The 71,267-nt window shown below is 37.0% G+C and overlaps 7 protein-coding genes and 1 pseudogene across 9 annotated transcripts; 2 read left to right on the forward strand and 6 right to left on the reverse strand.

Moving 5' to 3' along the window:
• Positions 1-10,688: 10,688 nt before the first annotated feature.
• On the reverse strand, positions 10,689-12,296 carry LOC116109701 (berberine bridge enzyme-like 13). The gene has a single exon (XM_031395925.1). It carries the CDS (start codon positions 12,294-12,296, stop codon positions 10,689-10,691), a length of 1,608 nt encoding a protein of 535 aa, XP_031251785.1.
• Positions 12,297-32,975: 20,679 nt separating this feature from the next.
• On the reverse strand, positions 32,976-34,186 carry LOC116109702 (zinc finger BED domain-containing protein RICESLEEPER 2-like). The gene is made up of 2 exons (XM_031395926.1): positions 33,665-34,186; positions 32,976-33,491 (listed from the first exon to the last, which is right to left on the reverse strand). The coding sequence occupies exons 1-2, from the start codon at positions 34,184-34,186 to the stop codon at positions 32,976-32,978; spliced, it is 1,038 nt and encodes a 345-aa protein (XP_031251786.1).
• A 6,234-nt stretch (positions 34,187-40,420) lies between these two features.
• Positions 40,421-42,217, reverse strand: LOC116109718 (annotated as a pseudogene).
• A 2,956-nt stretch (positions 42,218-45,173) lies between these two features.
• LOC116109692 (scarecrow-like protein 3) lies at positions 45,174-46,432 on the forward strand. Its single transcript, XM_031395916.1, has one exon. It carries the CDS (start codon positions 45,185-45,187, stop codon positions 46,430-46,432), a length of 1,248 nt encoding a protein of 415 aa, XP_031251776.1. The 5' UTR covers positions 45,174-45,184.
• A 1,132-nt stretch (positions 46,433-47,564) lies between these two features.
• On the forward strand, positions 47,565-53,110 carry LOC116109695 (probable tRNA (guanine(26)-N(2))-dimethyltransferase 2). Of its 3 annotated transcripts, none has more exons than XM_031395921.1 (13): positions 47,565-47,583; positions 47,712-47,947; positions 48,875-49,174; positions 49,306-49,393; positions 49,783-49,904; positions 50,172-50,311; positions 50,391-50,463; positions 50,686-50,774; positions 50,887-50,995; positions 51,367-51,579; positions 51,781-51,975; positions 52,109-52,186; positions 52,479-53,110. In XM_031395921.1, the coding sequence occupies exons 2-13, from the start codon at positions 47,849-47,851 to the stop codon at positions 52,743-52,745; spliced, it is 1,773 nt and encodes a 590-aa protein (XP_031251781.1). In that variant the 5' UTR covers positions 47,565-47,583; positions 47,712-47,848; the 3' UTR covers positions 52,746-53,110. The 3 variants fall into 3 exon arrangements, with proteins under 3 accessions (XP_031251781.1, XP_031251780.1, XP_031251779.1); XM_031395920.1 differs by lacking the exon at positions 47,565-47,583 and adding an exon at positions 47,606-47,638; XM_031395919.1 differs by lacking the exon at positions 47,565-47,583 and having other exon boundaries at positions 47,648-47,947.
• Positions 53,111-53,551: 441 nt separating this feature from the next.
• LOC116109696 (UDP-arabinopyranose mutase 1) lies at positions 53,552-55,885 on the reverse strand. Its single transcript, XM_031395922.1, has 4 exons — positions 55,547-55,885; positions 54,485-54,735; positions 54,227-54,395; positions 53,552-54,107 (listed from the first exon to the last, which is right to left on the reverse strand). The coding sequence occupies exons 1-4, from the start codon at positions 55,778-55,780 to the stop codon at positions 53,772-53,774; spliced, it is 990 nt and encodes a 329-aa protein (XP_031251782.1). The 5' UTR covers positions 55,781-55,885; the 3' UTR covers positions 53,552-53,771.
• Positions 55,886-61,102: 5,217 nt separating this feature from the next.
• On the reverse strand, positions 61,103-63,700 carry LOC116109711 (UDP-arabinopyranose mutase 1-like). Its single transcript, XM_031395935.1, has 4 exons — positions 63,098-63,700; positions 62,036-62,286; positions 61,778-61,946; positions 61,103-61,658 (listed from the first exon to the last, which is right to left on the reverse strand). Exons 1-4 carry the CDS (start codon positions 63,449-63,451, stop codon positions 61,323-61,325), a joined length of 1,110 nt encoding a protein of 369 aa, XP_031251795.1. The 5' UTR covers positions 63,452-63,700; the 3' UTR covers positions 61,103-61,322.
• A 3,018-nt stretch (positions 63,701-66,718) lies between these two features.
• On the reverse strand, positions 66,719-69,655 carry LOC116109710 (cytochrome P450 85A-like). The gene is made up of 9 exons (XM_031395933.1): positions 69,214-69,655; positions 68,643-68,964; positions 68,406-68,555; positions 68,066-68,311; positions 67,902-67,988; positions 67,725-67,803; positions 67,236-67,342; positions 67,020-67,144; positions 66,719-66,914 (listed from the first exon to the last, which is right to left on the reverse strand). The coding sequence occupies exons 1-9, from the start codon at positions 69,402-69,404 to the stop codon at positions 66,827-66,829; spliced, it is 1,395 nt and encodes a 464-aa protein (XP_031251793.1). The 5' UTR covers positions 69,405-69,655; the 3' UTR covers positions 66,719-66,826.
• Positions 69,656-71,267: the final 1,612 nt, after the last annotated feature.

Genomic DNA, 71,267 nt, shown 5'->3' on the forward strand with positions numbered 1-71,267 from the left:
AAGGGTATTTGTAGCATGGGGATAATCTTTGGGAGACCACACCTCAGAGGGAACTCGCGAGGTGCCCAAGAAAGATATGCTCGTGCAGTCTATCATGACCCTATACGTGTGATGAACATGACACAGCGACCATCAAAGGTTCGCAGAGATGAGGAAATCACCTTTTCCGAAAAAGACACAGTCTGATTGCATCATCCCCATGACGATGCTCTGGTCATCACCCTAAATAGGGTGTTGTGACGTCCATAGAATGTTGGTAGATAACGGAAGTACTGTGAACATCCTATTCCAGCAAGCTTTCGAAAGAATGAAATTGGATGAGGCCGACCTGAAGCCCGCCTCTATCCTCCTATATGGTTTTACAGGGGATCACCTGATCCCCAAGGGAATGATCTTGCTTCCAATCATGCTGGGTGACTCCGACGAGGTGACCAAGGTCATTGAATTCTTGGTAGTGGATTGCCCCTTCGTTTTCAATGGCATCCTAAGGTGACCTCTACTAAGAAATTTCAAGGCAATCACTTCGATCTATCATCTCAAGATGAAGTTCCCCACCCCGACGGGGATAAGGGAAGTAAGCGGATCTCAGTGCGCGTCTCGCGACTGCTATTTAAGGGCAGTGCAGATGGCATGCAAGGGGAAAGGCATCCCGCGTGGCATTCCTGAACAGGCAATGGCAATCAGTCGGATCGAACCATAACCTGGCCCAGCCGAGGATAATATGGATCCTCGTATCCAGGAATACCCTTCCAGTGGGCCACTTGAGGATCTATTGGAAGTGTCAATCGACTAGAACGAGCCTAGCCAAGTGTTAAGGATTGGAAACAATCTCGACCCCCAGCTCGCTACTGACCTGACTAGCTTCCTCAAAGAAAATATTGATGTGTTTGCAAGGACGCATGCTGATATGGTCCGGATCAGCCCGGACATCATTTGTCATGCCTTGAACATCGATAGTGAAGCCAAGTCGGTCTGCCAGAAAAGAAAAGCGATAGATCCAAAATGATATGCTGCCTTGAAAATCGAGGTAGATAATCTCCTTCAGAATGGGTCCATCCAGGAAGCGCTCTACCTGAGTTGGGTTGCCAACCTGGTTCTAGTAAAGAAGCCCAACGGCAAGTGGCGGACCTATGTTGACTTCACCGACCTCAGCAAAGTCTACCCAAAAGATAGCTTTCCCCTACCCAGCATCGACCAGCTCGTTGATGCCACCTCCGGGCACGAGCTGCTGAGTTTTATGGATGCATACTTGGGATACAATCAAATTTCGATGTATGCGTCGGACGAAAAGCATACCTCCTTTGTTACAGATCGGGGGCTGTATTGCTACAAGGTTATGTCCTTCAGCCTAAAAAAAGCTGGAGTAACTTACAGCGGCTGGTTAACCGAATGTTTTCCGAGCAGATCGAGAAGTCAATGAAAGTCTATGTTGATGACATGCTAGTCAAGTCGCATGTCACTTCAGATCACAGAGCGCATCTCGCTGAGATGTTCGACATCCTCTGGAAGTACATAATGAAGCTCAATCCTTTCAAATGCTCATTCGGGGTATCCTCAGGAAAATTTCTGGGGTACATGGTTAACCAGAGGGGAATAGAGATTGACCCTGAGAAAATCCAAGCTCTCCTCAACATGAAAAGCCTGACTAACTGAAGACAGGTTCAAAGTCTTAATGGGTGAATAGCAACACTCAGTCGTTTCATATCGAGGGCAACAGATCGTTGCTTGCCATTCTTCAATATACTTAGGGTAAATAAGAAGTTTGAGTGGACTCCCGAGTGCAAACAAGCATTCCAGAGCATTAAAGAGCACCTCGGAAAGCCACCTCTTCTGTTCAAGCCTCTCCCGCAAGAAATTCTCCTCTTGTATCTGTCCGTCTCTTAGTATACGGTCAATACAGCTTTAGTTCGGGAAGAGAGCAGGGTTCAATGGCCAGTTTATTACGCAAGCAAGCGTCTGCTGGATGCCGAGATGCGATATCCAGAAATGGAGCGATTGGCTTATGCCCTACTGATAGCCTCCAGAAAGTTGTGACCTTACTTCCACGCCCACACAATTCATGTAATGACCAGTTACTCGCTCAAGCAAGTCCTCTAGAAGCCAAAGGCATCGGGTAAATTGCTCAAGTGGGCCATGGAACTAAGTCAGTTCGATCTGCAGTATAGACCGAAAGCAACCAATAAAGGGCAGGTTGTTGCCGATTTCATCTCAGAATTCTCATATCATCTGATAAAGGAATCCGAGCAACAAGCCAACGAAGTCACCTAGGAAACTATTCAGAACTTGTCGACCTGGAGCCTGTACATCGATGGATCGTCGACAGGAAACGGGTCGGGGCAGGCCTTCTTCTCTTAAGTCCCGAAGGGACTCGTATTCATGGCATCCTTTAGTTTGGGTTCAAAGTGACCAACAATGAGACCAAGTATGAAGCTTTGCTCGCTGGATTGCGATTGGCAAGAGAAATGGGATCAACTGCGATCAACATCCACAACGACTCCATGTTGATTGTCAATCAGATTTAAGGGGAATATCAGGCCAAGGAAGAAAACATGATCAGCTATTTGAAAAGAGCTAAGGCCGCACTCGAGCCATTTGAGCACTTCACGATCACGCAGATCCCTAGGGACAGCAATTCTGTTGCGGATGCCTTGGCAAAGATAGCCTCATCGTTGGACTCAAACACCCCAAAGAGTATTCCTGTTCGATTCATAGAGACCCCCAGTATCAGTTCGCCCGAATAAGCCGTGAATGTGACCGAGTCAATCTCCTGGATGACCCCTATCATTTAGTATCTCTGAGATGGGATCCTGTCCAACGACAAGGTCGAGGCAAGAACCCTGTGAAGAAGAGTTACTCGTTACACACTCATAGGAGATCAGTTGTACAAGCGAGGGTTTAGTGCCCCTCTTCTCCGATGTGTAACCGACGAAAAAGTAGACTATATCATAAGGGAGATACATAAAGGAATATGTGGTAATCACATGGCTGCACTATCCCTCGCCAACAAGGTTGTTCATCAAGGGTATTACTAGCCCCTGATTCAAGAAGACACCTACAACTTTGTTAAACCATGTGACAAGTGCAAACGGTTCGCAAACGTACCACGAGCTCCTTCCCACCAGCTGGTAACCATGTCCAGGCCCCAGCCATTCTCCATGTGAGGAATCGATCTCATCAGACCCATGCCAGTTAGTAAAAGGGGAGTCCAGTATGCGGTGGTCGTGATAGACTACTTCACCAAGTGAGTCGAAGCAGAGCCATTGGCCGCGATCACCATCAAAAAACTCAAGGACTTCGTCTTCAAAAATATTGTGTGCCACTATGGGATTCCTCATACCCTTATCTCTGATAACGGGAAGCAGTTCGATAACGAGGAGTTCAAGCATTTTTGCGACAAGCTGGGTATCCATAAGAAATTTGCCTTAGTCACAAGACCGCAAGCAAATGGTCAAGTTAAAGTTGTCAGCAAAACCATCAAGCACACTTTGAAGGCCAAACTTGGTGCGGCCAAGGGAAATTAGGCCGATGACCTTCCTAAAGTTTTGTGGGCATACAAGACAACTTTGAGAACCTCTACCTCAGAAACCCCTCTTTCGCTAGCATATGGCTGCAAAAAATTGATCCCTGTGGAGGTAGGAACCGGTTCACTTCTGAGGGACCTATTCAACGAGGCACTTATGCGCGCAAGTCTGGATCTAGTTGAAGAACATCGCAGCAAGACTCAGCCAAGAATAGCAGCCTATCAGCAACACGCGAAAAGGTTCTTCGACTCTAAAGTCAAAAGAAGAGACTTCCAGGTCGGCGACCTCATTTTGAAGGAAGTCCTTCTTGGTACAAGATAACCAAGTGTAGGAGTTTTGGGACCGAACTAGGAGGGCCCATACTGTATCGCCAAAGTGATAAGACCAGGGACTTATCATCTCAAAAGGCTAAATGGTTCCGAAGTACCGCGAGCTTGGAATGCTGAACATCTCCGACCATATTATCAATAATTCCGAACTCAATTTTTCCTTGTAAAGATTTTACTTTTCCTAAACCTTGTAAATAAGACTAGTTCCTTTGTCACCACCTTTTTCATATGTATAATTCTGTTCGCATAGACTTGTACCAATATTATTGTTATTGTAGACAGTTAGAATGCGATCTCATGTGTAACAAAAAGTACAAAAATTGTAAGTATTCATAACAAATTAAGAAAGTCATGTCTTTATTTATAAAATAAAAAAGGAGTACAAAAAGCGAGCATGGGAAAGGCAGTACAAAAAGTAAAAGCAATCATTGGCCTTCACCCCCAACTCCCGAAGACGCGACCTCATCGTCCCCAGGCTGATCGTCGACCACCTGGTCAGCCGCAGGCTCCTCTAAGACATACTCTGGATGCTCTTCCAGGTCAGGTCCTCGGGTGGCCTCCGCTGCATCCTCATCGCCAATCTACGCCATGGATTTGAGGATGTCCCAGTATTCCTCCGGGAGGTCGGACAGAACCATTTTAGGATTCTTCAGCCGTAGGGCATAGATGGACTAAATTGCCCATTCAGCAGCCTTCTTCTCAATCTCCAACTCTTGTTGCTGCCTCTCTTTGGTCAGCGAAGTGACTCGGTCTGGCTAACTTGGAGTTCGGCCTCAAGCACCTACATTTGCTTTTCGGTGGCCTCCCATAGCTCCGCCCTTTCTCGCTCTGCTCGTAAGGCCCACTAGGAGGTCGTTTGCAACTCCTGCTCTCTCTTACCAACCTCTTTGGTGAGTCTGGCCACCGTCCTCTAGAGCTCATTTACCTCCTTTCCGTGCTTCTCTAGCTCGGCCTTCTGAAAGTCCACCGTGCGAAGAGCAGCATTCTTTTCGTTCAGGTACTGGTTCGCTGAAACTGTGGATAATTCTTTCTCTGCTTCAGCGGCTTCTAAGTCTCATTTAAGCCACGCGTTCTCTTCTCTCAGCGCGACCATCCCCTCGGCAGCTCCCAGTTGGACCTTTTGCAGGGACAAGTGCATGGAGAGCAGAGCTTGTGAACGAAAAGAGTAACAAGTTAGTTTCCTTGCTACTGAAAAGAATAAATGTAAAGTCCTCGCCGAGGACAGCTCATTCAACCTAGCTCAGGTGCCAAAGGAATATGGACATCAGGTCCACAGGGTTGGAAGCCACGAACGTCTCAAAAGCCTCCGCGAGCCCGCACTCCAGCAGGGTAAAAACCACCTGCTGCAGATGATACGAAAGTTGCCCCATCGAGTCCAACATGGGTGTGTTTGTGCCCACACCTGCAGCAGGAGTTGTATCGCCCGCTGGTTCTTTGTCCAGTCTCCTCCCAAGGTCCACAGCCTTGCTTTACCTTGTTCGCGGTTCCCCCAGAGCAATGGAGATGTCGGTCACACCCCTAGAAGGCCCTCAAGAGTGGAACGCGCGGTAAGGCTACGACCTCTTGGGTTGAACGCCCAGGCCCTCTGGTTCGGACTCTGACTCTTTGGTCCGAAGTTGCTTTCGCTTCTTGGACTTTTGGGCCATGGTCTTGTGCTTCGGGCGAACAGTCGAAGGCTGGGGAATTGTAGCAGGTCGTACCGGAGCACCATTCGGTGTCCCTCTGATGGGGAGACCGTTGGGAGCTGTTCCAACCAGTCTGGTGGTGCTTACTCGGGGGAAGGTGAACTGCCTCGGTCGTGGTGATCTGGGCACCTTGGGAGGCATGGTCGCTGCATGCGAACATCGTTAGTAAAACAGTTCACTGCATGAAAAATCAAAAGGCAGGCTAAGGTTAAAAAGCTTACTCGATGGGTCTTTCAGGTCGCTTCGGGGTTGAAGAAACCATACTTCCGCAAATTTGCGGTTGTCATGAGCAGCCTTATGTCACAACTCTCTTCAGGTAGAAAACCGAAGGTAGTGATTCTGTCTGGATCCTCAAGGAGCGATAACCTGGTCATTTTGTTAACTGCAAAGAAATCAAGAGCTCATTAGCGAAGACCAAAAGGGAAATTCGCGACCTCAAAAGAAAGGAGAACCTACTCGACTCCAGAAAGTGGCAAATGCTATCGTATTGAAAGAAAAAGAACTTCACCTCATATGCCCCTACATTGATGGGGTAACTATGTATTCTCGCTTCTATCTAGAGCGCTTGGAGAGGTAGAATGAGTCCTTGTCCTTACTTTTCTTCAGGATGTACGAGCAACTAAGCTCCAGCGTGGTTAGCTCGCCTAATCCGTTTTCACCGCAGGCGATATACATAGCCACTGCTATCATATATGCATTTGGCGTTAGCTGTAGCAGTGCGATCCCAAAATGATCGAGGACCGACCTGACAAAAGGGTGGAAAGGGATCAACCCTCCACTCTTAAAAATATTCTCGGAGATCGCAGCCATCCCTTGTGGCAGATTCCAAGCTGTGTGTATCCTATCTTGGAAGACCTCCACACTGAGAGCATATTGGTCTACCACCTTCTGAATGTCCTCGGCAGTAATCATCGACAGAATCTCTTAAGGGGGACCCGTAGGAGCATCCTGCACGAGTGAGCTGGTCCCCTCCTCAATTCTGGTTGTTAGGGAGTCCATTCTACTGCAGTCTGAAAAAAGTGACATGTAGGGAATCATTCAGTCCTCGTACACTATTTCGTACAATGACGTGGAGGAGAAAGTAAAAGGCTTCCTCCCTTAAACCCTAGAAAATCCCTAACAGAGTATTTTTAAAGCCACCATCAAATGGCTCAAACCCAAGGAGAATATTTCATCTCCGATCAACTATTGGCAGACTATCATCGCATGGCGACTATCGAAAATAAGAAATAATAATAATAAAAGTGGCAAAGAAACCATCCTTACCTCTTGGAATGAGAAGATGAATCTCCTGCTTCGAATATCAAGTGCACACCAGTCCGATGGACAAAGAACCAAGGCTCACAAAAAATTTTGCTCTCTCTGAGAAGGTGAGTATTGTGGCATTACCTGAAGTGAGCTTGGGGTCTTATAGTGAAGGACAGGATGCTTTGGTTTCTTGAAGTCAAACGACATTTGAGCAGAAAACGCATCTAACCGCTGACCGCTACCACGTGTCACAAATCAACGAAGAAGAGTGACCGTCACACTTCGAGAAACCTAATCGTGTTCTCTTCCATTGAAACACTCAAGCGACGGCATGTTTCCCTCCTCCACATTAAATGCGCCCACATCCACATTTAATGCTCTGATAGGGAATGTCATTTCAGCATGACTTACATTTAATGCGCATGGCTGACACTTATTGCGCATAGGACACGTCTGTCAGAGTAAAAGATATTTCATTAAATGTATAGGTTATAAAAGTGCAACGGATAACATCTGAAGAGGTCGTTATATAGAACACTCTTTGTCTTATGTCGGTCGCGAAGCAACATGACTCTTCGATCATCTTACGTTAGTTACGAAGCGACGTGATTCCTTGTCTTCGGTAAAAATTCCGCTAAGTGCAATAAGGTCGTGAAGACCAGAGTCATCGATATGGCACTGAATATGGTCTAAGAATAAGTCACTGAACCTTACAGTAAGTCATTTCAGGTCACTTGCATGGGAACGTTTCTTTGACCTCCTTACAACCAGGTCGGATCGACCAGTATCTCGTCAAACGCATCAAATCAAGGCATAATAGGTAGTTTCCAAGGTTCGATTCTCAAATCTTAAAAACTAGGGGACTTCTGTTATGCCTGGAAAAGTAGGGCTAACATAGAGCCTTGTCAGCGTAAGTGGTCAGAGCTTAGGTAAGTCCTGTAGCCATTCAGACGCAGCCACGTCGCATGCTGACGCAAGCGGCATACTCCTGCCAATACAGTGGGTGTGCGCCAGGCTGGTGAAAGGCTGGAGAAGACCCACATGTCCAATCCCTGCAAACGTCGAGTAAATCACTCGAGCAGGTGAACAATGGGACGTAAGGAAGGATTTGCACGGTAATCTGACCCACTCCTTGATTTAGTAATCATTACCTCAACTCATCCCACTATAAATAGAGGGTGCCTCTCCCGTTTGTGGGATTAGCTAATTTCTCTCTGGAATAACATATACTCTCTCTCTCTCTCTCTCCTCTCCCCTCTCTTCATCGCTCCACATACATGGCGCATCGCTTCTCTCCTCATCCCCTCGTCTCTCTCTTCTGCGCGTCGTAAATCCCCTTGTGTTTTTTTTTTTTTTGTTTTGTTTTTTGGGGGTTTTTTAAGTTCAAGCTCGCTAAACGCGACCTGACCTCATATATATACGATATAAGTGGACGTAGATTCACTTACTTAAGCATCTGAACCACTTTAAATACCGTTCTTCATCTTTTTTTCAGTTCAATACCCCCATACACGTGTGTTTCTGAGTCAGCTCAGCATTTCCCACGTCGTTAGTTGGTGTCAAAATCAGGCATCAACAAAATCTGAGCTAAATTATCCTACTTCATAAACTGTTTTTGCACTTTGGGTAAAGTCTTAGTTATTGAGATTATAGTGAATTATGACAATAATTTACAAATATATCGGCCACCACTTCCTAGATAATAATATTTATTAATGACAATATTTTCAAATATACGGCCACCACTTCTTATATAAATATATTACACAAAAACCTGTTCTATCATAATCCTTTTGCAATGTGGTATGCATATGGCACAGGACACATAAGCAATTAATGATGATGCCACCTAATGGGTAAGTGGTCAAGTGTATGCAGGGACAAATTAGAAATAAGTTTGATTTTTATGTTGGTACGCTTTGATTACTTAAATGAGAATTAAAGTTATTAAAATAATGTTTATCATGATGGTCTCAAGGTTTTTACAATACCATTACAAGTATGGAAACGGTGCTAGAACTTATATATCTGCAGAGTTTGACGACGAAGCTGGAATCTTAACAAGAAAATGATATGTAAATATGCAGAGAAGATAACGAGAATGCATCAGCCATGAAAACCATTTGTCTGGAACAAATGAATGGATCCAAATGGATTAGACCTCACTGGTATATAGTCTGAGGCTCTGAGCATAGGGATCTGACACAGCATGTTAGTGTAAGGCTAACACTCAACTATACCTTTAGAATTGATAAACAAGTTTTACTCTCATAAACTTAGGTTATAAAGTTTGAAATAATTTTTGAATGCCTTAAAAAGAGCAAATTGATATATTATGGGCACCATACTCCCTTTGGATCAAAAGTGATGATTGTTTAAAATTGGGTTGCCCGTGTTTGGGCTTCTAAAGCTCAGCCCTATCTAGAGATTTAGCTGCTAGACGTTCTACATCAGGATCTCCTCGTATTATAATATGATAATTCATCATCCCACCCCCCCCCCCCCCCCCCCCCCCCCCCCCCCCCAAGATGGGTTAATTTGTGACATTTAAGCTCAGTAGATGGAGATTGTGGAGATTATTGAAGATCTAAAGAATTTCACCTCCACCAATAGATAATCCCAATTATGCCTTAAAGATTATAAGCCTAATCTTTAATATCACAATGTTTTATGTAGTGAGTATTTGGTTGATGATAATTAACCAATAGCCATACTTATCTTCTCTGCACCCTTTTTTAATTTCAATGGTGCAGGAACTTATAATTAAATGATAATATAATGCACATAGAGCACGTTTGATTAATTATTTAATACATTACAATTAGAATATAGAAAAACTAGATGGAAAATATTAGGTCAAATCTCTCTAGTTCCAAGAAATTAAAGTAAATCAATATGTAAACAAAATAATTGGTTATAATACAAAATAGATATCCAACAATGGAGAAAATTGTGCTTTAACTGTTATTTTTCCCCTTTCATGCCAAAATTCAATTAAGGTCATAAAAAAAAATAGATAAACTTAAAAGATACGGGCATATAACAAGATTTTTGAGTAATCTGAGTAACGTCCAACAATATTTTAATAACATTTCATGAGTTACCAATTAAGACATTGTTATATTTTATTATTTATTTTATAATAAATTATTGAAATATATTTATGAAAACATTAACTAATTATTGAATACTTATTTACATGTATTTTAATAATTATGATATGTTTTATCAAACAAAAATATGAATATCTGGATCATTATCCATTCAAAGCACCTTAATTAAAGATTAAATTTACCCAAAGAGTAAGCAACTTTTTCCCACCCAAGGTTTGCCTTAATGATCCTTTCCTACCCAAAGAGTTTCAAATTACCACTTTCCCACCCAACGTTTATATTCCATTAATACCCAAAATACACTTCACTTTTTCAGCTGGCGTTCAGGGAGTTACCAGGAGCCAAAATAGAGATTTTTTATAGAGTAGAGACCGATGGATAGAATGGTAGTGACCGATTGAATATTCACTATCGAAATTAGCTGGAAATCAATTAAGAACAAGAAACCCTAGCTTTGAGATGGCCGGCAATGGACAAGAAATCAGGTGCTAGAGTAAGAGTTTTGTAGATAGAAGACCGGAGGTTCAAATGGTGGTGACGGAGAGAATTTACGTCACCAAAATCGGCTTTAAGTAGTAACGGAATATTAACTTTGGATGGGGAAGTGGTATTTTGAAACTTTTTTTGTGGAAAAGTGTCATTAAGGCAAACCTTGGGTGGGAAAAAGTCGTTTACTCTTACCCAAAACACATGCATTGCTTTGAAAAAAACACAATAGTTAACAGAATGAACTTGTAACTTCTTTAAAAATTTGAAAAAAAAAAAAAAAAAAATTCTTCAATCGAATCATTTCTAGCCTTTCAATGGAAGTGGTGGAATGCTCTGCTCGTGCCGAAAGAAATTTTCAGGATCAATTTTGGTCTTCGCTCTCACTAATCTCTGGAAGTTACCTTTGAAATACTTATCACCCCACACTCTAGCCTCTCTGAAACTTGTGTTACCATTCTTGTTCATACCCAAGTCAAAATCTTTGTAATTAACATATGCACCTCTGGGGTTCTTTGAAACATAAGGAGCCATGTATTCATATATATTCCTAATCCACTCAATATCCTTTTTCGCATTCTTGTTATCATCTCCCCACAGTACCGTATAAGCGATTTCAAACATGATTCCCTGTCTATAAGGGAAAGGAGTTTCAGATTCTGGAATCTTGTTCATCATTCCACCATACGGGTTGAATAATATGACTTCTTTATCTTCTCCTTCCAATAACCTTTTCCATAGGCCCTTAAAAGCTGTGTCAGGAATGGCCTCTTTGACAAAGTCTGATTTGCCTTTGAAATAACCCTTAAACACATTCTGTCGTTGAAGTAGAACCTCAGGAGGAGCGTCACTCGGAAAAAGGCCGTTGTAAATCACAGACTTTATCCAGGTTGTTTCATTGCAATCTTTTCGCGTCAAACCCAGTTCTGGAAATCTCTCTTGCACAATTTGAAGGAGTTTTTCAGCACCACCAAGATAAAGGGCGGTGTATAAACATGTTACTTTTTTCTTGCCATCTTGTTCTGCACCTTGCACTTGTAAGGAAACTCTGAGGAAGAGATCTTCATCAAGTGTATGTGCAATTTGCTGCCATTTATGGAAGAGTTTTGTGGCGCCTTGTTCTAATGTCTTTGCAACGTTAAACACTGTAACAGTCGGTGGCACAGGAACCAATTTTATCTTCCATGAAACAATAATTCCAAAGCTTCCTCCTCCGCCTCCTCTTATTGCCCAAAATAGATCTTTCCCCATGGCGGCTCGGTCAAGAACTCTGCCCCTCGCGTCGACGATTCGAGCGTCGAGGACGTTGTCAGCACCAAGACCATATTTTCTCAACAAGAAACCATAAGCACCTCCTGTGATATGCCCACCCATTCCTAAAGTTGTGCAAGCACCGGCAGGAAAGGCATGAATATTGCTTTTCTCTGCAATTCTGTAGTAGACTTCACCGAGCATTGCGCCAGCCTCGACCCAAGCACTGTTGTCATCAATATTTATGCTAATTGATCGAAGATTGGCAAGGTCTACAATAATGAAAGGTATTTCAATTTCGGATACATAAGAGGCCCCTTCATAATCATGGCCTCCGCTACGGATTCTCATATGAATTCCAAGCTCATTGGAGCAAATAACGGCTGCTTGGACATGGGATTCCTGCAACGGTGTGAAGATAAACTCAGGCTTTGGCACTGAAGACCCTGTAAACCTGAGGTTTTGAGCAGTAGATAGAAGGATTTGAGAATATGATGAAGAATTGTTTGGGGTGTACAGAGTAGATAAGGGAAGGGGAAGCTTAGAATTAACAGAAAGACATTGAATATACTTTTCTGGAATTGAAGTTGAAGTTATCGGGGAAACGGATAACAGAAGAACTGATGAGAGTATTGAAAGAATAGAATTGTTTGAGCTCGCCATTTCTCAAGTTTCTCGGTTTTCTGTATTTCCCGTTGAAATGAGAGTGTTTTTAGTCATCTTTTATACATGAGCTATGGCCTTTACAAAAACTAAAGTTTATAACAACATTTTACCCAAATTAACTCCAGACAATTTTTGAGCATTATTTTTTCAGCACAATGAAATATGCTAAATTCATACCGAAGGACCCTAATTATAATAATCTTCTCTCTCCTTTCTCCAAATGTAGAGGTATATAAACTATAATATCATGCATGTCGACGACACTTCATTGGTTGATCCCTAATATTATAATGTAGAAAAACTAGCTAGGAAGAACACTATTCCAAGTTTATCTAAATCTAGTTCCAAGCCCAATTAAGGAAGTGCATTTGTAAAAACCTTAGTTAGGTCCTCTCACAATAGGCATATAGAAGAAGTCAGCGAAATCCGAGAAAAGTTAGAAACAAATTAATGAGTTGAGGCATCTTCCTCCAGTTATCAATGAAATTAAAGTTTAGGCTGCAAGAAGGGCTACCTAAGAAATGCGGTGACAATTTTTTTTTAAGTATTTTAGGTCTCTAGGCCCACATTGGAGTTTGTTTAATCCTTCGAGCCACGAAACACTAGTGACATATTTTGTTCATAGAAAGATTAGGTTACAATACTTTGAAGTTGAAAGTTACAATTACTCTTTTTTGATAAATTATCATGGAAGGTTACAAATCTATAGTTAACTTTTGGTAATGCATGTCTAAAAATATCAAATTATTCCTAGCCTTCAAATGGAACAGATGGAATGCTCTACCTCTGCTTATGCCTGAAGAAGTTATTAGGATTGTTGACGCTTGATTTTGGACGCCAACAACTCACACGTGGGAAACGCTAAGCTGACTCAGGAGACACACGCGAATGGATCCATAAGATTTGAATATGGTGCTGAGACTATATATGTTGCAGAAAAATAAATAAAAGATTGGCAAGAGGGGGTTTTTATAGTGGTTCGGATGCTCAAACAAGCGACTCTTACATTCACTGTTATTTTATTGATCTCTGACTATTTCTATGATTTTACCCGTAAGGCATACAAAGATGAAGAAATACCGTGTTTACAGAGAGAGAATTGAGCTTTTATCTATGGTTAGCTCTCATATGTCCAGCCCCCTTCTTCAGGAAGAGGAGTGGCCATTTATACACCTAAACACTCAATGTAATGAGTGTTTTGCAAGTTGCCTTGACACATGAAAGGCTCTCATCCATTCATTTCTTGAAATAAGATAGAATTGGTGTGAATATCTTTGAGGAGATATGGGCTTGGTAGCACATTTATTAGGTTGACATAAGCGTGACTTTTGAGGCATAACAGAAGCCCCCCAGTTTTTGAAGTGCGTAATAGCACTTCAGAAACTCAAGTCTTTGGTCTGAATGGCTGCAGTCTCGAACTGAAGAGCTCGAACTATTCCTAGCGCGATTGAGTGCTGAGAATGACCTGAAATCTGTTAGGAGCTCGACCTGAAGTTTGTTAGGAGCTCGACTTGAAGTCTGTTAGGAGCTCGATTTGAAAGGTCAAAACGACCTCAACCTGAAAGGTCAAAACGACATCGACCTGAGAGGTCAAAATGAGCTCAATGAGCAAAACGACCTTAACTTGAGAGGTCAAAACGACCTCGACCTGAGAGGTCAAAACGACCTCAATCTTAGAGCAAAACAAGTTCAATCTTGAAAACAAAACGATCTCAATCTGAGCTAAACGAGCTCAACTTAAGAGCAAACGAGCTCAATCTGAGCTACACGAGCTTAACTTGAGAGCGAAACGAGCTCGACCTAAGAGGTCAAAATGACCCGAATAAACAAAACGAGTTCAATCTGAGAGGTCAAAATAAGCACGACCTGAGCACATAATGAACACGACCTGATCGTATACCGAGCTCGACGTGAGCACGTAACGAGCTCGACCTGAGCACATAACAAACTCAACCTGGGCTCGACTTGAGCACATAATGAACACGACCTATTCATATAACCAGCACGACCTGGGCTCGACATGAGTACGTAACGAGCACGACCTGGGCTCAACCTAATCACATAACGAATCACAACCTGATCACATAACGAGCACGACCTGGGCTCGACGTGAGCACGTAACGAGCTCGGCCTGAGCACATAACGAGCTCAACCTAGGTTCGACCTAAGCACATAACGAACACGACCTGATCACATAACAAGCACGACCTGAGCTCGATATGAGCACGTACCGAGCTCGACCTGAACGCATAACGAGCTCAACCTAGGCTCGACCTGATCACATAACGAACACGACCTAGGCTCGACGTGAGCATGTAACGAGCACGACCTGAGCACATAACGAACACGACCTGTGCACAAGAGATCAGTGATCTCAACGTGTGATCAGCGATCTGAACACGTAATTTGAAGCTAAAGATCCGCGATCTAAAGCTGAGGATCAGGACGGCATGTGCGTACGATCTGCGATCTGGCTACGCAATCAGAGAACTCTGATGCGTGCGATCTGCGATATGGCCACGCGGTTGGAGAATTCTGATGCGTGTGATCTGCGATCTGGCCACGCGGTTGGAGAATTCTGATGCATGCAATCTGACCACGCGATCAAAGAATTCTAACGCATGCGATCTACGATCTGGTCACGCGATCGCAGAACTCTGACTCGTGCGATCTAGCCACACGATTGAAGAATTATAACGTGTGCGATCTGTGATCTGACCACTCGATTGGAGAATTCTAATGTGGGTTTGAGATCTGAGCACGCCATTAGGGAACTTGGATGCAGGTTTGAGAATTGGACCTGCATGGGCCACCAAATTGTTGACGCTTGATTTTGGATGCCAACGACTCGCACGTGGGAAACGCTGAGCTGACTCAGGAGACACACGCGAATGGATCCATGAGATTTGAATATGGTGCTGAGGCTATATATGTTGCAGAAAAATAAATAAAAGATTGGCAAGAGAGGGTTTTTATAGTGGTTCGGATGCTCAAACAAGCGACTCCTACATCCACTGTTATTTTATTGATCTCTGACTATTTCTATGATTTTGCCCGTAAGGCATACAAAGATGAAGAAATACCGTGTTTACAGAGAGAGAATTGAGCTCTTATATATGGTTAGCTCTCATATGCCTAGCCCCTTTCTTCGGGAAGAGGAATGGCCATTTATACACCTAAACACTCAATGTAATGAGTGTTTTGCAAGTTGCCTTGACACATGGAAGGCTCTCGTCCATTCATTTCTTGAAATAAGATAGAGTTGGTGTGAATATCTTTGAGGAGATATGGGCTTGGCATCACATTTATTAGGTTGACATAAGTGTGACTTTTGAGGCATAACAAGGATCAACTTTGGTTTTCACTCTTACCAATCGTTCGAAGCTAACCTTGAAATACTTCTCACCCCAAACTTTACCCTCAATGAAATTTCTGTTACTCAACTTGTTCATACCCAAATCAAGATCCCTATAATTCACATATCTCCATCTTCTCACCCAATTACGAAAGTGATTTCAAATTTATTAGGAGATCACACATACTTCAAGATAAATAACATAGAATATAAATTATGAGAATTCTATTAGGAATATAATAAGTTCCTACCAAGAGTAGAATATCTCATGTATCACCTAGACATAGAGAAGAAAACCACTTCAAGACCATGAGAGAATGTGACAACACATGTTAGAATATTGCAGGTGGTTTTCCTATTTGTTTCTAGGTGAAATTATTTCTTTTTAGGAAACTTTGGTTCTCATGGGGTAACAAAACGGAAGGTGTGTCTTCTTGTGTCCCCATATTAATCCCCTTTCCTATTGGTTTGACAAATATTTAATCAAGAGATTATGGTGAGTACATCATTTTCCTTCACTTTAATATTTTTACTTTGGGGACTTTTGAAAGTTCAATTTTTTTCTTTACCGTACAAGTGTCTGTTTAGATAACTTTGCTATTATTTTGACCTAGGCATTTGGGATTGGTCCAAAAAACTCGGCCGAAAGGATTGGTCCTAAGACTGGTCCTAGGACACTTGTCCTTGTAGGATCAGGCCCTCCTCCAAGGCCCAGTCCTAGGCCTAGGCTCAAACCCTTTTGCTTAATTACGAAAAAGTCATTTGTAAAATATCCAAAAATCCCTTAAAAAGTTTGAAATTCACAAAAATATTAAGGATTAAATTAGTATTTTACAAAAAAAAATTAATACATGACCGTTGGCTACCAATGGTCATGTGCTTGGGGGCGGGGTGGGGGGTGGGGAAGTTTTTTTTTTTTCAATTTCCCCCAATCCTACTCTATAAATAATCCCTCACACTTCCAATTTTTTTACACCAACTCTCAATCTGTCTACTCCAATCCAATTCTCATTCATATTTTCTTCGATTCAATTTATATTTATATTTATAATTTATTCATATTATTCAATTTTCTCTATTTTTCAATATCATCTCCTATTCATATTATTATTTATTTTTTTCATTTTAATTATTTATTATTTTGTCATAAATTCATAATAGAAGGGCCAAATGAGTTCTACATTCCATCAACCGAAGAAATGGAAGGGTTCGATCCATTTTTACCCTTTCTAGAGGTAGCAATTGCAATTCAATGACAACAACCACATTCAGCCGGGACGGGGTGCAGCCAAACACAAGCGAGTTGCAACTCCATGGCCCAACCCCCCTGACTATCAAAGATGTCGTGTCCAATGTATGGTGAAACTTCACCAAATCAAAACGGGCAAAGGCGAATGGGAAGGGGGAAGAATCATGCAGAGTATTAATTTTTGTGGAATCGTTATCAGTGCTAAGAAGGGGACTTCAACGATGCAACGACATTTGGAGAAGAAGCACCCCCAAATAATGCAGTTGTTCGATTCATCTTCAACCAGACCAAGTAGGTAAATTCAAACTCAACTTAATTTTAATCCAAAATCTTTAACTCTGTCAACATGGCAATACAATGCACTCCAAGCACGAGAGGAAATAGCAAAATACATAGTTGCTACGGACTCTCCCCTTTCTTCATCTGAAAATCTTTTTTTATTCACTTGATTAAAACTGCATTTTGTCCAGCATATACCCCTGTTAGTAGAAGTACAAGTAGAAGAGACATATTAAAACTTTATAACCAAATAAATATTCAACTTAGAAATGAATTTCAAAATTCTAGAAATATATCTATTGCACTTTTTCAAACATATGAGCTTGTAAATCAAAAACAAATTTTTTAAGTGTCACAATACATTACTGAGATCATGGTTGGGGTTTACAACAAAAATTGATAGGTTTTAGACCATTATATACTGCACATAATGCTGACACTATTTATTTTATAATACTTGAAGTTTTGCAAGAATATGTATTAATTGATAGAGTTGCAGCGCTAACGCTAGATAATACAATTGCCAACATTGCGGCTATCTCTTTATTTGAAAAGAGATTGGATCCGCGTGGTGAAGGCAATTTTTTTCACTAGAGATGTGCTTGCCATATCATCAATTTGATTGTTAAAGCAGGTTTAGAAGCTATAAATTCGAAGATTGAAAGGGTGCGAGCGGCTATCAGATTCATCGTCGATGGTAGCAACAAAAGATGGCAGGAGTACGTCAAATATTATAAGCAAGATGATCCACCGATTCGATCTGTGAAGTTATGTACGAACATACCTATCCGTTGGAACTCTACCTACTTGATGTTGGAAAAAGCTTTTCCAAACGCAAGACAAATTATAGATTTCATCAACCAGTAGGAAGTTGTTAGCTATGATGATTTGACGGTTTGCGAACTTTTTTATTCATTTCTTAAAGTTTTTTATGAATCCACTAATACATTAAGTGATATTTATTATCCTACTACTAATTTAGCATTAGATATTTTACTTCAAATTTCTAAAACTTTTGCTAAATACAGATATAATGACATCTTAATGGAAATTGTTTCAAAGATGGAAAAAAAATACGAGAAATATTGGTTAAATATTCCATTCTTATATGGATTAGGTCTTGTTGTAGATTTTAGGTTTAAATTACACGTAGTTAATTGTATAGTTACTAAGATAGTCCAGCATTTAAGACATGATTATACATATTATTTGATTAACTTTAAGCAAAAATTGGAAAGCCTTTTTTCTTTATATCAAAGCAGGTACAATGGAACTGGAACGTCCAGCAGAGACGACCAACAGGACCTTGATGAAGACAACTATGAAGAATCGAGCATGTGGACGTATATGGAACATGGCGGCGGAAGTAGTAGCTCCAATGCGTACATAAATGGACCAAATGAGCTAAATCGCTACCTACAACTGGACATGTTTTACATGACAAAGAAGGAGAAACGTGAGATGGATGTCCTTCAATGGCGGAAACAACATCAAAGTCGATTCCCTATTGTAGCGCAAATGACATGTGACATTTTATCTATGCCAGTTTCTATAATTGCATCCGAGTCAGCATTCTCAACGAGTGGCTGGATTGTTGAAGACAGAAGATGCTCTTTAACCAATAAGATGATTGAAGTGATAACGTGTTTACAGTATTGGACTCATGTAGAGAGAAGACTACAGCAGCACCCTAAAGATCCTGAACTATTCGAACTCTTCAGGAACACAGATTTGAACGATGTAAATATTGCTAACGATGAATAATTTAATAAAAACAAATTTATTTAGTTGTTTATTTGTGAAGTGTAATTGTGTGAATATTACATTTATGTTAAAATTAATTAATTAAATCATCTCTTTAAAGTTTAAATTCAAATCCCCATATTTATGAATAATTATTAATTATAATTAACCATTAGTTTATTTATTATTTTATTATTTTTTAAAATTAATTAAAAATTTACTGATCCCTCAATGGTGGAAATAAATTTTCTAGGCCCCTAAAAATTACATAAACCCCCCTACATAATTTTTTTGGACCCCTAATTATTAAAAAAAAAATTGTGGGGGTGAAAAATAATTTTTTAGACCCATAGGACCTGTCCAAGTCCTAAAATTTCTCATGGGCCTGGAACCCATGAGCGACTAGGCCCAATCAAGCCCAGATAATATTTATTTGAGTTGACTTAGAAATTAAAATTATCTGATAAATAATTTTTAGGGGAATTATAAGAAATATATGGAATAATGAGGAATGGCTAATACTAGACCTAGGATCAGAAATAAAAAATTTTATTTCTGATCCTAGGTCTAGTATTAGCCATTCCTCATTATTCCATATATTTCTTATAATTCCCCTAAAAATTATTTATCAGATAATTTTAATTTCTAAGCATGATTATCAAGTAAATGAAAAAAATTTGCCAGTCTTATTCAGAGCAGATCCTAGGTCTAGTATTAGCCATTCCTCATTATTCCATATATTTCTTATAATTCCCGTAAAAATTATTTATCAGATAATTTTAATTTCTGATCCTAGGTCTAGTATTAGCCATTCCTCATTATTCCATATATTTCTTGTAAAGTTGTAATTCCCGTAAAAATTATTTATCAGATAATTTTAATTTCTAAGCATGATTATCAAGTAAATGAAAAAAATTTGCCAATCTTATTCAGAGTCGATCTCAATGATCTAATCAAACATTAAAATATTTAAAATATGATTGAACGAGATGGATTATGTCATCCATCACGAGAGAAGAGACCAGTAATACATATGTTTACTAATAGTAATTAATTATAAATTATTTACCCAAGTTGATATGCTGAGTAATGCAACTCATGGCTCACTATGACTGTTAAAAAAAAAATACAAAAATCGAATCGAACCGTAATCGAACTAGTTTTCTGATTTTCCAAAAAATTGGTTCAATTTTGATATAAAGAAATACAAAAACCGATTTTCCGGTTCGATTATGGTTTACGTTATTATGGGAACCGGTTAACCAAAATTGGTTTTATAAACCGGTTTATTATAAAAATAATAAAATATAAAATCAAAACAATAAAAATCAAAATATTTAAACCTATTCATTAAAAAAATATATAAAACACAAACAATAAAACTAGTTTATTATAAAAATAATAAAATATTAAACCAGTTTAAATTAGGGAAAAATCAAAATAAAAAATAAGTTAAAGGGAAAACTGGTTCAAACCAGTTAACTGGTTTTTACTAACCGATTAACCAGTTTTCCTGTTAACCAAAAAAACCAGTTTTCTCCTTAATCGGTTCGATTTTGGTTCAAAAAAATTCTTGAACCGAAAAACTGGTTCGGTTCAGAAAATTGGTTAATCGTTCATGAACATCTCTATGGCTTACAATCCAATCTTACAAACTTACTCTCACAACATTGACATGGCAGCTCGCAATTGGACAGGTGAGACCCATAACGAGCAGGTGTGACCTATTTAGGAGTTGACCAATTGCGAACTATCATGTCGGGATTGTGAGAGAAAGTTTATGAGATTGAGTTGTAAATAGAGTATTATCCAATTATTAAATATTAAATATGAAATCAACTTTTAGAATCGATTTGGGCAAGTTTTGTTGTCTCTTGAGATATATAGAAGAACATAAATAGATGATTTCAAAAGAATTCTTAGAAAACAAAAAACAAAAATTTATTTTTTTATTTTTGTTTTCTACAGTAGGCAAGGTATCCATTTGTGGGTTGAAAGATGGAACATAAAAAGAAGAGTTTGTGGTCAAATAGTTTGATTGATACTCTTTGGTGTATTATTTAAGAGGTCTTGAATTTGAGTTTGTCTTTGATTGTTAATGGAAGCAACTATTGAAATTTTTATCTTATTGATAATTTTAAGGTCTCAAAAATTAATTAAAATATGTTTAAGCTGGTTAGAACTTTTTGATAAAAAAAATAAATAAATAAATAAATAGTTTGTACTGATGAAGGCTCCGTTTGGTTCAAAATTTGGGGGTTTTGGAAAAAGTTTTTTTGAAAAAAGTTAAAAAAAAAGTTGAATTGGGCGGGTATTACGATGTAGGATTTATAAATTAATAAAATACCCCATATATTTGTTTTTTTACAAAATACCCCTATAATAAAACATAAAAAATTAACAAAAATACCCCTAACCCACCCTCAAACACCCCCAGTCGGCCACCACCACCGGAGGTGGCCGGAGTCGCCTTATGGGCGCATGACTGGCAGGATCTTGCCGGTCATGCGCCGATATGGCCTTTTCCGGCCAGATCTACGGTGGATCTGGCCGTCAACCGCCAGATCTGGCCGTATTTGCTCTCAACGATGGCCAACAAATGGTCGTTGATGATGGTCAACGACGACCGTTTGTTGGCCGTCGTGACCGACTGTTACGGCCAAAGATCTGGCAGTCAACGACCAGATCTTTGGCCTCAGATCTGGCCTTTTCCGGCCAGATCCACCGTGGATCTGGCCGGAAAAGGCTAGATCGGTGCACTACCGGCCAGATTCAGCCGGTAGTGCGCCATCCTACCAGATTCCGACCATTTTCTGGCGGTGGTGGCCAGAATCTGGTAAATGTGGATTGTTGGGATGTTTTTGTAATTTTAAAAAAAATATTTATGGGTATTTAATTAAATTAACAAATTTAGAGGGTTTAAAAAAATTGAATAATATTGAAAATAGTATTCCTAAAAATGAGAGTTTTTGGGTATTTTACTGTTTAACTTTTTTGGGAATACTAAGAGTAGTATTCCTAATCTTGAACCAAACGAAGCCGAAATTTTTTTGAGTTTTGGGAATTGAAAAGAACGAAAACCAAAGTTGACCCATCAATGCAGGTAGGGCCCAGATCCGGATTATTAAATTAAGAATTTTAATTAACAGTGGGTTTGGTCACCGTTGATCAGCCAGGCTATCACGAACATCTGACTTTTCTTTTTTGACTTAGAAAATGATTGATTGCATCTGGCCGTTAGATATGTTTTATTCCGTGAACGTGATCGTGACGATATTGTAATTAGGAAAGACTTTTTAAATATAGAGTCAACTAGACCAATAATTTGTAATCTCTTTCTAAGTAAGAATATATATATATATATATATTGTAAGTGGAGTCAGACTAATTTGACCGCATCTCAATTAATCATCGGATCCATTGAACATCCCCACAATAATATTTATAACCTTCTCTAAATAAAGAAATAAAATATCTCACAATAGTGTTTGTAATATTTTCTAAGTAAAGAAATAGATCTTACAATAATGTTTGTAATCTTTCTGGACAAGGAAATGTAATGTCAATTTTTCATATTTGCATGTGTAGCATTATGGATCGAAGTTTTGCAAGGTCCAAAAAAATAAAAGGTGCTTCAATTCCAGATACATAAGAGAGGCCCTCAAAATCATGGGCTCCGCTCCGAACTCTCACGTGAAATCCAAGCTGTCTGGAGCACATAACGGCGGCTTGCACATGAGATTCATGCAAAGGGGTGAAGATAAACTCAGGCTTCGGCACGGAAAGTTCAGTAAACCTGAGGTTTTGAGCAGTAGAATTAAGAATTGAATCAAATGAAGAACTGTTTGTGGAGTAAAAGTGGAGAAAGGAATGGAATCCTTAGAATTGACAGAGAGGCATTGCAGAAAATTCTCTTCAACAGGATTTGGAAATTGTTGCCAATGAAGAAGGTGATAAGAGGACTGAAAGTATTAAAAGGAAGTATTTGCATGAAGCCATCATCCTTTTTAAAGTTGCTTCTTGTGGTTCAAGAATTGAGAATGGAGTTATGGTTAGGGGTGTGCAAAAAAATCTAATATCTAATCCAATCTGATCCGAAAAAATCGGATATCCAAAAATTCGAATCAGATTTGGATATCAATTTTTGGAAGATCTAGATTTTCATATCGAATACCGAATCGGCCCTGCAAAGAAATCGGATATCCAAATCTAATCCGATTTTGTCCATAATTACAAGTTTTAAGAAGTTATTTCAAGATCCCAGGTGAAAAGTGGTAAAGTATGTGGACTTTCTGAAATACGATGACAACTTTTGGGGTCAAAAGAATGAAATATAGATGTGGTAGGTGTACTGAGGATAATGCAAAATTTTAGGGGGCAAATTGATAGTTTTCATGTGATTCGGATCAAAACCAGATCAAAAAAAAAAAAAATCCGGATGAGATTTGAATCAGCTTTCATCCTTATCCAAATTTTCGGATCAGATCAGAAAAATGCAAAACCGGATCAGATATCCAGTTTTGCACACCTCTAGACTTATGGAAAATACAAATATGCCATATATGGCTATAGTTGCTCCATCTCCGCAGGAAAAAAAAAAAAAAACTATTGTGCATACAACCCATTACTAGTTAAAAAATATAGTAATGCTACAGTTACCGAAGGATGCACACCGAATAACGTGACTCAATCTTGACCGTTGATTCATTATAAGTTAATATTAATATACGGTCAGGATTTTGCCACTTCATTCAGTGGTTGGATTCGGTTTGTAATTATTTGTAACTCTATCATTTTCCTAAAAAATATAGTGTCAAAAGTGTGTACTCGTCTCATGGTAGACTACTAAAGAAAGCTCAAAAAAATCTTAAATACCACGAAGGTTTCAATTCAATCGTACCACAAACTAATAAATTTATAGAAGAGACATTGTCACAATTGGTGACGCTGCATCCAATTTTATCTTCCATGAAAAAATAATTCCAAAGCTTCCTCCTTAACCTCTTCTTATTACCTATCAGAAAATAGTTAGCATTAGTTACAGAATTTGTTATGTAGTTAGAGAATCAATTATTAAGTTAGTTAAATCTGTTTTAGTTTATTAAACGGTTGTAGTTTGTTGACGCTTGATTTTGGACGCCAACGACTCGCACGTGGGAAACGCTGAGCTGACTCAGGAGACACACGTGATGGATCCATGAGATTTGAATATGGAGCTGAGATTATATATTTTGCAGATTATATAAGTAAAAGATTGGCAAGAGGGGTTTTTATAGTGGTTCGGATGCAACAAGCGACTCCTACATCCACTGTTATTTTATTTGATCTCTCACTATTTCTATGAATTTGCCCGTAAGGCATACAAAGATGAAGAAATACAGTGTTTTTACAGAGAGAAAGAATTGAAGCTAAATCTCAGCCCAGCCACCCAGCCTCTCTTCTTCGGGAGAGAAAATCCATTTATTCACATTTGCACTCAATGCAATGAGAGCTTTTGCAAACTGCCTTGACACATGGAAGGCTCTCGTCCATTCATCTCTTTGAATGAGATGAAGTTGGTGAGAATATCTTTGGAGATATGGGCTTGGCAGCTGGTACAAGAGACATTAATTGTGCTGCATAGGCTTGACTTTTTGAGGCATAACAGAAGCCCCCCAGTTTTTGAAGTGCGTAATCGCGCTTCAGAAACTAGTCTTTGATCTGATTGGCTCGGTCTCGAACTGAAGAGCTCGAACTGAAATCTGTTAGGAAGATGATCAGAAATCTTAGGAAAACGACCAGAAATCTGTTGGAAAACGACCAGAAATCGTTAGGAGTGACCAGAAATCTGTTAGGAAAACGACCAGAAATCTGATAGGAGACGACCTGAAAGGTCATAACGAGCTCAATCTGAGCAAAACGAGCTCAACTTAAGAGCAAAACCCCTCGACCTGAGAGGTCAAAACGAGCTCAAAAAGCAAAACCCCCTCAACTGGAGGTCAAAACGAGCTCAATGAGCAAAACGACCTCACTTTGAGAGGTCAAAACGACCTGAATGAGCAAACGACCTCAACTTGAGAGGTCAAACAGCTCAATGAGCAAACGACCTCAACTTGAGAGGTCCAAACGAGCTCAATGAGCAAAACGACCTCAACTTGAGGTCAAAACGAGCCAATGAGCAAAACGACCTCACTTTGAGAGGTCAAAACGACCTGAATGAGCAAAACGACCTCAACATGAGAGGTCAAACGAGCTCAATGAGCAAAACGACCTCAACTTGAGAGGTCAAAATGACTCAATGAGCAAAACGACCTCAACTTGAGAGTCAAAACGAGCTCATGACAAAACGACCTCAACTTGAGATCAAAACGAGCTCAATGAGCAAAACGACCTCAACTTGAGAGGTCAAAATGAGCTCAATGAGCAAAACGACCTCAACTTGAGAGTCAAAACGAGCTCAATGATCAAAACGATCTCACTTGAGAGGTCAAAACGAGCTCAATCTGAGCAAAACGACCTCAACTTGAAAGCAAACGACCTCGACCTGAGAGTCAAAACGACATGAATGAGCAAAACGACCTCAACTTGAGAGGTCAAACGAGCTCAATGAGCAAACGACCTCAACTTGAGAGGTCAAAACGAGCTCAAAAAGCAAACGACCTAACTTGAGAGGTCAAAACGAGCTCAAATGGCAAAACGACCTCAATTTAAGAGGTCAAAACGAGCTCGACCTGAAAAGGTCAAACGAGCTCGACCTAAAGGTCAAACGGCTCAACCTGAGAGATCATGCGACCTCTACCAAAGACACAAGAGATCAGCATCTCAGCGTGTATCAGCGATCCAACACGCGATTTGAAGCTAAGGTTCCGCGATCTGAAGCTGAGGATCAGGACGGCATGGGCGCGGGTTATGCGATCTGCCACGCGATCGGAGAACTCTGATGCATGCGATCTGCCACGCGATTTGAAGCTAAAGATTCGCGATCTGAAGCTGAGACAGGATGGCATGGGCGTGCGTCTGCGATCTGGCCACGCGACCAGAGAACTCTGATGCTGCGATCTGATCTGGCCACGCGATTAGAGATTCTGATACGTAATCGAAGGATTCTAACGCGTGCGATCTACGATCTGGCCACGCGATCGGAGAACTCTGACGCGTGCGATCTGGCCACACGATGGAGAATTCTAACGTGTGCGATCTGCGATCTGGCCACACGATTGAGAATTCTGACGCAGGTTTGAGATCTGAGCACGCCATCAGGGAACTTGCAGGCTTAAGAATCGGACCTGCATGGCCACCAAACTGTTTGACGCTTGATTTTGGACGCCAACGACTCGCACGTGGGAAACGCTGAGCTGACTCAGGAGACACACGTGATGGATCCATGAGATTTGAATATGGAGCTGAGATTATATATTTTGCAGAAAATATAAGTAAAAGATTGGCAAGAGGGGTTTTTATAGTGGTTCGGATGCAACAAGCGACTCCTACATCCACTGTTATTTTATTTGATCTCTCACTATTTCTATGAATTTGCCCGTAAGGCATACAAAGATGAAGAAATACAGTGTTTTTACAGAGAGAAAGAATTGAAGCTAAATCTCAGCCCAGCCACCAGCCTCTCTTCTTCGGGAAGAGAAAATCCATTTATTCACATTTGCACTCAATGCAATGAGAGCTTTTGCAAACTGCCTTGACACATGGAAGGCTCTCGTCCATTCATCTCTTTGAAATGAGATGAAGTTGGTGAGAATATCTTTGGAGATATGGGCTTGGCAGCTGGTACAGAGAGACATTAATTGTGCTGACATAGGCTTGACTTTTTGAGGCATAACATAGTTCATACTCCATGTATATATAGTCTCCTATATTCCAACTTCTAAAATAAGAAAGAAATTCATTTTTGCAATTAATTTTTCATGGTAACAGAGCAGAGTTAATCTAACCAAGATTCATCAATGGCAACTTCGGCTACTTCTGCTACAACTCAGATTGATCCTACCCAAAATCCATCTAGCCCTTATTATCTTCATCCTAATGAAAATCCAGTTCTTGTTCTGGTATCTCCAGTACTCACGCCTATCAATTATCATTCTTGGGCGCGAGCGATGAAGATGGCTCTGCTTTCCAAGAACAAACTGAAGTTTGTTGATGGTTCTATACAAGCACCTTCAAGCACTGATTTTTTATATCCTGCTTGGGAGCGATGTAATACCACGGTAATGTCTTGGTTGACTCATTCTCTTTCACCTTCTATTACTCATAGTATTCTGTGGATAGACAAAACTTATGATGTATGGAATGATCTTCGAGAAAGGTTCTATCAAGGATACATTTTCTGAATTTCTGATATTCAAGGAGAAATTTATGCTTTTAAGCAAGGAGATCGAAATGTTACAGATTAGTTCACTAAACTGAAGATTAATTCTTTGGGATGAATTGCTAAGTTTCAAACCTATTCCTTCATGTTCTTGTGTGAGTCCTTGCTCTTGTGATGCTATTACTGTTGCCAAAACTTATCAGAATAATGACTATGTCATCCGATTTCTTAAAGGTCTTGGTGATTAGTTTGCTATTGCTAGATCACAGATCATGCTCATGGAACCTTTACCTTCTATCAATAAAGTTTTTTCTTTGGTGCTACAGCAAGAAAGACAAATGAATTCAAGAGTCTCAATGGCACTTTTTAATAAAGCCATTCGAAATGATTCATTCAACAAGAAACATACTGGTGCACAATCATCCACTAAGCATGCCAATGGTGATAAACGGTTCTACACTTCCTGCGGAAAACCACGCCATACTGTTGAAACATGCTATAAGAAGCATGGTTATCCACTTGGATATAAACCCAGAAATGGCAATTCATCTACTCATAATGTGATTTCTGTAGAAGGAAATGAGTCTTCTGAAAATTCTTGCTCTAATTCTGATTCGCCAAAAGAGAATCCCGATGCTGTTATCTCTCTGACTCGAGCAATATCAGCAAGTATTAGCCTTACTCCAATCCTCTAACATTGAGAAACTTCCATCGTCACCTCATTATACCAATCAAGTTACCACTCAACATCAAAATTCCACCCTTGTTTCCAATTTTTCACCAATGTCAAGTAATCATTTTTTCACTCTCCTGCTCATCTAAATCTGAACTATGGATTATTGACACAAGCACCACGGATCACATTACTCACTCCTTGTCCTCCTTTGGCACATACAAACAAATCAAACCTATTTCAGTAACTCTACCAAATGGACATTGCAACACCACACACTTTTCTGGCATTGTATTTTTCACAAATGGTTTCGTTCTTACTAATGTTCTTTACATACCCAACTTCTCCTTTAGTTTGATTTCTGTCACAAAACTTACTTCTTTGCTTCATTGTTGTCTTATTTTTCAAAACACTTGTTGCTTGATACAGGATCTGACCTCGTGGAAGACGATTGGTTCAACTAAAATGCAAGATGGCTTATACACAATGTGTAGGTCCTTCACTAATCCTTCCTTTCCATCTCGTGTTTCTTTAACCAATACAAATATTGCCTTTGATGTCTGGTATTATAGCTTGGTCATCTATCAGATTCAAGAATCAAACTTTTGGCTCCTTATATACCAACTCTTACATTTCATAACAATTCAAGTTGTAATATTTGCCATTTTCTATAAGCCATACAAGATCAGATAAGTGTTTTGATATTTTACATGTTGATATTTGGGGTCCCTTTTCTATTCCCTCTGTACATGGCCACAAATATTTCTTGACCATTGTTGATGATTGTACTTGGCATACATGAATTTTCTTAATGCAAAATAAGTCTGAAACAAGGCCTTTACTTCAATCTTTCTTTTCTTTGATTGAAACTCAATTCTCTGCCAAGATTAAAATTCTTTGAAGTGATAATGGTTCTAAATTCAATATACCAGTTTTTTATGCTTCTAAAGGAACAATTCATCAAACTTCTTGTGTTGAAACTCCCCAGCAAAATGGTATTGTGGAGCGTAAACATTAACATATACTGAACGTGGCTCGGTCATTATTATTTCAGTCCAATTGACCCAAAATTTTCTAGAACTACACTGTTCTTCATGCGGTTTATTCGATTAACAGACTTCCTTCTCCATTTTTGCAACATAAATCACCCTTTGAACTTTTATACAATGAACCTCTAGATTTTACTAGTCTCAGAGTTTTTGGTTCACTTTGTTTTGCATCTACATTGTCTACCAATAGGTTGAAATTTGATTCTCGAGCTCGAAAGTGTGTTTTTCTTGGCTATAAATTTGGAACTAAAGGCTACATTCTTTTGGATATTGCTTCAAAAGAAATTTTTGTCTCTTGTAATGTCCTCTTTCATGAAACAATTTTTCCTTTCACTATAAAAGCATTGTTGATAAGAGTGTAATTTATATATTTTTTATTCCTTCCATAATATGTTTTTGTTATGTTTGATGCCTATTTGAGTTGATTAGAGTTTATTTTGTAAGTTTGGCATATTTGGATAGACTTTAGGAAATAATTGAGAAAAGAATAGGAAACTCCAAATTTTCCAGATTTTTCGTTATTCTGACCAGTGCTACGTTTTTCAGGTTTTTCATGGAGTCAGATTTCTCGATTGCAAAAGTGTCCTTCAGAAGAAGTAAAGTAGACGAATCAAGCTTTCCAGGAAAGTATTATGGGCAAGAATCTGAGTTCGTTTGGGTTCTCAGTCGTTGTTACAAAACCAGACCTGGAATCCTAGTCGCGGAAGGATTTCTTGGCTGAGTATTGAATCTTCAAACGGGCCTAACTGGAGCGTCAGATATCGAAAGCAGGTGATTCAAAAGCCCAAATTCATCTACACATCTGGGATTACAATTTTTATGAAGTGATCAAGCCCAGAAAAGATCATTTACATTGCAAGAATCCTGGTGCAAGTTGTAGACGAATTATGTTTTCCATATCTGATAAGATTTTGACAGTTTTGGAAGTCTATCTTATAGGAAACGTCTAGGAAAGTAATTTCCGTGATTCCTGGGGTAGAATTAAGAAAAAAAAACATGTTATTTATTGAGGAGTGTTAGGTTAACCAAGGGAGAGACGGCAGGAGAGTTTGGTTTTTCAGTTTTTTTTTTACTTTCTAGGTCAAGATGTGCGGCTGATCTTTCTTCTTCAGTTCAAGGGGATTTTGAAGCCTAAATTCATTTCATTGGTGTAACTTAACTTCACTAATATTGTTCTTAATCTTGTTTTTATTAGAATTGTTTATGTTATTCTGTTGTAATTGTTTATGATTCTTGTTTGAGTGGTTTAGTTTGGGCCTGCTAAATTGTTTAATCGGAATTTTACCTGTTAGAATTAGGAATTGTGATACGTAATTGTCCTTTTTCTATTCAACAAGTAACACATGATGATAGATGATTATGGACAAGTTTTCAATCTGTCATCTTGAATAACATAACCTAAGTTAAATAATCCGATCTTGCGTGATTGTTGCTTAGAGTGATCTATTTTCCTAATTCTTAAGGCTGCCATTGAATTAAATTTAGAGAGCTTGTTCTAGGTTGTTCAAGGTTAGGATCTACTCGAAGAGCTTATTTCAGTAGTGATAACTAAGGGAAAATTTGGATAACAGAGCTTGTTGTTTCCTAGGGTCAGTAGTTCCATAATAACGAGATAGAATAGTGTTACGGTTAGTTCATGTCCAATGCATGTTTATGTGGATCTTGAACCGAGAGCTGGGTGTTTTTAACCTGATATTTTCTACCATTAGAGATTTCTTTGTGTTACTTTAGTTTGCTTTGACTACAACCCCCTTTCATTACTATTGTCATGTTACTATTTAGGGTTTTATTTTATTTTTCTATTGTTGTCATTGTTTTAGAATATAGAAATTAATCGAATCATTCCCTGTGAGATCGACCCTTGCTTACGCTATATACAATTCAGTAGTTAGGTTAGGAAGGTTATTAATTTGGAGCATTCAGCACGCTACCAATTGTCTCCATTTGTACCTTTACCTCAAGAATCTCCTTCCCTTGATTATGTTATCCCATCAGTCCCTTCCTTGTCTTCAGCTCCTCAATTGTCTTCTCTACCATCTACACTTGTACCCCAAGAATCATCTTCACTTGATCATCTTGTTTCCAAACCTGATTCCCCTATTCGAAGTCTATTCTTCTTCGATCACATAGACTTTGAATAGCTTCGTCTTACCTACAGGATTACCTTTGTCATCTTGCAACTTCGATTGATCTTCCTCATCTCCACTCAGGTACATTGTATCCTTTATCCTCTGTTATTTCTTACTCCAACTTATCTCTTTCACATAAAAATTTTACATTAGCCATTTCTACTACCTTTGAACTTAAAACTTATGCCCAAGCCATTAAGCGTCAATGTTGGAGAGAGGCCATGCAAGCTAAAATTATTGCTCTTGAACAAAATCATACATGGGTTCTCACTGATCTCCCTCTTGGTGAGTCTGTAGTCGGCTGCAAATGGGTTTATAGAATCAAATACAAGGCTGATGGATCTATTGAAAGGTATAATGTGTGGCTAGTTGCAAAGAGGTATACACAAATTGAGGGTGTTGATTATTTTGATACCTTTTCCCCTGTTGCTAAACTCACTACTATCAGATTACTTTTAACATTGGCAGCTGCTAATCAATGGCATCTCAAGCAACTCGATGTTAACTAGGGGTGTTTGATTAGGGTACCTTACATTTTTGGAAGGAATTGGAATCGACGGTTCCTTGAATTTTGGAACCAGATGGTTCTGGTTCCCAAATACCCAGAACCTGTAACAACGGTTCCGATTATTGCCACCCCCCCCCCCCCCGATCATTGTTACACATTCTGGTTCTGGGAATTTTGGAACTGAAACCGGAATCGACGGTTCCGGTTCCCAAATACCCAAAACTAGAACCTGTAACAACGGTTTCGATCTAGAACCTGTAACAATGTTTTCGATTCTGGGTATCCTGTAAAATTCATTATCTCTACACCCCCCCCCCCCCCCCCCCCCCCCCCCCCCCCCCCCCCCCCCACCACCCCAACCCCCCCCCCCCCCCCCCAAAAACAAACCAAAACCCCCCCCCCCCCCCCCCCCCCCCCCCCCCCCCCCCCCCCCCCCCCCCCCCCCCCCCCCCCCCCCCACCCCCCCCCCCCCCCCCCCCCCCCCCCCCCCCCCCCCCCCCCCTCCCCCCCCAAACCCCCCCCCCCCCCCCCCCCAAAAAAAGTCTTTAAAATGATTAAAAAAAAAAAAACTCTTAAAAACTTACAAATACCCCCCACCTGGCACTTGTTAACAAAATTAAAATTATAAATTTCAAATTTTAAACTCCAAAATTAAAATAATCCATTGAAAATCACAAATTCAAAATTAAAATATTACAATAATCCATTGAAAATCACAAATTCAAAATTATAAACTCCAAAACTAAAACGATGAAATTACATAACATATAAAATAAGTAACATAACAATTAACAACATCCAAATATGAAAAACTGAAAACATTTCATGCTCCATGCTCTAAATTGCTTGCCTCATGTGCATTAATTTCTTTGAAATAAATACAAGAAAATCAATTAATAAGTTCAAAATATTGAATACAATAATTTGGGAATAAATTAACTAAATATGAATAAAAAAGATTGATATTATTTTGCTACCTGAGTCATAACTTTCTGCATCCATCAAGTAATCCTCAAAAGTAGTTGGGGTATATGCATATCTCAACCAATCTTGTGCACAAACTAATACTTTCACAATAGGTGTACTTAAAGAACTCCGAAAGTGATCAAATACACAACCCGATGTACTGAAAGTTGACTCAGAAGCAACTACAAATACCAGAATAGCAAACACATCTCTTGCCATATATGAGAGAACCTTATACGTTGCAGCATTTACTTTCCACCAATCTAGTATGTTCAAGTTGGACTTCCCGGGTAGACATTTCTCCTCAAGGTAAATCTCTAACTCTGATTTGGTCATATCATGAACCTCTACCTCCATCCCCTCCTCATACTCACCTAAGGAGAGGTCGTACTCAGTATCATCACAACTCACACCAGTAACTGAAGACTAGCCAATTCCGGTAATTTGGGAAGAACCGGAAGTTTGGCTTTCTTGGAAACTTGATACAACTTCCACATAAAAATCATACAACTGTTGTAACAAATCTCTCAACTTTCTAGACATCAACCCAATCTTTTGCAAATCATTGCCATAAATCTTTTTGTACCCCCACTCCACATATTTCATTTTAAACTGAGGATCTAAAACTGCTGCAATCAATACCATCATGTTTGATCTATCAACACTTCCATAATACTTATCAAACTTCTCTTTCATTTTCTTTGACATGTTGTTAAGTATTGGATTTGCGTCTTTCTCCCAGTCATTCAAAGAAAGCACAATACCAATTGTCTCTTGAAAGTAAGTGTTAGAAGTCACATAGTTCAACTCTAACATTTTTTTTGTAGCTTCATAAAATTTTCTGAGGAATTTAGCAAATACATTTGCTTTTTCCCAATCTTCGTTAGAAGGTGTATCATGTGACAAATCCGCGATGTAGTTGGGATCCTCAACTTCTAACCTCTAAAAAGCTTTCTTGAATTTTACTGCAATATCTAACATCAAATAGGTGGAATTCCATCTAGTAGCAACATCAAGATACACACCACCTTTATAAGCAATCCTTTCTTTTTTCCCACATCTCTGACACGTTTCGGCTTTAGCAGGGGAACTCCTCACATACTTAACCGAATTACGAATTCGGCTAATAAATCTTTTGTCTCACTAAGACAGTCTTTCACGATCAAATTCATAATATGAGCAATACATCTCATGTGGAAGAACTTGCCATCCAGAAGTAGTGCTAATTTGCCCTTCAAGTAAGTGATTGCCACGTCATTAGCGCTAGCATTATCCAACGTTATAGTAGACACTTTATCTTCAATACCCCAATCAAAAATGCACTTCTCAACCACTTTGCCTATCTCCCTTCCCTTGTGACTACTAATAGGCACAAAATTAAGAATTCTTTTATGTATAACCCAATACTCATCAATGTAGTGACCAGTGAGACATAAGTAGCTAATATTCTGAATTGAAGTCCATATATCGGTAGTCAAAGCAATCCTAGACTTTAAAGACCACAACTTACTTTTCAGTAAAACCTTCTCATAATCAAAACGTTTCACAACATCCCTAGCCAATGTGATGCGAGAAATATTTAACCACAAAGGTTGCAATGAATTTAGAAATCTCCTAAACGGTGGCTGCTCCACCATTCAAAAAAGGTTCTTCCCTAATAATAATCATTTCAGCAAGCAACTGCCTAGACACCTCTTGATTGAATTTCCATGTGTTAATCGTACTATTTTCCTCTTCTTCTTCGTTTATGGCTTGAAAGATGAGATAAGTGTTTGGCTTCTATCTACATTGCTTGGGCATTTCTTACAATTGGATAAATGCTTACACATAGAAGAAGTTCCATTCATCGCATTATACACCAACATCTTTCCACAATACGAACACTTTGTTCAGTCTACTATGCTGGTTGTCTCATTGAAAATTTTCTCAAAGTGTTGCCACATGTCAGATGGCTTATGCTGTGCACGCACATTTGAGATAGACTCTCTAACAATATTAGGCATATCCTCCCCAATGTCAATGTTCTCTCTAATTAATGATTTTGTTCCTGCAAAAAATTTGCCAAGTTCAACTTCAAAAGAATTTAAAATACATATAATATTTATATATGTAATGTTTATGTGATATTATGCCATCAATAAATAAAATATTATTTACATGCTCCTTAAATGTTTTAACTGACTTAACTACCTAACTTTTTCATGCCAAATTCTAAGGTTGTATAGTGAATGTTACATTATCACCATCCTTTGGAAGGATTCAGTAGTTGGTTGTCTAAATGAATATCCTCAAATATCTTAACATATCAACATAATACACAGTTGTGAGGTTTCTTTTCATAAAACATCCAAGCAAAATTGAGACTAGTAAAGCTCTTTCGTCGAGTGCGCGATCATGACAGGACTCGAGGAAGAAGCCCCGGCTAACTCCGTGCCAGCAGCCGCGGTAAGACGGGGGGGGCAAGTGTTCTTCGGAATGACTGGGCGTAAAGGGCACGTAGGCGGTGAATCGGGTTGAAAGTGAAAGTCGCCAAAAACTGGCGGAATACTCTCGAAACCAATTCACTTGAGTGAGACAGAGGAGAGTGGAATTTCGTGTGTAGGGGTGAAATCCGGAGATCTACGAAGGAACGCCAAAAAGGTCTTAAAGGAGCACCTATCTGCCTGACTTGAAAACAATCCACGCTCCCCCCGATGAATGATTCTTTGTTCTTGCTTGATTACCGGAGGACTACCGCTGGAAGGCGTTGTCACTGCGACTTGGTGCCTAGTGTGCTCTTCACGGAAAGGAGTGAAACGAGCAAGGAGAGAGAGTCAACCTTAATGTCAGTGATAATAAGAAAGGAAGAGACAGAATCACATCTGCTGCTTTACAAGGATTATTCCTAAAGGAAATGCTGACTACCTTTCATCAGACCAATCAAATAAATGGATCATGTAAATGTTTGGTCTCCTGCCAGATAACGTATAAGCAATTAAAATACAATACTTTTATAGATGATAATATCACACACACACAAATGAAGACAAGTAATTGAGAAGTATGTATATTCACAAATTAAAACATTTATGCTCTGAAATAGAAACACATTTTTAACAGAGCATAAAGATACATTGTAGATTCACATATATAGATTGTAGATTCAAGTCTATCTTCTTCACATATATAGATTCAAGTCCATTGCAATCACTTTTATCCATAACACATAAATGAAGAACCAAAATCCATATAAAAACTTTCTGTTGAGCATTATATTGAACACATTGCGTTTCATATTACTAAAACAGAAGAAATTCAGTGTTAAGAGTTGAAATATATTTAATCACAACAATTGTGATAGTAAAATGCTAAGAAAAACAAGACAACTTTTTTTCTTTCTAGTATTTCCTTTTTAAAAGTTTTTTCCTTTTGTAAACTTTATATACCACCAAGCACGCAAGCACTATGTTCAAATATCATCAAAGTAATTCCCTTTTTTATCTTAATAAAAACCAAGCATGCATGCGTCTTTTAATTTTTCAGGGAACATCATTACTTGCCCATCTATGGTATTATATCATCTTAACATTCTGCTTTTTATTTAAATCTAAATTTGGTGTTATATAGCTGGGATATACATATACTTACAACTAGATTTTTCACCTTTATCAATTCTTGATTGGTTCATAGAGATTTCTTTGAAAAACCTAACCCTAACCCAATTGACACTAACCCTATTTGAGCAGAAGTCTAGCCTGGGAAGGTCCACAATTTAGTCCAAATTTCAAATAAAGTGGAATTTTGGTTCATGATTCAAAACCAAAAAAAGAAAAGATAAAAAAAAAAGTGGCGTTTGCATCAAGAAATTGAAGGTTAGTTTTAAGATTTTAGGTGCTCATATTTTGGATCCCATATGATTAAATTATTCACACAGTATGTTTGTTTGTCAATTAGTATTTGTACTATAATATGTAGACGCAATGTGTTTGATATAATGCTCAATAGAAAGTTCTTATATGGATTTTGGTTCTGCTGGTCAAATAAAATTCAAAAATAAAATTAAAAGAAAGAAATGGAAATTACCTTACGAAATTGGAGTGCTTTAGTGTCTTCTTCTAGATTCCAAAGATCATGCTTTAGTACTTTAGTGTGATGTGAGGCTCAGAGGTCTTGTGTGTGAATGAAAAAAGAGAAAGAGCGACATAGACGTGAGTGAACAAAGAGAAAGAGCGACATAGATGAAGAGAACTGGGAAGGGAAGAAAGAAACAATGAAATTTTTGCCCTAATCTGAAGTTTTTATATGTTGCAGATAAATTACAACCCCCCCCCCCAACTCCTTAATGATATTTCATTTTAGTCCCAATTCTCGGTTCCGGTTCCAGTTCTTGACTATAGGAACCGGAACCGTATAGTGTCGGTTCTAGATTTTTGGAACCAGCACCTATCCGTTGACGATCAGTTCTGGGTAAGAACTAAAACCAAACCCCAGGTACCCAACGGTTCCGATTCCGATTCCAAACAATTCTTTTGAACACCCCTAATGTTAACAATGCTTTTTTGCATGGTGAACTCACTGAAGAAGTATACATGGCTCTGCCTGTAAGTTTCACTTCCTCTAATTCTAGTCAAGTTTGTAAGCTTCAGAAGTCCCTTTACGACCTTAAACAAGCTAGGCACCAATGGTTTTCCAAATTAGCATCTGCCTTGCTTTCTTCGGGATATCTTCAATCTAATTCTGATCACTCATTATTTGTTAAACATACAGCTGATTCCATTACTGTTATCTTAGTGTATGTTGATGATTTAATTCTTGCTGGAATTGATTTGGTGGAAATTGATTTTGTTAAGGCTTATCTTCATAATACTTTCAAGATTAAAGATTTGGGGGATTTAAAGTTCTTCTTGCGTTTGGAAGTGGCTAGAACACACAAAGGCATTACTTTATGTCAACGTAAGTATGCACTTGACAGCTTATCTGATTCTAGTTTCCTTGGTTCCAAGCCTGCCAAGACTCCTATGGACTCTTCTTTGAAGCATAGCAAAGACCATGAGGATCCTCTTCCTGATAATTCTTCTTATAGGCGATTGATTGGACGATTCTTTACTTAACTACCACTCGTCCTGACTTAGCATTTGCAGTATAGTAGTTGAGTCAATTTCTGGATAAATTCCTCTCATCTTCAAGTTGCTCATCAAGTCCTCCGTTACGTCAAAGGCTTATATTTTCCAACTGATTCTTCTTTGAGTCTCAAAGCCTTTAGTGACTCTGATTGGGTTGGTTGTGTTAATACTCGACTTTCTATCACTAGTTTTTGTATTTTTCTTGGTTCTTCCTTGATCAATTGGGGAGCTAGTAAACAACCCACTGTCTCTCGCTCTTCCTCTAAAGCTAAATATCGCGCACTTGCTTCTATCACATGTGAGCTGCAATGGCTTCAATACTTTCTTCAAGACTTCCATGTCCCTCATCCTCATCCCACTTTACTTTTCTGTGACAACAAATCTGCTTTGCAAATTGCTGCTAATCCAATTTCCATGAACGCACCAAACATATTGAAATCAATTGCCATGTTGTTCGTGAAAAAGTTCATTAAGGTCTCATTCATCTCATGCCATGCTCTTTTTCTTCACAATTAGCCGATATATGCACCAAACCTCTTGATGTTGCTCCATTTTAGCTCATTCTATCCAAGTTGGGAATGATCAACATCCATTCTCCAGCTTGCGGGAGGGTATCAGAAAATAGTTAGCATTAGTTATAGTAGTTAGCATTAGCTACAGAATTAGTTACAGTAGTTAACATTAGTTACATAATCTGTTATGCAGTTACAGAATTAGTTATTAAGTTATTAAGTTAGTTAAATCTATTTTAGTTTGTTGAACGGCTGTAGCTCATACTCCATGTATATATTCCCCTGTATTCCAACTTCTGAAATAAGAAAGAAATTTATTTTTGCAATTATTTTTCATTACCCAAAATATATCTTCGCCCATGGCTGCTCGATCAAGAACTCTCCCCCTCACGTCAACAATTCGGGCATTAAGGATATTATCAGCATTGAGACCATACTTTCTCAACAAGAAACCATACACACCTCAACTAATAAGCCCACCAATGTTTAAGCTTGTGCAAGAACCAGAAGGAAAGGCATGCATATTGCTTTTCTCAGCAATTATGTGGAAGACTTCACCAATTGTTGCACCAGCCTCGACCCAAGTACTGTTGTTATCAATATCAATGCTAATTGATCAAAGATTGGTAAGGTCTACAATGACGAAAGGTATTTAAATTTTGGATACATAAGAGAACCCTCCATAATCATGACCTTCGCTACAGATTCTCATATGAATTCCAAGCTCTTTGGAGCAAATAACGACTGCTTGGAAATGGGATTACTGCAAAGGTGTGAAGATCAACACAGGCTTTGGCACTGAAGGTCCCGTGTACCTAAGGATTGTTAAAACCAGGATAGTGACTACCAACTTCAAGGCGTGTATCAATGCCACTTTTCTAAAGGAAATTTCGCCCCTTTATAGTGCAAATAGGATTAGCGAATTTCTTTAGGATACAATGAAGAACCTACTTATGTTATGCACAAAACAGAAGCAGACTTGAAAGAGTTTTGGTTATACTAGAATTGTTGTCTTATTTGTTGTGTACTTTTACTGAAAATCTTACTTCTTATATAGGATTGTTGGTACCTTTTGGAAACCCCTTTGAGATATGAGCACAACCTTTTAAATGTATATGACCTTTTAGAGGTACATGACCTTTTAGAGGTACATGACCTTTTGATAATAGACTTGCCCAATTAGGAAAATGTCTCACAATTTGAGCATTTGTTTGTAAAGTTGAGGTAAAAGAAGAATTGTTCAGGGTGTAGAGAGTGGATAAGTGAATGGGAAGCTTAGAATTAACAGAGAGAGATAGAATATACTTTTCTAGAATTGAAATTGAAGTTATCGGTGAAGCTAATAAAAGAAGAACTGATGAAAGTAATGAAAGAATCTAATTGCTTGAGCTCATCATCATTTCTCGAGTTTCTAGGTTTCAGTATTTCCTGCTGGAGAAATGAGAGTTTGAGTCATCTTTTGTCCCTAAGCTATGGCCTTTGTGAACCTGACGTGTATTTGAGCTAATCCTAACGTTGCAAGAGTGTATGAATCATGATTCATTGATATTGGCCGAATCTTGAAGCTTTTTAAAAAGGATTGGAAGAAATTGATTAATGGAGCCTACAGCAAATCGTAGTATGCCTTCTCCAATAAGAGAATAGTCAAATTTCGTCCTAATTTCGTCCCTGAGATTTGGTATAGTAACACTCTAGTTTTGTTGAATTTTTTAGTAACGATTTAGTCCCTGCCAATAACATTTTGGTCCTAAGATTTTCTATTTACATGGACCAAAGCAAAAAAAAGGTCCAAAATGTTACTAAAAAAATCTACAAGATTAAAGTAAGTTGTACCAAACTTCAGGGATGACCTTGTTATTTTCTCATATGAGGAGTATTAAATTGGTTCATGATTAATGTTAATTTTAATCTTCTCTCTCTTTTCTTCAAGTATATTAATTATAATATCATGCATGCGGAGAACATTTTAATCCCTCATGATTAGAGTCTTGACATTGATATTTAACAATGAAAGGACAATTTTTTTAATGTACTTAACAATAAAAGAACAATGTTATACAATTTTTTTTTTTTTTTTTTTCGGTGACCGGTGTTGTCCTGGTCAACTTATAGACACTTCAACTAATTCTTCGAGACTTTGGAACTATCAATCGGGTAAGAGTTCCAATAGCCACCCTTATTAGCAACGGAAGAGGAACTTGAACTCAGGACCTCTTAAGTAATACACCCAAGAATTCCTATCGAATCACTCAGTCACCCAGAGATAGTTAAACAATGTTATACATTGATACTTATACAATTGTATGCAAAAACTTTTTACATGTGACATTTCTTTAAAAGAATTATCATAAAATACCAATTTCTCTGCTTTTATTCTGTAAATTTAACCAAAAACTGTGCAAGCTTCCGATCAAGACATGATTAATTTTTTTCCAGTCAAACCATCTCTAGCCTTCCAATGGAACAGATGGAATGCTCTGCTCATGGCTGAAGAAATTATCAGGATCAACTTTGGTCTTCACTCTTACCAATCTTTTGAAGTTATCCTTGAAATACTTCTCTCCCCAAACTTTAGCCTCAATGAAACTTTTGTTACTCTTCATGGTCATACCCAAATCAAGATCCCTATAATTCACATATGCACCTCTGGGGGACTTTGAAACATAAGGACCCATGTAATCGTACAGTTTCCTAATCCACTCCATATGCTTTTTCTCATTCTCGTCTCCATCTTGCCAGCTGGTCGAGTAAAAGATTTCATATATGTTTCCCTTTCTGTCAGGGAAAGGAATTTTGGATTCTGAAATCTTACTCATCATTCCACCGTAAGGGGTCAGTATCATTAGTGGATTATCTTCTTCCAGCAATCTTTTCCGTAGCCCCTCAAGCGCGGTTTCAGGTATTGGTTCTTTTACAAAATCTGATTTCACTTTGTTATAGTTCTCGTTAAATACCGGCTTTCGTCTAAGCAGAATTTCAGAAGATGTATTACTTGGGTAGAGCGCATCATGGACTACAGATTTGATCCAGCTAGTTTCAATGCAATCTTTCCGCGTCAATCCCAGTTCAGGGAAATTCTCTTGCATTATTTGCAGGAGTTTATCAGCACCTCCAAGATACAAGGCAAAGTAATTGGTGTTTATCGTTCTCTCGCTTTTTTGTCCTGCGCTTGTCAGTTGTACCAGTACTCTAATTAAGAGATCCTCATCAAGCTTATGTGCAACTTCTTGCCATTTATACAGGAGTTTTGTGGCACCTTGTTCCAGGGTTTTTCTAACTGAAAAAACTGTCACAATTGGTGGCACAGGAACCAGTTTTATCTTCCATGAAAGAATAATTGCAAAGCTTGCTCCTCCACCTCCACTTATTGCCCAAAATAGATCTTCACCCATGGCTGCTCGCCTGCTCGGTCAAGAACTCTGCCGTTAACATCAACAATTCCGGCATCAAGGACATTGTCAGCACCAAGACCATATTTTCTCATGAATGAACCATAGGCACCTCCTGTGATGTGCCCACCAATGCCTAAACTCGGGCAAAGTCCAGCAGGAAAGCCATGAATGTTGCTTTTCTCAGCAATGCTGTAGTAGACTTCACCAATTGTTGCACCAGCCTCAACCCAAGCACTGTTATCATTAATATCAATACTAATGGACCGAAGCTTGGCAAGGTCTACTACAATGAAAGGTGTTTCAATTTCCGATACATAAGAGACCCCCTCATAGTCATGGCCTCCGCTTCAGATTCTTATATGAATTCCTAGCTTTTTGGAGCATATAACAGCTGCTTGGACATGAGATTCATTCAAAGGCATGAAAATAAACTCAGGCTTTGGGACTGAAGACCCTGTAAACCTGAGGTTTTGAGCAATTGATAGAAGGATTAAAGAATATGAAGAAGTGTTGGAGACGTACAGAATGGAGGAAGGGACATAAAGCTCAGACTTGACAGAGAGGCAATGCAAAAACTTTTCTTGAATTGGAATTGAAATTGTCAATGAAGAAGCTAATAACATAACTGAAAGTAATAAAAGAAAGTAAATGCATGAAGACATAATTTTTTTTCGGTTTTTCTAGTGTTCAACAATTGAGAGTTGAGTTATGGTATATATAGGGCCTACAGCGTATTTTAGACATAAATCAATTCAAAAACTCGTTTTTGGATTGAGGTAAAACGTCCTTATAACTTCAGATTTGTTCTACTGAATCTAAAGATACATAGGGCCGCTAGAACGTTATATTTATAGACGCTCGTAGTCGATCTTCTGCTTCAGTGCCACGTTACCGTTTCAGGTGGGCGATATCTGCAGTTTGATTACATCTATATATTCGGAAGGTGGGATACATTATAAAAATACATTAAGAAAGCGGGCATGTCCAGACTATAAGGAAAGCCAGTCTCTCACTAACTCATTCACGTAACCACTGCAATCTTGCTTTATAATCCTCGTATATTTTTTATTGGTCACTAGTCATTATTGTAAGTTGGTTTGTATATATTTAATTCTGCCTACAAGTAATGAATACTATCTAAGTTAATAGACTAATATTTAATTCTTCATGAGGAAATGTTTTAAGCTTAAAATGTGGAGAATGGTACAAAAAGCCCAGAATTGACAGAAATAAAAGAAATTGCACGAAGACAACATATTTTTTTTTTTTTTTGCGCTAAGTTATCTTAATAAACTTTAATAACATGAGTGGTTTTGGGTGAAACGTGTTAATAACGTGAGGTGGTGAGCCTGTAGAGAATAGTCATTGACCATGATTAACGATTAATTTTACAGATATTGGCCATGTTCATTGAACAGAGGGAGACATCACCTTAAGTTTCACTTAATTCCAAACCAAGAAACCTTATAATATTAATATTATATCCCCCTTCAACTAAAGAGCTTGGTTGGAACTTAACAGAGTGAAAATAAAGGTAACCAAATATATAACACCGCGTTGTTTAAGTATATTACTCGTGCAACTAAGATTAGTCATTAGATGGGAAATTTTCCCAATCCCCAAACATGTATAATTGTGTTGCTTACTCTTCTCTAGTGATCTTCCATACCTGTGTTAATGTTTATGTAACAGGATTGTTGAAGGAAGAAATTGAAAAGGCACTGTATATGCGTGGCTTGCTTTATCCAGTCATTGAATTTCCACACATGAACTACTGATTTCTATGCCATAATCAGTAGTAATGGGTCTAGTAATTGAATGACATCAAGAATTGTGTATACAATTAAGCATGCATAACACCAAAGAGATGCTTGATGCTTCCAGTTGCTGATATATACTTTTAGTTGGGCTATTGTACTTTAGTCAAATTCATGTAGAATGTTGAGTAGACAGAAGTAGCTCTTCAAAATTAAAGCCCACTGAACTTGAACCAAAGAACCCTGCAAACTTTGTATTGTTTTGCAAAATTTCCCACGCTATAGCTTGATTAAGGTCAGTGCAAACTTTGTCAGATATCTGAACAAAAAAATTACAGATGGCTAACCATATGCCCTTAATTCAAGAATTGAGGGTTTGAGCTAGTCATCTTCATTACAGGCTATAGTTGGTTTTAATAACAGGGAGGTTCATAGTATTAATATGTTGAGCATCTATAAATTGATCAAAGGAAGTGAAATGTAAGGTTACATTCTTGTCTCTCTTCTTCATCAAGTTCAGAAGAGTTAGGGTACTTTTTTAGATTTTTTAAGCATTCTGAAGTGACCTTTCACTCCTTGATGGGTTGCAGAATGCATCAAACCTGAAAGAATCTGATAACATACTTACCTTTTATAATGGAAGGACAGACATGATTGAAATTTGGGGTAGTTGACCAATTAAGTGTACTCACGAGAAAGTTCATTTTTGTCTACATTGACTAGTAAGACAAGCATTACTTCAAAATTGCAGACCCTCCATGGAAAAGCATCCAAGAGAAAGTTTCCAATTACAGTCTGCAAAATTGCCAGATCATCAACTATTAACCTTATATATTCTCTTAACCACAACAGTGTAAAAACGTTGATAAAATGATGCCCATTTAGGACTTATTCATCTCATATTAAAAAAACACTTCGACAAGGAGTTCCTGCATTTAAACATATAATAAGATTCAGACTCTATAGCCCAACTCCCTTTCTGGTGCATGCATGTCCACAATATTGAGGTTCATATATAAAATTAGTAGCAGAAAGACACCCTAAAATTTCCTGTCAATTTCTTTGGTCTTGAACTACAATATTTGGAATTCAGAGCGTTGACCAAATCCAGACGTTTAGTGGTCTTATTAAACATTCATTATAAAGATGTAATGGTTATATATCAATATAAATTGGGTGAGAAAATCAAGCCAATCAAAACTCTTATATCGGTAAACCGGCGCCCCACCACTGCGCGGCGGTGACCCTACCTTTGGCCTGTAGTGCCTGACTTTATCTCTGTTATGTCAAGTTTCAAACCAGCTTCATGCAAAGAGACAACAAGATATGCTCTGGGAGGCGGCCTGTATTTGTCAACTAATTAGGCCACATCCCATTAACAAGAAGCTTTGCGAAATTGAAATCTCTTTGTTTTCAACGTTGAGATACAAGTCAGTATCGATAATTGACTTAGAGGTTTAGACAATACTCATAACATCACGAGGCTTGGAATTTATCTTCCTTCTGCTTTGTTCTCTTCTGGGAAGCATCTACATTTAGAAGCTCAGTCCATCATAGATCGGACACAGCCCCAATAAAGAAATGTGTTAACCAAACTTTGTTTGACTTCTGGATCATTGACTTCCCAATTTCTTGTTATTCAACTTATTGAATTAAAACTAACAACCCAATATGAAGGGCCAAGTAAAAATATCATTCAAATTTTTGTACTCTTTCATTTGGAAGTTGGAACTATTAATAAGCTTCCAATGGCATACTTCCCATTACACTCTCACCTACTCCACCTTTAAAATTGATTCCTCTATAAGTATCTAACCGAGTCCCCAAAACCTTCTCAAACTTTATTCTCCTTTAAATTTAGCTGAAGCACTGATGAATTCATCATCAAAGCCTGAGGTGACATTGTCCCTAACATTGTCACCCTGCCCAACTCCACAGGCGAGCACACTGAAGCCTGAAGAAAGAGGCATACGTCTCATCCAACTCCTCCTAACTTGTGCCAAACATGCATCCTCCGGCAACCTCCACCGAGCCGATGAGTGTCTCCGTCAGATTTCTCCACTCTCCTCCATGACCGGCGACTCCATGCAGAGGCTTGCAGCCCGCTTTGCTTCGGCCCTTGCCATCCGCCTTGTCAAGCGTTGGCCGGGCCTCTATAAGGCCTTGAATCATCATCAACAGCCGAAACAAGAACAAGACCAGACTCGAACCCTCTTCTCAAAGGCCTTCCCTTACCTTGGGTTCGCCTACGCCACCATCACTCGAACCTTGCACCAACTCATGACCACAGAGCGTGTGATCCATATCATAGATTTGGGTTCCTGTGACCCAAGATTTTGGGTACCGCTCATCAGGAGTTGCTCAATTTTCCCGGATGGGCCTCCCCATTTGAGGGTCACTTGTGTCAACAACAACAAGCATGCATTAGACAAATTAGGCCCAAAACTTGTAAAAGAGGCAGAGGCCTTAGACATGCCCTTTCAATTTCACCCCATAATTGTCAACTTAAGAGAGTTAACAATAGACATACTTAAGGTGAGATCAGGAGAAGCATTAGCTTTAATATCAATACTAAACCTTCATGTGTTATTAGCTGAAGATGATAGAGTTGATGCACATTTTGGGGCCAAAAAGAATGACAGTGTGAAGGATTGTAAGCAAATGGGTCAATTTCTAGCAATGGTTAGATCAATGTCACCTAAGTTATTCTTTTTGGTAGAGCAAGAAGCTGACCATAATTTGAACCGTTTAGTGGATAGATTTGTGGAAGGATTGCACTATTATAGTGCAATATTTGACTCAATAGATGTGACATTTGGGTCAAATGCAAGTGAGGAAAGGCTAATAATAGAGGAAATGTTTGGGAGAGAGATAGAAAATATGGTGGCACATGAGGGGCTAGAGAGGGAAGAGAGGCATGAGAGATATGGGAAATGGATGGTTAGGTTTGGGGGAAGTGGGTTTAAGCCAGTCCATTTGTGGTGCAACCCCATGGAGGATGCAAAACAAATGGTGAAGAGCTATGGTGGAGATGGGTATAAGATTGTAAATGAGAGGGCAAGTTTGATGATTTGTTGGTATGATAGACCCCTTTATGCAATTTCAGCCTGGACTTGTTAGATCATTATTTTTTTTTAATAACTGAGATATTCAAACATAATTGTTAGTTGAGTTCGTCTAATCCTCATGGCAACAAGACATCCTACAAACCCAATAGATCAAAGTGACTGCATCAACATGGTAGACGTCTCTCTTACAACTTGAAGAACATAAGATTTCTGGGTATAGCTAACTCTAGTAATTAAAGAGTTTGTCATTCGGTCACGAGGGGAGAAATTTTTTTTATTTTTTTGTTCAATATTTCTGAAGTTATTAATATAATTTCAGTATTCATTTCAAAGGAAAAAAACTCTTGTTTATATGATACTTTAATGTTAATTTTACTTCTGTAAAGGATATTTAGTTTGTGCATTGGTCAACCTCATATGTAAGTGCTAATTCAATCAATTAAACATAAAGTAACAATTTACAATCATGGATAGAAGTAAACATTAAAAAAAATCTAATATAAATACTAAAAATCATGATTTAGATATATATTTAATATTTAATAATAGTGAATACACGTTTAAATTAAAATAAAACAATCATATATTATGTATATAAAATAATCCTCGCATATATATAATTAAATTTATAAATAAGGTTAATAACAGTAATCCTCCTCAAGTTTAATTAAACAATACAAATCTTATAATAATAATAATATATTATTTTTTTTTTTAAATAATCGAGATGAACAGATTAATTTACACGTATTTTAACTAATATCTCGAGACCTAGAAGCATCGTTCAAGGAAGATTTTAGTAATCACTCTTATTAACAGCTATAAGAACTTGAACTCAGGAGTAGAAACGTTACACTCGAATAATCAAGTTATTAAATCTTCAGTTTTAATTATTATGTAGCTAAAGCAATCAGTTTTATGAATATTTATTTTTAATCCAATTATCACTTCAATTATTGAAAAAACATATTTTAATTATTTATACTAATTAAAAATAATAATAATTTCTTAATTAAAAAATATTACATAAATATATTTCAAATTTCAATTAAAAATGATCTTGGTAAATCAATTTGAAAATCAACTAAAACTTATCTCAAATACCTAACCAAAGGATCCGACCTGAACCCAGTAATATCCACCCACCCAACAGCTCACTTTAGCCAAAACCTACCAGGAAATTCTAACGTGTACCGGGGTAAGGTGAGAATTTAGGGTTTAACAAAAGTCTCAATCTGTCAGAAAATTCTTAACACAGGTATAGGGTTTTCACATCTATGCGTATAAATGTGGATATAAGTTAAGTAATTTCATGTACTTATTGCTTTCAGGAACTTTAAAACCAAAGAGTAGTCTCTTGATAACAAGAAGGACCAAACAAAGCCAAAGGCTTTTGTTGTTCTTCTTCTTCTGGCAGTGTTCGTCTTGGTTCTGTAAACTGGGAGTGCATGAAAAAGAGGAAATAACAATGGCAATGGAGGATCTTAATGATTATACTATTATCAAAGAAGGAGAGGCTGAGATTCTTATGCACGCCAAGAATGAAGTGTTTTATAACAAAACCCAGGTCCCAAATTCTTATTTTTAGTGATTTTTTTTGTTCAAGTTTTGTTTTTTCTGCTGAATATATGGTTTAGGGGTGAACATGTTTTTTTCTGGGGCTTTTGAATAGAAATTTTTGAAGGGTTAGTGGGATAACTATGATTGTTGAATTAGGTGCTTTGTGAGTCGTTGATTTAAGTTGAGGAGTTGAAGTTGAAGAGCTCTGTTTATTTGGTTTCCAGATGTTAACACGTAGATTCTTTTATTATTATTATTTATTATTTTGATATCACTCTGATAGTAAAAATTGAAATGTCGCTGTGTGTCAATGTTAATTTCTTTGGTGTTTCAATATTTCAAATTGATAGAAGCTACTCTTGCCAGGTTCTGTCTCAAATAAGAAGCTTTTCATAAAGTGTGAAGGAGATTCATTTGACAATTGCTCTTGTTAATTCATTCAAATTCACAAAGGAGATCAAAGTATTTGCTTATATGAGAAGAGATGTAGGATTCTGGCATCCTTACACGGAACTAGATTTATGTTGTTCATTTCATCTTGGTTACACCTTGTAGTTATACATTACTGACCAATGACCTGTGTGAGTTATGGCTCATGAGATCTGAAGTTGAAATTATATATTTTCACTAGGAATAGTTTTGTTGGGGAAAAACTTTCCTGCAATGCTTAGAATGTTAACTAAGGATTTGGGTCTCTTATTTTGGCACAAGCATTTCTAAATTTTGAATACAGCAGGAATATTCTTAGTTTTCTTCGGAAACAGGTGTATATATTGTATCTTGCTTATCATTGAGTTTGTTATTGCACTATGTAAACTTATTTATTACAGTTAAACATCTCTTTGTTTATGTCAAACCTTCGGGAAGATGAATTGCTTTATGGTTGATTGTTGATTTTTCCGTAAATTTTTTTATTTTTCTCTTTTATAACCAGGTCAACAATAGGGACATCTCCATTGCTGTTCTGAGGTCATTTGTATCCAAACGCAAGCAGGAGCATGAAGCAATGTTGTCTAAAAGAGCATCAGCTACAAAGGTGTCAGAAAAGAATGCTTTTGAATCTGCTGCAGAGGAAGCTCCAAATGAATCTGTTGTCACTGATGAAAAGTCAAATGGAGAAGCTGAAGGACCTCAAGAGATATCCCAAGATGAACCATGTGGCGATTCAGAAGAATTTGTCAAGACCACAGAGAGAAGAGTTCAAGGCAAACTAAAGCCACCAAGAGTTCTTGAGGTGTTTCTATGAACTTCTTTTGTTATACTCATCATTAATTTTCTTTTAAGTTTCCAGGTTCTATTTATTTATTTATTTGTTAACCGAAACCAACTAACTTCTTGTTCATTTCTTTTCATGTGAGTTCACAGGCCTTGTCAGCTTCTGGATTAAGATCTCTAAGATATGCTCGTGAAGTAGAAGGACTTGGTCAAGTTGTGGCTTTAGACAACGATAAAGGTTCGTTGTCAATGTACCATATGATGTATCAGATGCTATTTCTGATTGTATCTTGTTATCTTTTGCTTTCTTTATATATATATAATTTTTTTTCTTTCTAAAAAGGCTCCTTCATTTAGAAACTGCTTATCCCTGAACAAAGTGGACCCAAGAAGTACATGTAGATTCTGGTTCCCATGCAGATACAAGTTCATTTGCTCACGTGTACCCGCATATGCTCATGTATATTGTGCATCTGTTCTGCCCATGACATTAGTAGAGTTTCATCCAATCTGTGATTAGCAATTTGTCATATTCTTTAACACAGTTGCAAATTATGTTTTTGGGTATGGCAAATAATATATCAAAGAGTTATGTTTTTTTTTATTTTTTTATTTTTTTTTTTGCAGCGTCTGTTGAAGCTTGCAGGAGAAATATAAAGTTCAATGGTTCAGTGGCATGTTCAAAAGTGGAATCACATCTTGCTGATGCTCGTGTATATATGCTCACCCACCCAAAAGAATTTGATGTGGTATGCACATGCTATTTTTTTGTAAACAATTTTCATTTATTAGAGTGAATCCCTCTGATGTATATATTTAATATAAAATTCCACTCTTAAATGGAATTTAAAAAAGGATGTGCACCTTTCAAGCACTAAGCAATTGGGTGTTTTTTTCACTTTTATGTGTATGTCCAGAATTCATGATTGCTAAACAATTTTCTCTTCTCTTTGATATGAATAACATTTTCCAGAAGCAGCCATGTTTACTCTCATTATCTATAAATGGTTTTTCAGGTTGATCTTGATCCTTATGGTTCACCTTCAGTATTTCTGGACTCTGCAGTTCAGTCTGTTGTTGATGGAGGCATGTTGATGTGTACAGCAACTGATATGGCTGTGCTTTGTGGCGGTAATGGGGAGGTCTGCTACTCCAAGTAAGTCATACAACCCTCACCTTTGTTTGAAATGTGTTGCTGGATTCTGGACTTATGTTTTGACTCCACTTGCAATTAGGTATGGTTCATATCCATTGAGAGGGAAATATTGCCATGAAATGGCTTTGAGGATCCTCCTAGCATGCATTGAGGTACTTTTTCTAATCCCCCACCATTTCCCTGCAGTGTTCTTTCATGTAACAGTTACCTGTGTTTATAACCTTTTTATAATTAATTGATTTTTCTTCTCTGTGGACATGTCATAATAAGGGAAAGTCATGTTTTTTTCTGAAGTAATATATAGTTCAGTGTAGAGTTTTTATCTTTTACTTTTATATTTGCATAATTTTCTTTCTCTTTTCTCTTGAATGCAGAGCCATGCAAATCGGTACAAGCGATACATTGTTCCTGTGCTATCTGTTCAAATGGATTTCTATGTTCGAGTCTTTGTTCGCGTTTACACGTAAGTGTTCCACTTATAGTGATTTGAGTTAGGGCCTGTAATGTGAGTATATATACTAGAATAATAATATTCTTATGTTTTGTTAAGTGAAAACCAAATTTATCTAATGCAGTTCTGCAAGTGCGATGAAGAGCACTCCCCTCAAACTATCTTATGTATACCAGTGCACTGGTTGTGATTCCTTTCATCTCCAGCCTGTTGGCAGGACTGCCTCCAACAAGGTAGACTTCCGAATTTATTCTGGCTAGTTATTTGTCGTTGACAAGTTCATAGCTATAAACCATACACTTATTTATGAATGACAGGTATCAGATTAGTGTTCTGATTTTTATTTGACATGTTCATTTTCTTGGAACTCTGACTTATTGAAATAATCATGACTTGAAACCAAAAAGAAGTATTGATATAGAAAAATTTGAAGAATATGTCCTTGCAAGCCAGGGACAAATTCTTTTGATGATAGATGCATGGGTGTATTATCATGTTTAAACAACATGTGTTGATGTTCTGGATCGATGGCTTTGGTTTCTAATTTTAGTGATACTTATTTGTGTATTGATCTGATGTTGCATGGTTTCTCGCTTCTTTTCAGAATAACAGTGTAAGATATCTACCTGGGTTTGGTCCTGCTGTTCCTCAAGTGTGCAGTGACTGTGGGAAGAAATTCAATATGGGGGGACCTATATGGTCTGCACCCATTCATGATCAAGAATGGGTAACTTCCATTCTAGCAGATATGCATTCTATGAAGGATCGGTATCCTGCTTATGATCGTATCTCTGCTGTATTGACTACAATTTCAGAGGTGTGTCTTATTTTCCTTCTCTTTTTCGCTTTTTCCTGCCTGACAAATCATATTTTCATCAAGTGGATGATCAACAATTAATAAGCCAGCAATGTCTCAGTAAATCATCATAACTACTTTAACTATTGGGAGATTTTCATTTTCCTATGAAGATAATCTGTCAATATGGGTGTTCACATCCTCCTTCCGAACTCTTTGCAGGAGTTGCCTGATGTTCCTCTCTTTCTGAGTCTGCACAATCTCTGTGCGACACTAAAATGCACTTCTCCTTCAGCAGTAATTTTCCGCTCTGCTGTGATCAATGCAGGATATCGTATCTCTGGAACCCATGTGAATCCGCTGGGGCTCAAGTCAGATGCTCCCATGGATGTCATTTGGGACATAATGCGTTGCTGGGTAAGGACTCCCTTTCAAACCTTGCCCATTTTCAGCCGATTCATATTCCCTAGTTATGCAGCACCTAGTTATGTTAGGTAATTTACGTGGCAAGATATCTTATCTCTCATGTTTTGGTTTCTTGTTTATGTAGGTCAAAAATCATCCAGTAAAAGCTCAACCACCTGATCAGCCCGGAAGTATAATACTTGCCAAAGAACCAGTTCTTCAGGTAAATGTCTAACCAGTAACCAGTGGCAGTTTTTGATTCATGCATATAATGACTTCTACTTTTTTGTTGCATGGACTAATTTGCCGTCACCACCTATGCATGTCTTAATGTATACAGTGCATATATGCATTCCACACACACTGTTACATGCATGTGTGCACTAAGTAGTAGGCATAGGGCTAAAATTTATGTTCCCTTGTTTCATCCTTTCGGGCAGGCAAATATGAATCAGACACTTAAAAGCCAGCATGAGGCCAAAAGTTTAATCTCATTGTTTAATTCTTTTCAACAGGCCAATTTCGCTCGAGCTGTTGCATCCCTTAGCAAGGCACAAGCCAAGAAAGTTGCTCGCTTCCTTCCAAATCCTGAAAGGCACTGGGGCCCTAAGCTCAGAGCTGGTCGTCAAATCACAAGCAAGCACATCTCTCTTCTGGGTCCAGAGGTAGTAAATGGACATCTGAACCTTGAAGGCAGAGAAGAGCCTGATGCCAAGCGCCAGAAGACTGAGGTTCAGAAGGAGGAGGATCAGAAGACTGAGGAGGCGACCCCAAGTTCGTGAAGTGAATTTATTTCATGTCAGTATGTCACTCAACCTGAGCTAGCCCAGAGCTCACTTTAGTGTCCACTATAGTCTAAATTTTTTTCCTCTGCTTTCATTTGAGAGAGAGAGAGAGAGAAGATTCATCCTGCAACCCACGCGGAGCACACATCAAATAATCATGCAGAATCCGTTTCTGAATTTGAGCAACTCTCTAGTGAATCTAGAGGCAAAATTTTGGCAGTTTTGAATTTTGATTGGAATATGTAACGTAAGATCTTATTGAATTGAAGTCAAAATGTAATAAGATGCTATTTATTTGAAGTATATAATTTGTCTGCTCTACTATTTGTTACTAATGACAATTTAGATTCTTGCTTGTTTAGCCCATTAAATTCTGTTTTCATGGTACTGACAGATCATGGAAATACTTTAGCATGTATTGTATATCACTAATTAGTGCTTTTCATGGATTATAGTTGGTTCAGCTTGATCTTCTGAAAGATGGTTAAACAAAAACTTCTATTTTGCTATGCCTAATTTGGCATTAATCTAGCTCTTTCAGTTCAAAAATTCAAGTTTCACGGTTTCACCAGAATATTAACAAACAAAAAGGATAGAAACAGAAATTGTTACCCCCAAAAATTTTTCCCTCGTACAAAAGGCCTAGCCGTTTTGAAATGAGTAGTGGCAACTGGCAAGCAAATAACACATAAGCCTGTCTACGGTGTCAATTTGGCTTCTTCTTCAGTTCAAAATGCAATTCCAACATAATTGTCTGACAAAAATAACTTAAAAAGTACTAGTGACAATTGACAAACCAAGAATCAAACCGAATGGTAACTTGACCATATATATTTTATTTCTATGAGTTCATAGCATGAAATAAATAAACAAAAATACACCCGCCAATCTGTAAAATCCAAATGTTGGTCTAAATTGGTGTCAAAGGTGCATAAGAAAGAATTACAGCAGCGACTATAAACCATAAACCACTTCCTATGTGTAGGAAAATTATAATGTCGTTTGCTGGTAGTCAAAACTTTTCTACTTTGCTTTGCCGTCGGCCTCAGCAGAAGCTCCTGGCTGGTTAAGCTCATCCCAAGCTTCAATCCATGTGACCATGGCGTCGGCGAGATTGTCAAAGTAAGGATCTACCTTGCTAAGCTTTTCCTTCACCAGCTTCGACAGTTCAATGTAGCACTTTTGCACACTGGTGCATTCTTTCGGAAGGGAAACAGCTTGGAAGAATGGGATGATCTCTTCCTGCCAGAAAATGCCCTTGTACTCCTTCTTTAGGTTCACGAACGGATTGCTCGCTTTGCTGTGGAAGATATAAGGCAGACCAGTCTTAACTCCCAATCCCAAATGGTCACATATCACCTATGCAATCAAAATCAGAAGCTGGTTAATACGTGGCCTTAAAAATGCTGTACAGGATCAGGTTACTGGAAATGGGGTTAATGTCAGTAAAATTGAGAGAAAAGCAGAATGCAACAAACCTTAGTGCACCAGCCAGCCCACATATCGTCGTAGCGTCCAATTGGCTGACCATCACCCATGAGACCAAAGTACATTGCAGGGCCAATGAGCTCACGGTCAAATGCCAAATTCATACCACACATGGGGAACAACGTGCCCTTAGGAATGGTCAAAACCATATCCACAAACCTGGTTAACGGTAAGCATAATAAGCATAATACTGAGATTCTTATAACTGAATTATTTAAAGTCTTCTTGTTCATGAAGCAATCACATACCTAGTGTTCTTCTCCAGAGGCTTCACAAGCTGTGTAGGTGCATCATAGTCAGGAATGTTGAGCCACAAGCCATGAGAAACAGCAGTTGGGACACCCTCGCGGAGACTGAAAGGGTATCCACGGACAAAATCTGCACCTTCTCTGAAGGGATCATAGAGAGTGTTGAAGAAAAATGGAGTTGAAGGGGAAAGAAGGTTCTTGATGTGCTGCTCGAGTGCATTATGCGGTTTGCCAGATGGATCCTTTGCAACCTAATCATAAAAATAAAAAATCCAGAAATAAATAAATGGAAGTCATCCATAGTTCCACCATGTTAAAGAAAACAAAAGCATTAATTATTTAAACCCAAAAACAATCATTGGGCTATAATATGAGAATACTAAAACAAGAATTCCTTAAAATATTAGCCAACTGATTAAATAGGGATTAAATATGAATAAAACTAATAAGAAAGCACAAAACAAGATTCACCATCATTTTAAAATTATTGATTTATGGCAACATCAACATCCATAGATTTGGACGACCAAAATGTACATGCTGAGACAAAAAATGATGCAACAAACTGACATAATCACACAAAATTTTACATCTAAAAAACCTTGCTTATCAATTATTTGTAATTTGCAACTGCACATAGCATGATGTGCCATGTTTCAAGGTATGAACGATCCATTAACGTGGAAAGATTGCTTGAAACACAGGTAACCAGCAATCATATAAATGCAGCACAATGAGACTCTGGCTAAAGTAAGAAATTATTTGCCAAAGTTGACGAAATCTGAAACATGATGAATTATAAATGAAAAAATCCATCCAAAAAGGAAGCAAAATGAAATTTTTAGTGCATCATAATCAAAACTAATTCTTTAAGACCCATAAATCTTGTTATTTGGACCCCGCATTTACTTTACAATATGGATCTAACCTAAACTAGAAGATCAAAAAGAAAAAATCCATAAACCACAACCTATGAGGAATTAAAATTTCTCTTAAAGATCCAAATTGTAGCCACAAAACAAAAACCCCAGAAGCCAAAAGCACAGAGATGAAACAACTTACAAAGCAATCATCATCAATAGTGAAGATATACTTCTTCTTTGAGACCATGTAGCCAAAGCACCTACAAGCAGAGTCTTTAAAGGAAATGCAAGAGGCCTTAGGCCCCAAAATCCTGTTAATATCATTACGATTATAAAGTTCATAATCAAAACCATCAGGAACCTTGATGGTCTTTGAAGGGTCACCATCTTGAACAATGATGAGATGGTAAGGCTCAAAAAAAGGCCTCCACATCTCCAAGAAATCAAGGTTCCTGATGGTGGGTATCACAATATCTAACTCATCTTTCAACTGAGGAGCTCCCTTAGGAACAGCTGCTGTTTCAGCTGCAGTAGCACACTCTAATGGGGCCATCGTTTTTATTTGTAATTGAATTGAAATAAATAAAAAAAGGAAAGAGAAAAGAAGAAATAGTTGAGGGTAGAGTTCCGGAGGGAATGTGGTGATATTATATAGAGCAGAGAGAGATGAGGTGGCACGTGAGAAGCGAGATGAGCGGCACGAGCGTAGGGGAACTGGGGAGACGTGTCTGGGTTTCGTGGTTGTAATAGCAGACTTCTTCAATCAAACGAAGCCCCGGCCGCGCTTCAAGGGTGATGAATGATGACTTTTCGCTTCTTTTTGTTCGAAAAGGAATTTGCCTTTCTTATTATTACTATTATTTTACTTATTTTATTTTATTTAAATTTTTATGGCTATTTTGGTTTGTTCTGTTCAAAGATCATTGGTAATGTTTTGTTCAAAGATAATTGGTAATATTTGGTTAAAAAAAACTAGAGCAAAGGAAGGTGGATTAGGAGCACCTTGGTGGTATGGTAAAAGATAAAAGAGGATCTAATTTTATATGATCTCTCGAATGAGGCTTATAACTTCTAATAAGGGTGATCATTACCTACTAGGTTTTATCTAATCAATAGTTTTCTGGTCTTGGAAGATAATTAAGATTACATAAACTGATCTAAATACCCACGATTATAAAAACAAAAAGTGGTATGTGTAATAATAGTGGAATTTATATAGAAATTTAAATGTTTTCTAACCAAACTTGAAAGAAATTAAAAGTAGAGGATCAAGAATCTGCCAATTTATATCTTTTAAAGGATTCTGACCACCATGATGCCCTTTAACTATGTGCTACGTTATTGAGTTTGAATTGCCTTTAACTATGCAATACGTTAATGAGTTAAGGCTCTTAGATTTTGGTCAATTTCTTTTCTTACTTCGGCCCGCCACCCCCCCCCCCCCCCCCCCCCCCCCCCGGGGGGGACCTCCTTGACTTTGCAGAATGAACAATATATATATAATATATAATAATATATATATATATATTATTAACTTTTAAATTCATCAAATATATCAAATTAAATTCTTAATTTTTCAAAAAAATCTCATAATACATTATAAATTATATATATTATGTAGAGTAGAGTATAGTAATAAGAAGATATAATCATAAACAAAAGAAATGAGCATAATATATATAGAAATTAAATTCTTAATTTTTCAAAAAAATCTCATAAATACATTTAATAAATTTTATATATATTATTTAATTGTACAGAGAACAAAATGAAAAAAATCTGTATATCTTTTTATATGTGTTATAAAATAAACATCATTCCTAAAATTTGTTTGTCAAATTAAATTATTGTCAATTGTTTTGTGTTTCAGTACTTCTATATACAATAGAATCTCTTTATAGTCATAATGTTAAGATCAATTAAATTTATTATTATGAAGAGGTTATAACTTAATATAGATGTAATTACAAGAATTATTATTTAAAAAATTATCATTTTGATTTCTTATTGTATAATTCATGTTTTAATAGTGTTAGAATTTCAATTCATTATTTTAGTAGCACTAGAATAGTATGGAAATGAATATCAAAGAGTCATTACAAAATTAAGTAATCAAATTCAACAACTTCACTATACTAATCAATTAGATATTAATTTTTTTATTAATCATCGAAATAAGCAATAAGTCATGTATGTTTTAACTGAAGAATAAATCATTACTATAATTATACAAGAAGAGGAAGGAGATAATCCTGAGGATGAATATAGTACAAAAATACCAAAAGTTTTATGCCAAAAAGCTCCAAACCTACGGTTAGAAATATTTTGGCTTTAATAAGACGGTGTCCATGTTGGCGACTTATTGCGTACTCACAAGATAAAATGTATAGTAACAACTTTAAAGCATAAATCATTGTCTCAAACAACTTTAGATAAATATTTTATTTCATCTTAAACATTTAATATAACATAACATATATTTTTTTATAATATACATACAATTATTACTACATAAAGGTAAGTTCCTTAAGACGGAACCTAGAAAAACTATAACTTATTACAATGTGAAATTTATTCTTATTTAAAACTGGCCCAACTTGAGACTAGAATTTTTTATGACTACATGAAAGTTATTCTTATATGGAGTATCACTATAAAAAGGTTCTACTGTGTATATATATATATATATATAGCTTACAACCCACCCCCACAACCCCTCACTTAAATTGGGATGCTCAAATGGAAAATCAAACCCAAGACCGTATGACTATCTACATTATCCTTAATTCATTCTAATCATTTAGACTACCCACAGATGAGTCATATTAAAATATTGAAATTAAGGAAAAAAATGATAAATATAAAAAAAATATGTATTTCGATACATTATTTTAAGGGATCAAAACATAAAAGTGAAATTACAATAAGACTTATAATATTTTACTATAAAAGCTAGATAAATTTTTGAATATTTTATTAGTTAAAATTTTATTGTAGTTTAATTTAGAGGTGTTATTATTTGTGTTGGCTTAATAATTTGTTCGTTATTAAATTTTCTTGATTTTGTTTTACATTCGTTAAAGTATTATAAAAACACAATCATAAATATATTAATTATAAAGAGCATTATAAATAAATACTCATATTTTTGTATAACTTATACCCAATATATTATTTATTATAAGTTTATTTATAATTGTATTATTAAGTTTAATTAACATCTTTGACCCACTAGAATGAGTTTCTGGCTACGCTCTTGCTTCTGAATATATAAATTTGATAAGTCGAGAAAATTCAGGTTTTAATTTTGAGTATCATTATTATGTAAGATATCAAAGTTTTGGGTGCCAAAATATGATTGTAAAGAGCCCATTGAAGGTCCATTTAAAACCAAATAAATTTGTATTTAAGTAGAAAGGCCTATACAGGGAAAATTATTGTATCACTTACAAGAAAAACACTGACTAGTTAAGAATGAGAATGGGGAAGACCCATAAATCTGTTATTTGGACCCCGCATTTACTTTACAATATGGATCTAACCTAAACTAGAAGATCAAAAAGAAAAAATCCATAAACCACAACCTATGAGGAATTAAAATTTCTCTTAAAGATCCAAATTGTAGCCACAAAACAAAAACCCCAGAAGCCAAAAGCACAGAGATGAAACAACTTACAAAGCAATCATCATCAAAGTGAAGATATACTTCTTCTTTGAGATCATGTAGCCAAGCACCTACAAGCAGAGTCTTTAAAGGAATGCAAGAGGCCTTAGGCCCCAAAATCCTGTTAATATCATTACGATTATAAAGTTCATAATCAAAACCATCAGGAACCTTGATGGTCTTTGAGGGTCACCATCTTGAACAATGATGAGATGGTAAGGCTCAAAAAAAGGCCTCCACATCTCCAAGAAATCAAGGTTCCTGATGGTGGGTATCACAATATCTAACTCATCTTTCAACTGAGGAGCTCCCTTAGGAACAGCTGTGTTTCAGCTGCAGTAGCACACTCTAATGGGCCATCGTTTTATTTGTAATTGAATTGAAATAAATAAAAAAGAAAGAGAAAAGAAGAAATAGTTGAGGGTAGAGTTCGGAGGGAATGTGTGATATTAATAGAGCAGAGAGAGATGAGGTGGCACGTGAGAAGCGAGTGAGCGGCACGAGGTAGGGAACTGGGGAACGTGTCTGGGTTTCGTGGTTGTAATAGCAGACTTCTTCAATCAAACGAAGCCCCGGCCGCGCTTCAAGGGTGATGAATGATGACTTTCGCTTCTTTTGTTCGAAAAGGAATTTGCCTTTCTATTATTACTATTATTTTACTTATTTTATTTTATTTAAATTTTTATGGCTATTTTGGTTTGTTTTGTTCAAAGATATTGGAATATTTGGTTAAAAAAAACTAGAGCAAAGGAAGGTTGGTATTAGAGCACCTTGGGTGGTCTAATGGTAAAAGGATAAAAAGGATCTAATTTTATATGATCTCTCGAATTCGAGTCTTATAACTTCTATAAGGGTGATCATTACTACTAGAGTTTTTATCTAATCAATAGTTTTCTGGTCTTGAAGATTAATTAAGATATACAAACTGATCTAAATACCTAGGCATTAAAAAACAAAAAGTTGGTATTGTGTAATAATAGTGGAATTATATAGAAATTTTAAAGTTTTTCTAACCAAACTTGAAAGAAATTAAAAGTAGAGATCAATGAATCTGCCAACTTTATATTCTTTTAAAGGATTCTGACCACCAGAGATGCCCTTTAACTATGTGCTACGTTATTGAGTTTGAAATTGCCTTTAACTATGCAATACGTTAATGAGTTAAGGCTCTTAGATTTTGGTCAATTTCTTCTTTTACTTCGGCCGCCCGCCACCCCCCCCCCCCCCCCCCCCCCCCGGGGGGGGACCTCCTGACTTTGCAGAATGAACATATATAATATATATATTATATATATAATATAATATATATATATTAACTTTTAAATTCATCAAATATATCAATTAATTAATTCTTAATTTTCAAAAAAATCTCATAAATAAATTAATAATTATAATAAGAGAGAAGATTCATCCTGCAACCCACGCGGAGCACACATCAAATAATCATGCAGAATCCGTTTCTGAATTTGAGCAACTCTCTAGTGAATCTAGAGGCAAAATTTTGGCAGTTTTGAATTTTGATTGGAATATGTAACGTAAGATCTTATTGAATTGAAGTCAAAATGTAATAAGATGCTATTTATTTGAAGTATATAATTTGTCTGCTCTACTATTTGTTACTAATGACAATTTAGATTCTTGCTTGTTTAGCCCATTAAATTCTGTTTTCATGGTACTGACAGATCATGGAAATACTTTAGCATGTATTGTATATCACTAATTAGTGCTTTTCATGGATTATAGTTGGTTCAGCTTGATCTTCTGAAAGATGGTTAAACAAAAACTTCTATTTTGCTATGCCTAATTTGGCATTAATCTGGCTCTTTCAGTTCAAAAATTCAAGTTTCACGGTTTCACCAGAATATTAACAAACAAAAAGGATAGAAACAGAAATTGTTACCCCCAAAAATTTTTCCCTCGTACAAAAGGCCTAGCCGTTTTGAAATGAGTAGTGGCAACTGGCAAGCAAATAACACATAAGCCTGTCTACGGTGTCAATTTGGCTTCTTCTTCAGTTCAAAATGCAATTCCAACATAATTGTCTGACAAAAATAACTTAAAAAGTACTAGTGACAATTGACAAACCAAGAATCAAACCGAATGGTAACTTGACCATATATATTTTATTTCTATGAGTTCATAGCATGAAATAAATAAACAAAAATACACCCGCCAATCTGTAAAATCCAAATGTTGGTCTAAATTGGTGTCAAAGGTGCATAAGAAAGAATTACAGCAGCGACTATAAACCATAAACCACTTCCTATGTGTAGGAAAATTATAATGTCGTTTGCTGGTAGTCAAAACTTTTCTACTTTGCTTTGCCGTCGGCCTCAGCAGAAGCTCCTGGCTGGTTAAGCTCATCCCAAGCTTCAATCCATGTGACCATGGCGTCGGCGAGATTGTCAAAGTAAGGATCTACCTTGCTAAGCTTTTCCTTCACCAGCTTCGACAGTTCAATGTAGCACTTTTGCACACTGGTGCATTCTTTCGGAAGGGAAACAGCTTGGAAGAATGGGATGATCTCTTCCTGCCAGAAAATGCCCTTGTACTCCTTCTTTAGGTTCACGAACGGATTGCTCGCTTTGCTGTGGAAGATATAAGGCAGACCAGTCTTAACTCCCAATCCCAAATGGTCACATATCACCTATGCAATCAAAATCAGAAGCTGGTTAATACGTGGCCTTAAAAATGCTGTACAGGATCAGGTTACTGGAAATGGGGTTAATGTCAGTAAAATTGAGAGAAAAGCAGAATGCAACAAACCTTGGTGCACCAGCCAGCCCACATATCGTCGTAGCGTCCAATTGGCTGACCATCACCCATGAGACCAAAGTACATTGCAGGGCCAATGAGCTCACGGTCAAATGCCAAATTCATACCACACATGGGGAACAACGTGCCCTTAGGAATGGTCAAAACCATATCCACAAACCTGGTTAACGGTAAGCATAATAAGCATAATACTGAGATTCTTATAACTGAATTATTTAAAGTCTTCTTGTTCATGAAGCAATCACATACCTAGTGTTCTTCTCCAGAGGCTTCACAAGCTGTGTAGGTGCATCATAGTCAGGAATGTTGAGCCACAAGCCATGAGAAACAGCAGTTGGGACACCCTCGCGGAGACTGAAAGGGTATCCACGGACAAAATCTGCACCTTCTCTGAAGGGATCATAGAGAGTGTTGAAGAAAAATGGAGTTGAAGGGGAAAGAAGGTTCTTGATGTGCTGCTCGAGTGCATTATGCGGTTTGCCAGATGGATCCTTTGCAACCTAATCATAAAAATAAAAAATCCAGAAATAAATAAATGGAAGTCATCCATAGTTCCACCATGTTAAAGAAAACAAAAGCATTAATTATTTAAACCCAAAAAACAATCATTGGGCTATAATATGAGAATACTAAAACAAGAAGTCCTTAAAATATTAGCCAACTGATTAAATAGGGATTAAATAGGAATAAAACTAATAAGAAAGCACAAAACAAGATTCACCATCATTTTAAAATTATTGATTTATGGCAACATCAACATCCATAGATTTGGACGACCAAAATGTACATGCTGAGACAAAAAATGATGCAACAAACTGACATAATCACACAAAATTTTACATCTAAAAAACCTTGCTTATCAATTATTTGTAATTTGCAACTGCACATAGCATGATGTGCCATGTTTCAAGGTATGAACGATCCATTAACGTGGAAAGATTGCTTGAAACACAGGTAACCAGCAATCATATAAATGCAGCACAATGAGACTCTGGCTAAAGTAAGAAATTATTTGCCAAAGTTGACGAAATCTGAAACATGATGAATTATAAATGAAAAAATCCATCCAAAAAGGAAGCAAAATGAAATTTTTAGTGCATCATAATCAAAACTAATTCTTTAAGACCCATAAATCTTGTTATTTGGACCCCGCATTTACTTTACAATATGGATCTAACCTAAACTAGAAGATCAAAAAGAAAAATCCATAAACCACAACCTATGAGGAATTAAAATTTCTCTTAAAGATCCAAATTTTAGCCACAAAACAAAAACCCCAGAAGCCAAAAGCACAGAGATGAAACAACTTACAAAGCAATCATCATCAATAGTGAAGATATACTTCTTCTTTGAGATCATGTAGCCAAAGCACCTACAAGCAGAGTCTTTAAAGGAAATGCAAGAGGCCTTAGGCCCCAAAATCCTGTTAATATCATTACGATTATAAAGTTCATAATCAAAACCATCAGGAACCTTGATGGTCTTTGAAGGGTCACCATCTTGAACAATGATGAGATGGTAAGGCTCAAAAAAAGGCCTCCACATCTCCAAGAAATCAAGGTTCCTGATGGTGGGTATCACAATATCTAACTCATCTTTCAACTGAGGAGCTCCCTTAGGAACAGCTGCTGTTTCAGCTGCAGTGGCAGACTCTAATGGGGCCATCGTTTTAATTTCTAATTGAATTGAAATAAATAAAAAAAGGAAAGAGAAAAGAAGAAATAGTTGAAGGTAGAATTCCGGAGGGAATGTGATGATATTATATAGAGCAGAGAGAGAGATGAGGTGGCACGTGAGAAGCGAGATGAGCGGCACGAGTGTAGGGGAACTGGGGAGACGTGTCTGGGTTTCGTGGTTGTAATAGCAGACTTCTTCAATCAAACGAAGCCCCGGCCGCGCTTCAAGGGTGATGAATGATGACTTTTCGCTTCTTTTTGTTCGAAATGGAATTTGCCTTTCTTATTATTACTATTATTTTACTTATTTTATTTTATTTAAATTTTTATGGCTATTTTGGTTTGTTCTGTTCAAAGATCATTGGTAATATTTAGGTTAAAAAAAACTAGAGCAAAGGAAGTTTGGTACTGGATGGTTTGATGGTAAAATGACAAAAAATGATCTAATTTTATATGATCTCTCGAATTCGAGTAATTAAAAAATCTAATAAGAGTGATCATTACAAAATAGAGTTATTATCTAATCAATAGTTTTCAAGTCTTAGAAAATTAATTAAGATATACATAAACTGATCAAAAAACCACAGGTATTAAAAAACAAAAAGTTGGTATTGTGTAATAATAGTGGAATTTATATAGAAATTTTAAATGTTTTCTAACCAAACTTGAAAGAAATTAAAAGTAGAGGATCAATGAATCTGCCAACTTTATATTCTTTTAAAGGATTCTGACCACCATGAAATGCCCTTTAACTATGTGCTACGTTATTGAGTTTGAAATTGCCTTTAACTATGCAGTACGTTAATGAGTTAAGGCTTCTTAGATTTTGGTCAATTTCTTCCTTCATACTTCGCCGCCGCCGGGGGGGTGGGGCGGGCTTGGTGTAGGGGGACCTCCTTGACTTTGCAGAATACACACACACACACACACGCATATATATCAAATTAAATTCTTAATTTTTCAAAAAAAATCCCTTAAATACATTTAATAAATTTTATATGTATTATTTAATTGTACAGAGAACAAAATGAAAAAAATCTATATATCTTTTCATATATTTTATAAAATAAATATCATTTTTAAAATTTGTTTGTCAAATTAAACTATTATCAATTGTTTTGTATTTCAGTACTTTTATATACAGTAGAACCTCTTTATAGACATAATATTGGGACCAACTAAATTTATTACTATAAGGAAGTTATAACTTAATGAAGATGTAGTTACAAGAATTATTGTTTTGATTAAAAAATTATCATTTTGATTTCTTATTGTATAATTCATGATTTAGTAGTATTAGAATTTTAATTCATTGTTTCCATAGCATTAGGATAGTATGGAAATTAATATCAAAGAGTCGATACAAAATTGAATGATCATATTCGACAACTTCACTACACTAATCAAATGGATATTAATTTCTTCATTAATCATCCAAATGAATAACAAGTTGTGTATGTTTTAACTGAAGAAGAAATTTTTACTGGAATTAGACAACAAGAGGAAGGAGATAATCCTGAGGATGAATATAGTACGAAAATACCAAAAGTTTTATGCCAAGAAGCTCCAAACCTACGGTTAGAAATATTTTGGCTTTAATAAGAAAACGTCCATGTTGGCGATTTATTACGTACTCGCAAGATAAAATATATGGTAACAACTCTAAAGCATAAATCATTGTCTCAAACAACTTTAGATAAATATTTTATTTCATCTTAAACATTTAATGTAACTTAACATATATTTTTTTATAATATACATACAATTATTACTATATAGAGGTAAGTTCCTTAAGACAAGACCTAGAAAAATTATAACTTATTACAATGTGAAATTTATTCTTATTTAGAACTGACTCAACTTGAGACCATAATTTTTTATGATTATATAGAGGTTATTTTTATATGGAGTATCACTATAAAATGGTTATACTGTATATATAAGGGCTAGCTTACAACCCACCCTCACGGTCCCCCACTTAAATTGGGATGCTCAGATGGAAAATCGAACCCGAGACCGTATGACTATCTACACTATCCTCAATTCATTGTAACCATCTATACTACACATAGATGAGTCATATTAAAATATTGAAATTAAGAAAAAAAAGATAAATATAAAAAAATATATATATTTTGATACATTATTTTAAGGGATCGAAACATAAAAGTGAAATTACAACAAGACTTATAATATTTTATTATAAAAGCTAGATAAATTTTTGAATATTTTATTAGTAGAAAATTTATTGTACTTTAATTTGGAGGTGTTGTTATTTGTGTTAGCTTAATAACTTGTTCATTATTAAATTTTCTTGATTTTTTTTTTACACTCGTTAAAGTATTATAAAAACACAATTATAAATATATTAATTATAAAGATCATTATAAATAAATAGTTTATTTACAATTATATTATTAAGTTTAATTAACATCTTTGACCCACTAGAATGAGTTTCTGGCTACGCTCCTGCTTCTGAATACATAAATTTGATAAGCCAAGAAAATTCAGGTTTTAATTTTGAGTATCATTATTATGTAAGATATCAAAGTTTTGGGTGCCAAAATATGATTGTAAAGAGCCCATTGAAGGTCCATTTAAAACCAAATAAATTTGTATTTAAGTAGAAAGGCCTATACAGGGAAAATTATTGTATCACTTACAAAAAAAAACATTGACCAGTTAAGAATGAGAATGGGGATTTGAGAAGTCCATGAAAATGAACCTTGGAGAGGTTTTGCAGTATGTGAAATTAAAATGACAATATAACCAGCTTTGGAACATTAATATATAGAGTTGCTCAATGTCAGGATCATGAAATCACACTCACAGAAATTCAAGTTTACCATTTAATGAGTCTGTTTAACTCCTTGAGATTCTAAGAGAGGTGCCATTACTCCACCGTTCTATATTAATGAGAAAAAAATTTTACAGGCAACAGAAACTGGAGAGGGAGTTAAAGTGTTTCAGATATAGAAAGCCTTTTTGTGGGCTGGTTGCTGGGCTACTCTACAGAAAATCTATGTCTATAGTTGCAACTTTGTTTCTGAAATTGGGAACAAATTCAGACTGAATTCAAAGGTCTGGAGTACAAGTACAATAAATCAAGCAGTGGTGTTATTTAAAGTTTAAACCCCACCAGAAACACTTTATACAAAGAGAGTTTAGATGGGGTTTAAATAACACCACTCACTGTAAATGAACGTGATGATGAATTTTAGCAGTGTTTTGTTAGTTTAAATATAGCCGAAAACATGAATCTCGATGTCATTAATTTTCTAATCTGTTAGAACATTATCATACACTCTCTTTATCTCTTTGATATGTTACAATGTCCCTCTGCTGTATATACATAAAAGGTTAGTCAGTGAGATGAGACTCTAATGTGTAATCCATTTGGTGCTTCAACTCTTGGAAACCTCATTAGTTTATCTCCACCAATTTCATTCCACCTGCAGTAAACAATCAAATCAAATTACATTAGCTATCAAAGTTTTACGCCCATAAATAAACTTGACTGAGCACTGTACATATATATATATATATATGTTTGTTACCTGTATCTAGTTACAAAGTAGTGAAGGAAAGTTGAAATTTCTGCTATTCCAAGTTCCTTTCCAGGGCATTGCCTGGTGCCCCCTCCAAATATAAACAAATAGTTTTGAGACTCTAAACTCTTATCCTGCATTTATGAATATAAAAAAAAAACTTGATCACTTGATGGAAGATTTATAACCTTCTTTCACATATGGAAGATTCATATGGAAACTCACCACCCATCTCCAGGGATTGAAGGCTAATGGATCTGGATATATATACGGGTCGTAGTTTATCTCCCTTGTATAAACATAAATTCTCCATCCCTCTGGAATCACAAATCCTGGAAAAACAAAGAAGGAAAGCTGTTATTTATAGAACATATATATATATATAGGCTGTTATTTATAAAATAGAAGCTTATTGTTGTGTTTTGTGTAGGAGACTTAAAATTTAACTAAGATGAAAACATTATTTTCTTCAAAAAGCTCCATATCTTGTCAAAAAAACCATTTAAACAAGACATGGGTCATCAATGGAATGGTCTAGCTGGATTGGTAGGTATGACAAGTAAATCATGATAGGCTGAGGTCCACTTTGAAGAATGATCTCATATCCATGAATGACATGCTGTAACTTCTTTTTTTTTTTTTTTTGTTTGGCTCAAAATAGCTGCAAGACAGCTTCTTCAGCCCAAAAATACTGAAAGAGCTAGCTGGACTCACCGTTAAGTTCCATTTCTTTTGTGGTTTTCCTCAGAACTCCATTAACTATTGTAGCTAATCTTGAGGTCTCAAAGATCACCTGCAGGTAAAAAATTATGGTTAATATAATTTACAGAAAAAAAAAAAAAATCAATTAACTCTTATGCTATACATTCAAAGGGAATACAGTTTTCTTACTGCTCTAGTAAATCTCATTGATTTAAGGTCATTCCATTCAATTGGATCCCCTGGCCTTTTCCTTTCTTTAATTGCCAAATGTTCTTTCTGCAAAAGTTCATAAAATTAGTCAAGCATACAAGAAATACAACATTTTCAACCAATAAGAGTCTTGTTAAACTTACTCTTAGCTCTTGAAGGACTCTTGGATGATCATGGAGATACTTGACAGCCATCATTGAAGTGGTTGACACAGTCTCATAACCAGAATACAAAATAGTAATTATTTGATCAATAATCTCTTCATCACTTAATTTGTATCTATTTTCATCACTTCTCATTAGGTAACCAAGCATGTCTTGGTGGGTTTCTTGAGAAGCTCTTCTCTGTTCTATCAGTTGTCTTAACATGGATACAATGTTTTTCCTCGCCTGTAGAAACAAGCCAAGAAGAGTATCAGAAAATTATTGCACATACAGCCAAAACTTTATATGCAAGACCAAAAATAGAAATGAGAAAACTTACATCTAAACCTTGACGATAGTTTGTGCCAGGCAGGTCTATTGGCAGTGACAGAGTTCCTAAAACCAACTTAAAGAACTCAGGCATGAATTTCTGAGACATGGAGCTCGATTCTACACTGGCAATCTGCTTAAGTGAAGAAAGAAGCGCCATCTGTTCCAAAACAATGAAAGAAATGAGAATAAAAACAGGGCAAAAAAGATCAAAACTTTTAATATTTTTTATTATTATTAAACTAACCTCTTTGGTTTTATCTTGAATGTTAACGATATTGTTATCCCAATTGATGAGATGGGTTCTCATGAAAGCATCGATTTTTGGCAAAAGTTGGTCTCTGATCATGGTGGGACTGATGAGAGCAAGTAATGCACCTCTCATATATTTGTGACTGGACCCATGAACGGCTGCAATGTTACATTTGCCTAAGATATCAAGCATGGATTGAGGGTAGCCAGGAACAAGACCTTTTGATTCATTCATTAAGATGAATCTGTTGAGCTCTGGATCCATTGACACAATTGTAGGACAACCCAGAATGTGGGATTTGAAAACACTACCATACCTGTGAAGAAAATAGTACATGTAAAAACAACTATTTTAAGTAACCAATACCATAACAAGATAAACTAACAAGAAAACATATAACATACAGACTTTTAAATCAAATTTACAAGAAGACCCTCCATGTTTGTCTAAATGACATCCAAAAATTATGGCTAAAAGGGGCTAAATTTCAGGCTTAAGCTCAAACAGGGGGCTCCGCTAGAAGAAAGAATCTAAAACAATAACAGAATACTTGAAAAACAATCACCTTGCTCTTTGGTTTTTCATAAAGTTTGGACCTTGTTTAAGAAACTCAGTAGTCTCACCAAACACTGGCCAACCCATTGTACCAGGAGGGAGACCCTTCTTTCTGTATCTGAGCTCATTCCATTTCAACAAAGCAGTGCAAGTAAAGAGCATGATCAAGATGAAAGCAAGAATCGCCATGAAAACAGCCATTGATGCACCCAAAAAGAAGCTTGCTGCAGAGAGAGTCCACTACACAGACAACTGGAAATGATATGGGCTTTTGTTGTGTCCTAACTCCTAACTCTTAACTTAGCCAGAAAGTGTGCACATATATAGCCATAGAGCCCTTTGAACTACCCAAATGTATAAAGAGAGAGAGAAAGAGAGAAAGAGAGAGAGAAACCACACATAATTCCAAACCATGCGCCCTACTAGGAAGGGACCCTACTCTAAGACCTCAAGTAATGTAATAAAGGCATACTCAGAAGTTTAAATGACAAAAACTGGTTTGTATCGTAGTACGATAAACTTCCTTTTAACTAAGTAAGTTTACTTACCCACCCAACTACTTTCTGCTTTGACTCAGAGCTCAAACACGGATCCATTTTCATTTAACCAAGATCTTAAAATCATAATTAATGATTGTATTAAAAATAATCAACTACCAAACCAACTCATCCTTCAAGATGTTAGTCATGAATAGTTTAAGACGGGCAGGTTGGTTTTTACAAGAAAAATGATGATTTGGGTATTATCTGATTTGTTTAAGAAATTTAGTTGGAAAAAGGAAGCGATCAATTAAGAAATGAGTTAAAAGGGATCTGTGAAGAAGCACATGCACACCACCCCATTGGACATAACCAAAGAGCAATACAATTTCCGGGCCTTCACATGTCTGTCAACAAGATCTTGCCTTCAAGGAATTACAAAAACTCACTAAAAGACACCCTCTTGGTTTACCATGTGAATAAGTGAAGAGAGAGAGAGAGAGATAAATTTCTTTTGGCTAAACGAAACAACTGCAGGTTTCAAACTTAACTTGACTGCGTCTTTCTTGCAGTTTGCAGCCGGAGACTGTGGACTATTATGATTCCTAGAAATGCACGATTCTGTGCTATTGACTTCTTGGACTGTTTCTCAAACTACACCATGGAACTAGATTCCCATTTCTACCCACTTGTTACTCAATCACATTCATTGAACAAGAGAATTGTTTTATTAATTTTCTTCTTCCATGTTTAATTTGATTAAAACTCCAATGATTAATTGGATTAGCTTTGCTGCATAATGAGATAAATACTTAGTTTTCTGCTAATCACATCATTTGACTTAACAGGATACAGCATTTGGAGTCTTGTATTGGTATGTTTATAAAAAAGCCTTCACCTTTTTGCTCCACTTAATTAGAAAAAAATTTCCCATAACCACCTAAACTTGCTTTAAGTCCCGAAATTTGCGGCTAAATTAAGATTGATCACGTTGTTTTATTAGGATCAGAATTCTCTCTTAATCTGAGCTTTATATCTAAACAAAATGATGTTCATATATCACTAGATCATTAAAAGCCTAGAAGAGCTTTCCCTTAAGAAAGGATGTTTAATTTGTTCTCTTTATACCAACAAATACAAAACCATGGTGAACAGTTTGGTTACTCAGTCCTCCATTGTTAGAGGGATGGAGTTTGATTCATTGGAAATTAAGATAAAGTTTAAAGAATCGAAGTGCATAGAAATGAGTGCAGAAAATGGTCCAGAAATATTAAATTTTTTTGGTTGTAGGAGGAAAGGAAGAAATACAACTTAATGCAGTCTGTAAAGTTGTAAGAGAAAAGAGAGTGGTACCATGCAAACTATGTAGATCACTTTCTTCAAGATCCTGTTGGAAAAACTCAAAACAATTGTCAATTGCAACTCAATGCACAGTGATTACATTATACAGCTTTTCTTCAATGTTTATTGTTTACAAACTTTATGATAAAATTAATTTATCAAAAAGCTTCGTTATAAAAAATATATATTCTAATCATTGTCACGCCATTACAAGTTGGTAAGTAACATGTTATAAGAGGGATAA

This window comes from Pistacia vera, unplaced genomic scaffold, assembly GCF_008641045.1.
Source record: "Pistacia vera cultivar Batoury unplaced genomic scaffold, PisVer_v2 Contig588, whole genome shotgun sequence".
NCBI lineage: Eukaryota > Viridiplantae > Streptophyta > Magnoliopsida > Sapindales > Anacardiaceae > Pistacia > Pistacia vera.

Bases quoted from the DNA above. Each gene is read 5' to 3' on its own strand.
- LOC116109701 (XM_031395925.1), bottom strand. From the start codon at position 12,296: ATGGCGAGCTCAAACAATTCTATTCTTTCAATACTCTCATCAGTTCTT.
- LOC116109702 (XM_031395926.1), bottom strand. From the start codon at position 34,186: ATGGTGGAGCAGCCACCGTTTAGGAGATTTCTAAATTCATTGCAACCT. The intron at 33,492-33,664 runs GTAATTCGGTTA...AAAGCTTTTTAG, and splicing joins AAGATTTATTAGCCGAATTC to AGGTTAGAAGTTGAGGATCC.
- LOC116109692 (XM_031395916.1), top strand. From the start codon at position 45,185: ATGAATTCATCATCAAAGCCTGAGGTGACATTGTCCCTAACATTGTCA.
- LOC116109695 (XM_031395919.1), top strand. From the start codon at position 47,693: ATGTACTTATTGCTTTCAGGAACTTTAAAACCAAAGAGTAGTCTCTTG. The intron at 50,775-50,886 runs GTAAGTGTTCCA...TATCTAATGCAG, and splicing joins GTCTTTGTTCGCGTTTACAC to TTCTGCAAGTGCGATGAAGA. The intron at 50,996-51,366 runs GTAGACTTCCGA...GCTTCTTTTCAG, and splicing joins GCAGGACTGCCTCCAACAAG to AATAACAGTGTAAGATATCT.
- LOC116109696 (XM_031395922.1), bottom strand. From the start codon at position 55,780: ATGTGGAGGCCTTTTTTTGAGCCTTACCATCTCATCATTGTTCAAGAT. The intron at 54,396-54,484 runs GTATGTGATTGC...ACCGTTAACCAG, and splicing joins CCTCTGGAGAAGAACACTAG to GTTTGTGGATATGGTTTTGA. The intron at 54,108-54,226 runs GTTTGTTGCATT...TTGATTGCATAG, and splicing joins GGGCTGGCTGGTGCACTAAG to GTGATATGTGACCATTTGGG.
- LOC116109711 (XM_031395935.1), bottom strand. From the start codon at position 63,451: ATGGCCCCATTAGAGTCTGCCACTGCAGCTGAAACAGCAGCTGTTCCT. The intron at 62,287-63,097 runs GTAAGTTGTTTC...TTTTATGATTAG, and splicing joins CTATTGATGATGATTGCTTT to GTTGCAAAGGATCCATCTGG. The intron at 61,659-61,777 runs GTTTGTTGCATT...TTGATTGCATAG, and splicing joins GGGCTGGCTGGTGCACCAAG to GTGATATGTGACCATTTGGG.
- LOC116109710 (XM_031395933.1), bottom strand. From the start codon at position 69,404: ATGGCTGTTTTCATGGCGATTCTTGCTTTCATCTTGATCATGCTCTTT. The intron at 68,312-68,405 runs GTAAGTTTTCTC...TTGTTTCTACAG, and splicing joins ACTATCGTCAAGGTTTAGAT to GCGAGGAAAAACATTGTATC. The intron at 67,804-67,901 runs GTAAGAAAACTG...TTTTACCTGCAG, and splicing joins CAATGAGATTTACTAGAGCA to GTGATCTTTGAGACCTCAAG.